Below are 60,948 nucleotides of genomic sequence, written 5' to 3' on the forward strand. Positions count from 1 at the left end.
ACTACATTACAGTGTATTTATTTGAAGTTTTTTTTTTTTTTTTAACAATATGCAAAAGCTTGGGGTCAGAGTGCAGAGTCAGACTCAGACAGCATCCAGTGCCGAGGGTCTTACTCAGCGGCCCAGTGGGGTTATAGCTGGTTATAGCTAAAATGGCTATTAAATACCTTTTAAACTGCTTTTTACAGCTTTATTGCTTTTTTATCAATATAAACACAGTATCTGTTGATGACAAAAATGCAGGTCTGAGATTATAAGTGCAGGAACACTAATGTTCTCCATCCATTCATCCACCTTCCAGCTGTTTATCGACTACAGGGCCATGGGGGGTCTCACATCTATCCCAGGTTTCACATAGTACACATATACAGAAGTGCACTGCAGTAGAAAACCCACATTACATAAGGAGAACATCGAATGTCCACACACACACACAGGTTTCTAATTATATATTTGTGGGGACTCTCCATTCATTTCTATGGGGAAAACTCTGATCCCAACAAGACAACCTTAACCATAAGTAACCAAACTATATACGAGACTCATTTTTAGTTTTTTGATTGCATTCACAGATCTTTGGGGGAACCTGAAGAATGGTTCCCACAATGTCAACATAACAGGATTTTTATTAAATTTTGGGGAACATTTGGTCCCCACAATGTAATATTAACCTAATCCCCCCCCCCCCACACACACACACACACAGATGCATAAAAGTGACAAAATTATACATCACATGATTAAATGCAATTAGTTAAAAATGATACTGTTGTAATCTATGCCTAATTATTGACAAAGCTGCTTGTGGCGTCACAGTAGTGCATCTGCCAGTGTGAATGAAAGAATACCACCTTTGCAGCGTGAAAAGGAACAGTATTCAAATATACAAAATCTTTTTATGGTAGCATTTGAGTGAAAATGCAGCAACCAGAGTCAAAGAATGTACAAGAATCAATAAATTACATGTATAGTTTGAAACTGAGCATATACTTTTATATTGGTCCAATGGCCCATTAAAATGATTAAGGGGGGGGGGGGTGGCTATTGGAATCTGGATGATTAATGTTGGAACAGAACTGACCCAGAACTTCTTGTTTTCTCTAATAATTTTCTGTTTTCTAATTGCTTGGGTAGCAATTATACTGTTTAAATATATTTATATTTAAATATGTTTGTGTATCTTCTACTTAGTAAAAGAAAGTGCCATATTATGTATAAATATATTTATGCCTAACTGCCCTTAGCTTATCAGTTTATCGCTGTGGAAAAAAAAGAAATATTTTTCTGTGGTTTTCTCTGTGGAAGAACTGTGCCAGTTAAATGTACCTGGGATCCCCTTGAACAGCTCACTTAACTGTCGGAGATGCTGGACGGCAGAAAAAACTGAACAGCTCCATCGCAGGACTGACCCTGGGGCCGCTCCCAGGAAGCAGCTGCAGAAAAGAGGATGGTGGCAAAAGAGTGGAGGACCTTGCGGAAAAAAATCCCTCCATCCCCTTCCCCCCTCCATGGGGCGTTCTGTTGGAGCACATGTTCATCCCCAACTGGCCATTCTATCTATCTATCTATCTATCTATCTATCTATCTATCTATCTATCTATCTATCTATCTATCTATCTCTCTGCTTGATATCATAAAAAATAATTATTTAGAGTGTTGTTTTCCTTGACTTAGTGTAATGCATGTTTTTTCTTCAAAATGTAAAAGAATCTTAGATGAGAAAATACTTTGTAACAGAAAACACAGACACACACATGCACACATATATACATACTGCATATTTATACAATTTGAGAATTTATCAAAATGGACAACTTTTTTTTTTTAAACAGGCTAAAACCAGGATCAGGGACAACAATTCCATAAAAACCAAACACCGGAATATATAAACGTTTAAAAGAGAATGCCTGAATTAGAATGAGATTACAACTCAGCTGATCATTGGCAAGTGAACGAAATTGTCACCATGCCAATAGTATAGACCAACAGTAGGTATTGTCCACAATCCTACTGAGGAGACTCCGATGCTGGCTGCAATCAAGTGCCATGCTGGGCAACTGTCTACACATCACCCCCCTGAGGAGCTGCATCAGAGTCTGTTCCTGCTGATTCATCCTCTCCTGTTGGGCCAGACTGTTTCTTGTTTCGACCCAGAAGCATACGGCTGGGCAGCAGTGTGGCCAGACAGGCAGTGAGGTGCATTCGGCACTAAACCTGAGCAGGTTTTCCGCCTGGATTCTGAATAGGCTTGTAAAAAACGGCCACCATCTGGTGTCCCAATTCCTTGCTGGCATATAGCTCAATGGCTCAATATGGTATGCATTATACTCACTGCTTATTTGAAGACAGGCTTACAATACAAATATGCTGTTCTCGCTAATGTTTCACAGAAATTTGTTACCTGTGATTCAGAGAATTTTATAGAAGAGTAAAGCAACATATTTTAAGTGCTAATGATTCTATATAAACCATCTAGGCCCCCTCTCAATAATAACAAGCATTGGCATTGGCAGGTCGAAATTGTAACAGGCGTAATATCCAACTGCTGCTACTTTTACAATTATAAAGTAATGTTGTGGTAATCTTCTTTCTTTAGCTTTTAAAAGATAAATGATCCTGTAAAGCAAAACATTATCTAAAAGTATATTGTACATGGCAGTGAATTGTACATTAGGGATATATACCGGACACATCTTCTAGCATGCATAATATATAAACATGTTTTGTTTTTTCCCCCAACTTAGTCAGAGCTCTCTGGAGGACTTGTGTTTGAAGCTGCACAGTACTTTTATAATCTCTGTATTTCACACCACATCCTGCTGTGAAGAGCAGACTGCCTGCGTTGTGGCCTGTACAGTATGAATCAGTTATCACTGCATCCCCAAAGGTATTGACATTTCACCTGTTTGTAATGTAACAAAAATTTTTAAATTTTTTGTTCCCCCATCTGAACTGTATGTCACTTAAGCTGTCATTGAATATAAAAAAAACGGAATGTCAGTTTACAGATGGATGCATTTTATATGACATGATGATGTGACATTGTTACATTTATATCGACAATTTATGAACACCCATTCATCCATCCTGCCATCCACCCATCTTCTGTACTGTTTGCCCAATACAGGGTCAGAGGAGCCCGGCGCCAAGCCCAGAAACAATGACAGCACAGCAGGGAATATCCCGGGATGGGGTGCCAACACATCGCAGGGCACACACACCATTCACACCTGCAGGCATTTTGGTGACTCCAATTCACCTTGGCATGTTTTTGGACAGTAGGAGGAAACCCCACGATACAAAGATAACATGCAAGCTCCACATACATCGAGCTGAGGCAGGGAATCGAACCTTGTGAGTAGCCATTTTTTTCAGCAAATTGTAATTGGAAAGAAAAAAAACAAAATAAAATACTAACATTTTTTTTTTCAAGACACAGGTGAACACTGTAGTGCAACATAAGAATAATTGTCACTTGCATTAAGTAAGCATTATAGTTTGTCAAGATATAAAGGAAGACACTAATTTGGTGGCTCGTATTAACGAAATCTTGCTGTATTGTGCTTAAAGTATAATTTGTTGTGTGAGAGACCGTATACCTCCAGAATCCAAACAATGTATGATCGCCACTATATATTATGTAACTATAAGTATGGAGTAATTGAGTGAGGCGAAGAAATCTACAAGAAGAAATAGAAAATGTTGCCTTTGTACAAAGAGGGCCCATTCCTCTTGATTGCCCTGACTGCCACATGGTCAGCACTTCTGCCATTAAAATCAAATATTGGAATCAGGATTAGTGACAGATGATGTCAAGGAAGGGGGGCTGGTACCATAGAGCGAGCCTTAGTTGGCTTTAGTAGGACTGAAAATGAACTGCCATTATGAAGCAGAACCATTAGCTGTCAGCAGCTGTCAGCACGACCAACCCTTCATCCGGTACAGCGTCACGGATTAAAAATTCTGAATAATAACAACAATTGATTGCATTATTATTAGGGGACATTAAGTCAGATGGACTTTACAAGTCATGAAGAGTTTCATTTTTTCAGTATTGAAGAAAGTGATGTAATGTCGAGTCCGTGCTTTTATACTGTAATTTTTTTTTGGCGCCTTTGAAATTTGTTTACCTATTTCTTTGATTATTAAATGTTGTGTCGCCCTTAATTAAACTCATAATCACATGATTAATAGACAAAATACAATCTGTTATAGTCCATAAATTGTATGTTCTTAGAAGCTCACAAAAGTCTATAATACAGAATTGCTAAATATATTTATTCTTCTAAGATTCTTTTAGGGTAATGTTTGGTTGAGGGTTTCCATCCATTTTCTGGTATTTTATTATAGAAATAAATAAAACACATATCTTCCACTATTATACCAGAGGAGCCTTACAATTAGCTTAAAGTCTTACAATTAGCTTACCAATGGAGGCTTACGGTTAGCTAAAAGCCATCACAGGGCACATACACGCACATACACAACCACAAATTACGGCTAATTTAAAGACATCATATTTTGAAAAGGCACCAGTTCAAGTAATGAGTGAAGAACAAGGTCTATTTAAGTTAGAGTTCTCTAGTTTAAGAAAGTACAGGCTGAGGCATAAAATATAAATAAGACAGAATTAAATGTGATGGTGTTAAGGTAGAGAATGGTGTAACGAGAGGTTTTTCATTCATACCAAGCAATAACACAAATGTCTTCTTTTATTTCGAGTGCAAGGGAACCCAGAATTCTCATGGAAACCTGCACAACCAGCCGTTTGCTTCAAAACAGCAACTGATCACCAACCCTTAAAGCAGGGGTGTAAAGCAGGTGATGTTGGGGTATCGAGTGGTCCCTGAAAGATGTCTCTGAATAATATCCTTTTTAGGATTTAAATTAAATCAGATGGATCCATTTGAGAGTCATATTAGTTGTATAGGTGTTTTGATGGATTGTGCTTTCAGGAACAGATTTTTCAGAATTTTTTAACACAGACAAAGCAAAATATTAGTATAGCGCCATCTGCTGTTCAACTTCGTAAGCAGTTCTTCAAGCAGTTCTGGCGGCAAAAGTCGGTCCTACCAGGTGCTAGCTAGTTGTACCTCATGTATGAAATGTAACTCATTTCATTGCCTGCATCTCCTACTACTTTATGCTGCACCCTTATTCGATAAATAAACTTTGATTTGATTTGTACCTAATGCATTACCGACCAAGAGTATTGCACAATGGCTGAGGTTTGACTTTTTGATGTCCTGTCCCCCTAGAAAAATTTTGTATTAGCTAGATTGGAAATTATTGAGGTCATTAGTCAGTAATTTATATAATCCCCCTCAGTGTATTATTATTATGTAATATTTGCTCATTAGTGAGACCATGTGGAAATATACTGGTTCTGAGGTAATTCATATAATTTTTTTTGCAGGTTTGTAAAGTAAGAGACATTGAAAAGTGACATTAATTAATTAAAAGTGTTACGACCCTGTCTAGGGGTTAGGGTGTAACAGAGGAAGGGAATGGGGAAAGGGGAACACAGGGTGTGGTGTACAAGGGAACACACGTGGACAAAGGGGATATTTTTATAGTTTTTTTTTATATTTTATTCACGCAAGACAGACACAGAACAGCAAACCTGGTGCAAGAGCTTCAGGAGTGATAAAGGCCAAAACAATAAACAAAACCCCAACTACCGAACGAAACCCAAGTCTAACTGAACTACCAAAGAACACAGAAACAACAAAACCTATACCTAACTCCCTATCCAAATCAGTGGACACAAAGTATAACAAAACAAAAACGGCAACCACTCCCTACGCACCAGATACATACACAAACACACATACAAGCCAAAGCGTAAAGTCCGAGGGGCGCGCGAAGTCGTAAACCAAAAACCGGGCGAAAGATCGAAAACCAGAAATCAAACAAAACCAGGGCAGAAGTACAGAGAAGGGCAAAGCGAGAAATCGTAATCCGAGAAACCAAAACCGTCATACACAATAATCATTCAAATAAGCAAACCAAAACACAATCCAAAAATATGAGCAGAGCTCTCGAGGGTTCTTTCTGTCCGGCTTTTCACTTCCGCCGGACGGAAGTGACGGCCGACTTGCGGGGAAAGGTGGGCGGGGTCCAAACGGGGAGGCGGAGCAAGGGCCGAGCCAAGTGGTCCTGGTGGAGGGGCGGAGCGAACAACAGCGGGGCGTAACAAAAGTGCATCAATATCCATTGATCAATCAATCTATTTTTGATATTCACTTGTCCTATCTGGGCTGCGGGGGGCCTGGTACCTATGAGCACATCACAGGGAACAATGTAGGATGGGTTGGTAGCCCATTACAGGGCACACTCACACCTATGGGCAACACAGCAGGGAACAACCCACGATGGGAGCCCATTACACACTCACACACCATTCACACCTATGGGCAACATGGTAGGGAACAATCCAGGATGGGATGGCAGCCCATTACAGGGTACACTCATACACCATTCACACCTATGGGCAATGCCAATCAGCCTCAGCATGTTTTTGAATGATGGGGGGGAAGCCAGAGCACCTAGGGGAAACCCCATAATGACACAGGGAGAGCATGCAAACTCCACAAACGGCCATGGGAGAGACTTGAACCCTGGTCTCAGAGATGTGAGGCAATAGTGCAAACCACCATGCCACCCCTGTGTATTAATACTAACAGTCATATTGCCCATAGTTTTTTGTTCCCAGTTCTTCTGTGATGAAAATATGATTTTAATAATATATAATGACTCGGACAGTGATTTGGTCCACATGCACCCTGAGGCTGGCCACCTGGGACATCAACACAATGGCCACTTCCATTAGCTAGACCAGAGGGCCACATTATGGAATTATAGATAGTAGTGCTCGACTTGCCAACAGACCACAACTGACACGCCCCACCCCTCTGAAATGCCTTCTCCATAACTAAGGTCCCCTTCAAATGGGTAGGACTCAACCAGGCAGGGCTCCAATGCTGTGCAGTGGGGGCCCACACATGCATACTGGTAAGGGTGCGTTACATCAATGGCTACCCCAGAGCTGCACTATTCCAAAAGGTCACATCGAAGGCCATTACCTGCGAGTGTCTGTTTACCTGGGCTGGCCTCCCAAAGGAAATCCTACCGTAGCGGAAGTGCTGTTTATGTCCTCCTCCCCCAGGTCTGGCTCTGCAGCCTCCTCCAGGTTCACCACAACCGCTGTTTATATGCCACCCCCATAGGGGCGTCGGAAATAGGGGGAAGGGGGGTCACACCCCCCCAGTATTGACAGATCCTCCCCCGATAGATAGATAGATAGATAGATAGATAGATAGATAGATAGATAGATAGATAGATAGATAGATAGATAGATAGGGGTGACCTGGTGGTTCTCGTTCCTGAAAAACAACACTTTTAACATCCCACTTGGATGTGGGGCTGCTCATGGCAACACAGGTAGCCTGTCTCACTTTAGAGAATGGAGATTGGGCAATGGAAGCTTTAGGGAATGGAGATTGGGCAATGGAAGCTTTAGGAAATGGAGATTGGGCAATGGAAGCTTTAGGAAATGGAGATTGGGCAATGGAAGCTTTAGGGCAGGGGTCACCAAACTTTTTGAAACTGAGAGATACATCATGGGTACTGAGCCATACGAAGGGCTACCAGTTTGAAACGCCCTCCTAAACTTATCTAAACTTCATGTATAATAAACATTTTTTCATTTTTTTTAATATATTGTCATTTTCAAATCTATATAAATACAAATGTGATTAAAGAAGAATAATAAAAGGATAAAATAAAATTTTAGACGCTGCTCACTGGTGAATTGTGCTATTTTTAGAACAGGTCTGGGGGCGACTCATGTGGTCCTTGGGGGCATCCTGATGCCTGCTGGCACCATGTTAGTGACCCCTGGTTTAGGGCAATGGAAGCTTTAGGGAATGGAGATTATATTTTGCATTGTATATATCTGCAGTAATCATTGTTAAATCCAGAGAATCCTTGAGTCAGTCTCACTGCTATATATGAAAGGATTCAGCCTTTTAAGCACTCGATGAATTTTTACTCGATCTTGTCGTGATTCAAAAAAAGTCCACCAAGTCCAAAAGGTACAGTATATGAACAAACTCGGGTTCGCCGAGTGCTGAGGCACATAGAGCATAAGGAAGTCACCAACACTCTGTTGACTCAATAACTGTAGAGTTCCAAACGTCCTCTGGCATTGACACCAGCACAACAACTGCCCAAGGAGCTTCATGGAATGGGCTTCCATGGCCGAGCAGCTGCATGCAGGATTCACCCCAACAAGTGCGATATTAATGCCAGGTGTTGGATGGAGTGGCGTAAAGCATGCTGCCACTGTACTCTGGAGCAGTAGAAACATGTTCTGTGGAGTGATGAATCACGCTTCTCTGTCTGGCAGTCTGATGGATGAGTCTGGGTTTGGTGGATGCCAGGAGAACGTTACCTGACTGCATTGTGCCAACTGTGAAGCTTGATGGTGGAGGGATAATGGTATGTGGTTGTTTTTCAGGGCTACTGCTAGTTCTTAATGCTTCAACATACCAAGAGATTTTTGACAATAATATGCTTCCAACTTTGTGGGAACAGTTTGGGAAGGACCTTTTCTTTTCCAGAATGACTGTGCCCCAGTGCACAAAGCAAGGTCCAAAAAGACATGGTAGGGTGAGTTTGGTGTGGAAAAACTTGACTGGCCAGAACAGAGCCCTGACCTCAACCCCCCTGACCACCTTTGGGATGAACTAGAACAGAGATTGTGAGCCAGACCTTCATGTCCAACATCAGAACAACATAAATGTCCATGAACACAAATGTTCTGCTGGATGAATGGGCAAAACTTTCCACAGACATAGTCCAAAATCCTGTGGAAAGCCTTCCCAGAAGAGTGGCAGCTGTTATAACTGCAAAATGGGGACCAGCTCCATATTGATGCCTATGGATTTAGAATGGGATGCCATACAAATTCTTATTGGTGTAATGGCCAGGCGTCCCAATAGTTTTGTTCATATAGTGCATGTTTTCAGCCTGTATATGGCTTTACATCTGCAACCTTTATTCAGCTCATATTAGCGTCCAGGTTTTTCGGACAGCTCATTCGCTCAGTATGTCTGCCAAGTCAGGAATTATCTGGTTTGCGTACATAAGTCATAAGGTCTTTTTTTGTAAGTCATCGGGTAAAAAGAAGCTAACTGCGGAATGCAAATATTGCAAATCATCGATAACTGAAGGCACTGGTAGAACTTCCAAATCTAATTGCCAATCGGAACATTAAGACATGTACCTAAGATAATGCTAGCGAACTCAGCTTGTTGTGAGGCTGTGAGTGGTCAAGTGTCCAGCATGTTCTTTCTAATGTAGATGGTCATATGCAATTGATTGATGAATGTACGTTTTTTTTTTTTTTTTTGTTAATTTAAGCTACCAGATAGTGACAGCAAAATTCCACTAGGACAATACAGTCTGTCTTAATCTTTATATCTTAATCGTATAAATTCTGATAATTTCATAAATTCACAGCACCTTTTGTTTGAGTACTTTTTTATGATATTATAGCTAAGATATACAGGATATACACATTTGTATAATAGGAAGCACATATAATGAGAATGTGCACTTCTCGAGGAAATTTAACTGCAAGAACATGCAGCCATATTGTTACCTTTATATACTTAACTTCACTAACTATTTAGCCGGAATTGTCGTGCATATCCTGGAACACACCTACCAAACTACCATACCAACATTCATAAAAAGAATTTAGTGACATTAGCATATTGACAGAACCAATTAACCAGATGCAGAATTTTGATTAAATCGAGAGAACTACAATGGCAGTGATATTTCTTAATGGACCCTCTACAACACTTGAGAGTTGACCATAAATAGCAACACAGAGAAAATTGCATGCTGAGTTGCCAAATGTTGGTACATTCGCATTGGTGGTTGAGGCTGCCATTTTCTTTCCTGTTTGCTAAGCTAAATACAAAGAACAAATTTGAGAAAACAGACTTAAGAGACTAAACATTTATATTTAATTGATATACATTTGAAAATGTTCACCACAGAGACAGTATTATTTAAGAAATCAACTGCTGTTTTTGCCATTTTACACACAAACCTGTATACTGTTGTGCCTGTATCATTACTTGCAATACGTATTAAAATGTGTAGCTAACACCTGAGTCCTCCTATACAACACCTGCATGCATACTGACTAAATTTAGAAGTTGTACTACTGCAGTTATGGATCAAGTCTAATTTGAGAACTGAAGCACCTTCCAGATCAACATAATTTATAATTATTGTCTAATTATTCACTATATGTGCTTTTTCTATCTCGATGTAGACTGGCCAGTTTCAAACATTTCTAAGTATTGCATCACGTTTAGATAATGACTTGTTATTTATAAACGCCCAGAAAGATTCCAATAAAGCAAGAACACTGGATAATTCGGGATTATTGGCTGGATTCAGGCTTCTAGAGAGTAGATGGCCAGGCGGTGAATGGAGCTCGGAGGCACCGTGCATGAGTCAGACTGACGCAGGCTCAGAGGAGAGACGCAGCACGAGCATCCATTCAGTCCACCATCATCTCCGAGCGGTCAGCAGTCACCTAGCACGGCAGACACAAACAAAGGCGCCTTGTGAGGTGAGTGGCCACCAGCGATTCATTTCTCTGATGTCCTTCTTGAGGGTCCTACAATATTTTCATGTTAGAATCCGATACGGTTCGACGAAAATCAATTTCCCCCCGACGCCCGTGTCTGTTTTTCTCACGGCTTGTTGATGCGGAGCAGAATGAGATGGCGATGCACGACGGCCATGGTAACCGCTAGGCAAGCCGTTGGAATTTCATTTTAAGTTGATAATGTAACACGTATAAATTGATAATAACATAATCGAATTAATGCATATAAAATTGAGGGGAAAAACGCCATCCCCCGCCCCGCTCCCCTACCCTGATCTTTCCTTCGTTCTCTGTGGGGCGTGTTTCTCCCCCATGTTGTGTCGTCCTACCTGCTTTTTACGTTTATGGTTTTGCACGCGTATATATCTGTAAAATTAAGAAAAAAAATGCAAAATTACTACGATGGCAATTTGTATTTAAAATACGTTTTTAATATTTTCGTTGTGTGGATATTTTATCATTTAGGATGATCGACTCTACAAATATAGCTGTCATATATTATATTATATTATATTATATTATATAATATATGCCTTATTTTATCGAAGACGTGTTCTGAATACTGGTGGAGAGGTCTGGCTTTGATTTCGTAGATCCGGTTGACAACGGATAGATGGCGTGAAAGTGAATATTTTGCTTTTATACGGCTGAAATCAGGGAGAACGTATATTTAAATACACAATATAAATGTCACACATTTAAATTCTGAATATAAAACGTTAAAGTGTAAGAATGTGGAACTGTTAACATTCAACCCGTACCATAAAATAAAATTACGCAGATTGTCGATACTGCTGTGGCGTAAATAAACGGGAATGAAAACAAAAATTGTTCGTTTCTCAACAAGCAGTAAATATTTCATATATATGTTCCTAATATTTTACAGTCATTCAGTTTCATTACTATTCACATTTTTAACTCAAAATTAACCTATGGAGCAGAAACGGAATGAATTCTTTGTCCTTTATGGCGATATGAAATAGTACTATAGGCACATGAAATAAAAATAATTTTGGTGCAGGTTTTACTTTATTTCGTAGAACAAATACTGTGAAGACTACAGAAACTAGCCATACATAAGCTCATATTGTATTACACAACACCATTGGTGCATTTGGTTTATTTTTATAGAGATACTTTGCCAGTATAGATGCATCAAAATGTACTCTGCTGTTAAAATTTATTGTGCCCTCGTCACATTGAGTAACCGTGCTGCAGAGGGATTCTTGCAGTTTATGCTTATACCCATGAGAAATCCAAAACCATGTATTGCTCAGAAGTACAAAAGTAATAAAAAAAACTGGATGTTTCCTCATTCGAGTAAGTCAGTGGCCTTAATACACTGGATGCATCTGAACCATACTTACAGCATAAGGTCAGGGGTAAATAGTGGCTGTCATGTCTCCTCTTCAGGTACATTGATTTGTATGTAATTTTTTTTCTAAGAGTAAATGGTGTGATGCATGTTTGTAATATCAGAATCAAATACTAAGCATAGGATGATTGCTAGGGTGATTGGTGAAAAGCCAGAGTCACACAACGAGAAAACCAGGAAACAAGCAAACGGTTATACACAAAAGAATTCAAAAGATAAACTGAGTCCTAGACTGTAACTCAAGTGTGGGAGACAAGGTTTTGCCGAAAGGTCAGAATCCTAACTGGCACAGGTGCACACAATCAGTAGCTGTTTAGTATTGACGTGAGGGGAACCTTTGGCAATTTCACATGGATGAAATTGAGCTTGATTTTGCGGAGGGTTTGAGAGAACCCCCCCCCCTCCACAGAGGGCTCCAGACACCAGAAAATGCTGCTGTTGTCTGGGCTTCCCTTGGGATAGGGGTGCTTGAAATTCTGTGTGGGACCAATGAAACTCCATAGCGAGGTAGGCCAGTCCATAACCCTCCCAGTCAACCAGGTACTGCAGCGAGCTTTGTTTCTGTCAAGAGTCCAATAAAGCACAGTGCTTAATGATTGGGAAAAGGCCAGATAAATCATGGGCTTAGTTTTGTAGAAGGAAGTTGGAGATAACATGTCATGAATGGAGAGCCGGACCTTTTAAAATCAGAATTTAGTGATCATTGTTGACACACAACAACAAAATGTGTCTTCTGCATTTAACCCATATGTGACATGACATAGCAGGGTGCAGCAGTGCTTGGGGGCAGTACCTTGCTCAGTGAACCTCAGTGGTGCCTTGCTGGTCAGGGATTCGAACCTGCACTCTTTCAATTACAATTGCGCTTCCCTAACCATTAAGCCACCACTTAACCCAGAAAGTACTGTGGAGCAGGTCATCAGAGTTGATCCACATGATGCTTCTGGTGACGTATGGCATGTTATAACCACACACGTGTCACCTTGTCAACCCTTCTTCACCACAGCCACTTGTCTGTTGTTAGGATGATTGATCATTCATTAGACTAAGGGGACAGAAGTGGTTGATGACCTAAAATGCACTGGAATGGAATGAGGTTTTGTACATACTCAGCCTATGGAAGAAACCAGCACCAATCATGTTGGGGTGGTATGACAATACGTTTGAAAAAATTAGATCGTGTCTCGGTTGAGATGATCTTCTTGGCCTTTGGATTTCCTCTGGTAGACCATAATTACAAAAGAAAAACACAGTGGAAAAAAATCTCTCCGTTTCCAGTGCAAAAGCCAGATCCTTCAGTAGAAGCAGTTGCCATCCTTTAGAAAATCTATCCATAGCCACCAAGTTGGTGGTTGAGCTTTGCGAGTTCAAGAGATCTGTGACAGAATCAATAGTGATATGTGACCAAGGTCAGTTAGGTATCAGCAAGGGTTCCAAGAGACCCCAAGGGCAGCTAGCAGCTCACCTTTCCATCGGGAAAAGACTGCTCCCCACCCTGGCTTCTGTAGCATCTACTTCTACTGCAGACAGGACTGTGGGATCTGGATGCTTCAGTATTGGGGTATTTGTGAATCTGGTCTTCAGTTCTTTGAAGGCATGGTCAGCCGTGTTATTACAGAGTACTCTAGGAGATACATCCTTTAGGAGTGCTACAAGTGACGTTGCTTGAGAACTGAAATTTCGTATAAATCTACAATAGGAGTTAGTATATCCCAGGAATCTTCCTACTTTCTTCATGTTTGTGCATTCAGGCCACCCCACCACAGAATTTACCTTAGATTGATCCATCTGTAGTCCCGGAGCACTAACTAAGAAACCATTGTTTGAAACTGACATTTGTCTATATTAACAATAAACGTGTTGGCCAGGAGATTCTGGAATAAAAGCTGAATGTATTTATGTGTCTTCGATATGTGCCTTGATGAGGAGCAGACAAGAATATTGCCCACATAAGTAACATCACATTTTATCACTCATGTAATGTCTCATTAATGAAGACCTGAAACAGGCATAGCACATTAACCAAACTATAGGGCATTGTGAAATATTCAGAATATCGATTGCTATCCTTTATTTATCTCCTTCATATATCCCGATGAGATTATATGCACTCCACAGATCCAACTTGGTAATGGTTTGCTTCAGTTAAGTGTGGGATTGTGTTAAGTGCTAAGCAAGGCCTAATATGATCTCAAAACTAGAAGCCATTATGACTATAAACAAAATGGGTTCTGTATCTAGTAAACCCTCCTGTCGGGTGATGGGACCGGTGATCTGAGTTATCTAATCTGTTCCTAATTGTTTACCATTCATGGCTTTCTCAGTCACGAGTGATGGAAAAGTTCAGATTGGAGGGTGTGATTAATTCCCTGGTGAAACACCATGATCAGGGCATCATTGCTTCAACCACAGGCAGCAGCTGAGGTTCCGAACTCCAAGATATATTTTGCAGGAGATCTTTTGCCCAACACAGAGCTGCCCTGCCCTCCTGCCTACAGCCAGATGGTGAAACATCTCTGAAAAATGCTTAATGGATGCTGACAGGTACCTTGTTATTGGACTTTGTTGAGATCAAATTGCCATTGCCTATTGTAAAACTTTACCCATGAGATGAGAAATAAATGCTACCCTAGCTGAATCTAGAAAAGCTGCAGATCGATTGGTATAATATAACAAGCACTGTAGTTGAAAACCCTTGCACACATTTGAGATTCTGTCATTTTTATTTGGTTAGGCTGACCTCACTCTTTGCTTACTACTCCGATTGGTGAAACTCCCAGGGCTGCTGGTGCAGATGGTGATCGGATATTAGAAGAGAGGTTGCATTTGGCATTTTTAATAGGCTACTTTCTTTAAGGATTGCAGAATGTTCCAGAGCTGGGTTTTATATCCAAACAATGTACCTTGTGCAGAGATCTGCTTGTCAAGAAGTCAGCTCTGCTGGGTCTTTCACTAAGGTCTATAGTCTTTGGCTATGGAGATGAACTTATAGACGAAGATCCAGATCCAGTTTCAGAGCGTAGTTCCAAAAGCTAAATCGCTAATCCAGTATCAGAGTGGAAAGTCAAACATAGGAAGATCAGGTGGTAATGGCATTTTTGGGAACATCCAGAGTCATAGAACAATGAAATAAGCAATGGGTCATACCCTACAGAATCCAAACTGAGAACTAATGCTAAGACCATAAATTAATGGCGAGACACAAGGATTTAAGTATCTTAACTGGCACAGATGCAATCAATCAGAAAACAGCAGAGTGGCCTCAGGGAAACCTGTCTGCCATGATATGAAACTTTTGTACATTAACAAAAGCAGCCCAATGCACTTGATTTTACACTATGGGCAATTTAGAGTTATCATTTCACCTAAATACTTGTTTTTGGACTGTGAGAAGAACGTACACATTCTCAGAAAGTACTTTTCAAAATAAACATAATGAGGCAATCTCAGTATCATCAAATGGAGACCTGTTTTTACACAGCTGTCAGTGAACAGTTTCATGTTTTAAATGGACTTTCATGGATTGTTGTCAGCTAGGCAGATATGTCAGCGTCGACAAAATACAAGCTAATCTTGCTTTATATTTATAGTCAATGATGATGTTAGTTAGCTATTTAGCTTCCACTGTTAAGATGTTAAAATTAGCAATGCAAAGTAATCCATACGAACAACCATCATAAATACAAATGTTAGGTAGTATTAACATAAATACTAGCTAAATCGGTGTCTTCATAAAACATCTTTTCATTGGTCACTTAGATGTCAAACGTTATCAGTAGATAGAGGAGCCAATGCTCTGATGCTGATGAGACAATATGATCTTCATTACTGCTCCAGTAGTCAGACCCTGCATTGGAAGTTGAAGCTCCAATGCAGTAATGTTAGCATCTATTCATTTTTATAGAAAAAGTCACATATTTAAATATAAGGAAACTCAACATTTTATTAATATTCTAAACGATAAAATGGCTTACATTGAATGCAGGATACATTTACTAACATCTCACAGTGAAATGGGTTGCCATATTTTTAGACGCCTCAGCTGTACCAAGGAATTTGTTGTTGAGGCAGATTAAAGCATCTTTTCAGCAAAACAATGTTTGAACTTTTGTCATTCTCACAAGGCAGTTATCTCATGATTACATTTTCTGAACTTCTTTATGAAATTCATATTATGCGTACTCTGAATAGGTAAAATAACTGAAGAAAGGAATAGAAATGCATTGTCTGACTCAAAAATATTCATTTTTTATAATTCACTAGTTTGCATTTCATACAAGTGGGACCAATTTCAGTTTGTGAAATTGCATATATTTAATGTAAATTTATATGTTTATAACTTTAGGACAGTGTTACCCCACCCAGTCCTTGGGGACCCTCAGATTGCCCACATTTTATTCCCTCCCAGCTCCTGGGGGCACAAAGTGGACTGGATTAGGAAACAGTGCTTTAGGAACTTGAATTCAAGATTATTCAGCTCACAAAAAGGACGACTTGTTTACTTCTGAAGAGAACACTGCATAAATCAATGATTAAATCACAGGGTCAATCTCAAGCTTCAAATTTTTCTGAAGGTGGTGATGGTGATGACAAATCCTACAGGATTCCAGATACGTGGGCTATCAGAAAAGCCATGAAGCATATACAAGTATAATCACATGGGATTTTCTAAAGAATTTTAACATGAATCCTTTTGCCAGAATATCCCCAGAAAACATTATACTTTGATTTTTATTCAAGGTTAAATCGGATACATTATTTAAAAAAATATTTAATTTAACATATATTTTTATAAAGAGCAAAAAGTAAAAGCATACCACTTACTGTATGTAGAATGACTTATAAATATATATATTTCCTTAGGGGTTTGTCATATAATTCAGCTGACATAACTATAAATGGCCTGTTTTAAAAAGACGAATGTACTACCATTAACTACATTTAATTTTGGGTTAATTCATTAAATCCTACATTTAAAGTGGAATCTGTTTAATATGTAAGTTGTAACTTTCATTGTATTTGGATTAACCTACTGTTTACTTTATGAAAGTTACTAAACAACCCTCTGCATTTATCATGTCATGTCTAACATTACTTTCTTTAGAAAATAATGTTTTTTTCTGATTGTTGCACAGAGATAAACATTGGGGATGGTAGAATTGATCTAGCATGTTAGATATATTTGGATAAATAAGTCACGTGCACTGCATCCATTTATGCCTGTTCTTGACCATAAAAAATAGCACATTTTGGTTCCACTGTCCGTGGAACTGAATATTCATATGCAGTCCTGTGGCTCTTTCAAAAGCCACCACTGGCCAACAAACAGTGTGATCAGGATTTCCACCCAGGGTAGAAGAAATGAAGGCAGAGTGAGAGCTGTTAAGGGACTGTCCTACTTGTTAGTACTACTAAGAGAAAGAAAAACTGTGTCAGTGAGCTGGACCAGTGTTATGACCCGCTCTGGGGTTAGGCTGTAACATGAAGGAAAGTGTCAAGGTATGATGTTACAATACAAACATTTATTGATACATTAATAGATTGTAGAGATATTTGGTACACGGGTGGCAAAAAGACGCTAAAAAATACAAAATACCAGAGTCGGGTAATTCAGGTCCAGAGAGTAAAAGCCGGGATCTTGTTTCAACCAACCAGTTGAGTACTCTGTGACTGTGACTCTTTATGCTCAACTGGTTGGTTGAAACAAAATCTTGGTCTGGACTTTTACTCTCTGGACCTGAATTGTCCAACTCTGCAAAATACTAAAAAGACAGTACTAATGGTTGAACATGGGGCAGAACAAGGCTTTCCATTTGATATTAGAGTATTTGGTTTCTTATATTGTTCAGGTACAAAATAGGATGCTGTTCCTTGTCTAGGAGTTGTCACAAGTGGAGTGTATGTAAGTGGCCTCATTATAAATGATTTGACATTTTTATTGTTTACTCTCAGTGAAATAACTGCAGAATCTAGATAAGGTGAAGCACTGAGTCCACACTGTGGATTATACTATCATGCACGGAAATATAATATGGCGTGTGACTCATGAAGTCCAAATTGTAATATAGTGGTACAAGATGCTGAGCATGCAAAACAGAACCACGCTTAGATTTTAACAAGTATATTCTTTTAGTATTGTTTGTATATAAGTCCTGTGTTGTATGTGAATGCATTAAATTTTTTTAATATATATGTGTGTGTGTGTGTGTATATATATATATATATATATATATATATACACACACACACACATACATATATATACAGTAAAACCTCGGATTGCGAACATAATTCGTTCCGGAGACGTGCTTGTAATCCAAAGCACTCGTATATCAAAACAAATGTTCCCATTTAGAAATAATGGAAACACAGATGATTCGTTCCACTACCCAGAAATATTCATATAAAAATTATTAATACAAAATATAAAGTAAAAATGCATAAAACAAATTAATCTGCACTTTACCTTTGAAAAGAATCGCGGATGGTGTGAGGGAGACGAGAGAGAGGAGAAGAGGAGGTTTATTTTGTAGGACGACTTTCACTATAACTAATGGAATCACTGCTATCTGTTGGCTCACTGGAATCTTTTTCTTTTTGCGTGACTTTAACAAGGAACCTATCCAATGACAGCTGCTTTTGACTCCTTTTTGATTTTGTGGAAATGTGGACATTGCATTGTCATTAAACAGATTCATCGCTCGCACTGCTACGCCCTTATTTAGGTGGTGCTTTTCTACAAAATTTTGACTATATGAGTGAGGCACGCCAACTGAGACTGAGCATGGGAGACGATTACCCACAATCTCACAACGAGAGAGAGAAGAACTATCGGCTCAGTTGTGATTACGTGACGCTCGGCAGACAAAGCGTATACTCGTATTGCAAGATCTCTCGTTTATCAAGTTAAAGTTTATTTTAAATTTTTGCTCGGCCTTCTAAACACTCGCAAACCAAGTTACTCGCAATCCGAGGTTTTACTGTGTGTGTGTGTGTGTGTATATATATATATATAATTTCAGTTATATTTAACTGCTCTGAATTTGAGTTGACTCCTTTTAAGAAATTTTGGTGACACTGTACATTAACTGCACCTTCATAATGCATTCATAGAACATTCATAAGCAGCATGTAAGTATACCTTAACATCCTAACATCCTCTATAATTGTATAATGTTTGTTATAATTCATAATTAAAGCTGTTAAGTTATATAAGAATGTTATTGTATACTTACATGCTGCTAATGAATGTTCTACGAATGCATTATGAAGGAGAAGTTAAGTGTTTCCGAAATTTCTTTATATTACATTGCAGTCTCTGGAAATTTTTAGCATTTGGGTCTTTTCGTCTTAGGTATTCTAGCACAATGACAAAGGAGGAGACAGCTGAGGCGGAGGAAGCACAGACAGGCCTTGAGTATCAGAGCCTGGGCCTGGAGGCACGGAAGCGGCCTATGGTTCACCCATCTGCCCCTGCACCACTTCCAAAAGACTACGGTAAGTCATTCTAGCAAACCCCCTTTCATTGGATGGCTGTGGAAGAATACCTTCCTACATTAGCTACCTACCACTTCCTACAGTACATTCTGCAACTACACAGAGATTAGAGTATTTGTGGTAAAACAAGTGTTGTATTTATATCTACAGGTATGAAATGGTTCACTAAAGCATTTTCATTACTGTGTCTATGGCCCCTTTCACCTAACAAGTACAGTTTCCAATGATGTAGCCTTCTCATGGCCTAACGTCAAATTACAGTTTTCCATTTTCATAACCAGCTGATTTCCAACTGGAAATCTTTATTTATGTTGTTAGTTATATGGGTCTAACTATTACTTTTGATCAGAAGTTCTGCACCAGTATCACCTTATTGTAAGTATAATTTGGACAGTCCCTCGGTTAAGAACATCCGACATACAGACAACTCATACTTATAGACAAACTGCCATAAAGCCTACTAAATGAAAAATTTGAGTTAATTACAATGGTCTGTAATAGTGAACGCACATGCTACTTTGTGACACTCATGAAAACATTGCTGGCTCAAGGTACAGTACAGCACCGTATGTAGGTATTTTTATTATTACTGTATTATTATTATTACTACTATTATCCATCCATCCATCCATCCAACCATCCATCCATTTTCTGTAGCTGCTTAACCTATTCAGGGCCGTGGGTATTATTATTGTACCTACAAATTCGACTTAAAGACAGACTTGGGGATTAGATCTCGTTCGTAACCTGGGCACTGCCTGTATTTTATTTGTCTCGCTCCACTGCACTGTACATTTGGTGGAACTGTTTAAGTTTAGTTTAGTGTTAAGGGCCATGCACAATTATGAATTCAAATATAAAATATATATCATATAACAATAAGTCATTTTGTGTGACTTCTGCATCACAAAATCTTGTATTGTTTTGTGGGTACTGGGCACTCTGGATGGGAGGACATTGAATTTGAATTTGTCGTAAAGGATAGTACTTCAGACTGGTAGTAAGCTTGTTGTCAATGGGGGTTAGCCGGAAGGATATCAGTGTATGGCAACAGGATGGATGATATGCTTGACTGGACAGGTTTCCAAATTACATTACATTAATGATGTTTCCATAAATATTTACTTATTTCCACTTTATTCTGCTTCCATCTGCAAAAACTAATGATAAATTTAAATGCAGTTCCCTGTATTATAGCTGTATTTGTGTGATATGCTGTTTAATTAGTCGTAGGTTTTTTTATTAAAAGGACACATTTATAACCTTTGAAGTGAGTTTTTAGGAATAGTAGGCCTAAATGATGTTTTTGCTTTTATAATTATCATTTTAGTATGGATTTTAAATTTCAAAGGACTTTTAGAGCTGGTTTTCAGAAATGAAAATAGTATATGGGAGTTAATTTGCATATCTGATGAGCCATTTTCATGTGTTCCTATTCTGACTGTCACGATTTAATGGAACCCGAGGCAGAAACAGAAATTATGAAAGACAGGAATAGAATATGTGTGTGATGTAAAATTTAGGTAAAAAATGCATTATTGTGTAGTTTTTTGGAAACATTCTTATAAAAGCAAATATGGAAGTTCTAAATGTAATGACCATCCACCTTCTAATCACTTATGTTGGTAAGGGACAGGATATAAGGGTTAGGGTTACAAAATAAAAACCCAAAAACAATCCCATACATATCCAGAAAGAATGAGACCTAGAAGCCGAGACAGCCCCAGTACATGCTTTACTTACATTATTCTGTTTTTATTTTTATTTATATGCCTGATTTATTGTATTGATTGTCTTGATTTTCCTTGATTATTTTGTGCAACACCCCGAAGTAAATTTGTTCTATGTAAAAGACAAATAATTCTGATTCTAATTCTGATTTTCATGCTAATCAGACCCTTTCCTGCAGGGGCCAGTATTGTCATTCAGGAACACTGCACTCCCAGCAGGATAGATATCTTTCAAAGAAAGGTTATTTATTGACGTTTACATTTATCCTGAAAGAGCACTAGAACATAGCAGCTTGGACCATTCTCACTGGGGAATCTATACTCAGCTACTACAGTATATATTACTCATGGTTGTGAGAATAGGGTGATGGGTAACTCATGTAACCTGTTTGTTTCCACTGTTCAATAGACCTTTCTATTTGTGCTTTACATTGCTGTAGTCACTGAATTACTTTTTAAATTATAATAAAGGGTTCTACTACAGTATCAGAATCAGAATTTTTATTGTTCACCAAGTGCACAAGGAATTGCCTTGTATCTTGAACCAACGTACAGACATCACTGTTGAGGGGTAAGCACTGCTGTCTGTGGCCGGTGGTGTTTTTTCTTCAGGCATCCATGCCACCCTTCCTGAAGAAGCTGAACGGTCTTCATCGCTAAAGTTCCCTCCCTCCTCAACCATCGTGTCTGTCTCTGCTTCCCATCCAGCTTTCACGTTTTTCGATCCAAATGATCCAGCCTGTCAGGAAATCCTCTTTGATCCGCACACCACAATTCCAGAACTGTTCGCCATCATACGACAGTGGGTGCCCCAGGTCCAGCATAAGATTGACACCATTGGCAGTGAGGTGAGTGGTGGCAAGTATGAAAATCAAAAGCCTGATCTAGCTTGCGAGACGCCCTGTTGACACAGGGCATGGTAGTTATGTGACGACCCATAAATGCTGAACACTATCAAAATGGGGTACATGTAAAGTAAGTCAGCTAGCCGTGCAAATGAATTGTATCGATTTTGGAATTTCCAATCATATTGTGGTAACGATACTGCAGCCAAGATTAAAATCAGCAAGTATTTACTTCTTGTTCTGAAAGATAATATAAATGCTTATTCTGTATTCATGAAGTCGGTCTATTTAGCCCTTCCACAGTCCCCCCCCCCCCCCCCCACCCCCCGCAGTTGGGTAAAAACAGCATAACATTTGTGGATCCCCTTGGCGAGTGGCACCAAAATATACCAAAAACACACGATGCAAAGATCACTGAGAGCTATCATGCGAGGGACTGCGGTAAACACGCTTGGTGCCCTCCAAAGCAGCACTCGACCTATGTGTTACGCATTTCTGAATCGATAAAGTTTTCGTGTCGCCCGTCGGCCTTTGCGTGCTCACGTTAATCTGCAAATGTGGAATGTTGCCATGCAGGAGGGTCGAGTGTATTAACTTGTCATTTCCATAGTAGTATTAAAATTAGACTTGCCCCATAGCATTTTTTTACCTATGCATCACATCAGTAAAAGAAACAGGTATTCTTGTAAAAGCAAAAACATTATATACCTGCTACATATGCTGCGTATTCCATTTTAATGTTACAACTCATAAGTCTCCCACATCTAGTTCTGACAGCTAAAGTTCTTTATTAAGATAATTAACAGATTTATTTGGGAATCTTTCACTGACTCATAACTGATCTTTTGATACTGTGCTACATTATTATCATAGGTGAAAGAATGTACTAGCGTTTCATTAGGAATGGCCAGATTCAAGAGCCATGTTACTCTTGTTCTTAGCCTCAATGTAAGATACAACTGCCAGGTATCCCCATTGGTACTTTTACTGACACAGGAATCCTCAATTCACACCAGCAGAAATATATTAGGACTTTACCGAAAATAGTTTGTAAATTACAAAAATAGTTTGCCTCAGAATGGAGCACAACAAAATGTGACAAAATAGGTCATCATCAACACTATTGCCCTTTAATAAAAAGCTTTTTTTTAAAAAAAATATATATATATATTGAATAAAACATTGCCGTGAACTGTAGGGGAAATTCTATGAACAGTGAGATTCTGATGATTTTTGCAATTAAATATTCTGTAGTGGAATGGAACACAAACTGTGCAACAGGGGACAGATTTTGTGGATGTCTGTGTTTCATGGAAACACTGAATACATCTGAAGTATGGACTGTAATGTACCAAATCTTTATTGCCATTAGTGATACTGCATCTTGGTTTAAATTAGGCTTGAACAGAAATTCTGGCTACTTATTTGCAAAGTTAATTTCTGTTGACTTTCTCGGTTGAATTTTGCACAGATCAAAACAGGAGCATTGCCGATAAGGAAGCAGTACGTTATTGTTGCTTTTCAATCCCTTTATGTTTATGGTTAATAACTAACGGAGTAACGTCTTTGCTCTCAGATCTTAAAGAGAGGCTGCCTTGTCAACGACCGCGATGGACTGACAGATATGACCCTGCTTCACTACAGCTGCAAGGCTGGGGCCCATGGAGTCGGTGAGCAATACCTCCTCACTTGGCTTTATACAAATAACTTCATAGTATTCCTTTCTCGTATTTCTTGTAAAGCAAACAAAACACCAGAAGTTGCATGCAGCCCGTCAAAACACGAAGCATGAAAATAAACTAACAATAAATTCAATCTGAAGTATTTCTACCATATATATGCCCACAATATTTTATTACCACAACAGCGCCTCCCTGTGCTGATTCCCTTCAGCATGCCTGAGATAAATCAGCAGCTATAAATCATCTGAACATTTTACGTACTTTCTTGTATTCTACAACTACAGCTCAGGGTCCTCTCTCCGTCCGAAGACGGTTGCCCACAGTGCGGCAATGTGCGTGTGCCCTGTGACGGACTGGCACGGCTAGCCATGTGCACTATGGTGCCTTGGATGAGGTGCCAGTCCCTTGCAGGGCACCCATTCACACACTATGAGTGATTTAGAGACATCAATTTACCTAGCAGCATGATTTTTGGACTGCAGCAGGAAATCCATGCAATCATGGGGAGTTTTGACTGAGGTATTGAGGTTTGTTTAGCGCCTTAAGCGTGCAAACGTTCCCGTCTGTGAAATCTAAGGATTTTTGGCACACTGTGGTCTTATTTATTTTTAGGGAGAGTTGTTCAGTCAAATATTAAACTGGTTAAGACTCCAAAATTTTCAGGGCAACAGTGTCCCAAGGAAGTAAATCAGGCGTTTGCTAATATTATTTGGGAGAATGTAACTTTTTGGTTCACATCACTTTGTAAAAGCAGGAAAAGGTACATAAGCCAATACTGGATAAGCGGTTTTACATATGATTTTCTGCAGGTGACCCTGCTGCGGCACTTCGACTGTGCAACCAGCTGATTAGCCTGGGTGCCGATGTAAGTCTGAGAAGCCGCTGGACCAACATGAACGCTCTGCACTACGCTGCCTACTTCGATGTGCCAGAACTGATTCGAGTGTTGCTCAAAGCTTCGAAGCACAGAGGTAACGAGATTTGCTTACCTCATGCACAATCTAACAGACCATCTGAATGTGCATCATTCGTACACCTTATACGGTGACATGATATCCATATTGTCTACTGATGAATGATGCACGTTTTAAGGTTAGTCTGCGCTCGATGCTCCGGTCCTGGCATAGAATACAGGTGGTCCCCAGGTTTCGAACGAGATCTGTTCCCTAAGGTTGACTTTAAGTCAAATTTGTAGATAAGTTGGAAAAATAATAATACAGTGCATATTAATAATTATCATAATCCAGTAATAAATAAAAGTAGCTAAGTATGGTACTGTACTGCACCACATACTGCTGAACTGCTGTAACTGCGCAATGTTTTCACAAACTAGTGAGGGCGTTTATTACAGACCATTGTATTGTGCACCATTCTGCACTTCTGGTTAGATGGGAAACTGCATTCCGTTGTACTTGAACTTGTGTCATGTGCAATAACAATAAAGTTGAATCTTAATCTTGAATTTTTAATATAATGGACTTTATGGTAGTCTGTTCATAAGTACAAGTTGACCCTAAGTCAGACGTTCTTAACCTGGGGACTGGTAGAATTAATTGCAGAAATAACTATACATTGCATTTAATCAATCAATCAGTCAATCAATCAATCAATCAGCCAATCAAATAGTTAATTAACTGGGCAGCAAAGTACCTATAGCATAGCATTTTGATTTATCCAGGGTTCCTATTCAGTAAATGAGGAAACATTATGGTAATGGAAGGCATATTTTTAGTATTTTATTAATCATTTATTTGTATCCACAGTACTGAACTCTACTTGTAGCGACTTCAGCCATGGGACGGCCCTGCATATTGCGGCCTCAAACCTTTGTTTGGGGGCTGTTAAGTGCCTCTTGGAGCACGGGGCAAATCCCACCGTCAGGGTACTGCTTTTTGTCTTCCCTTCTTCTGCTCCTGTTACATAGCTGTACCTCAGGTAGTTTAATGGCAGTGCTTGTTTAGATGGTATTTCATCTTTTTTTGCTGTTGTTGTCTAACTCTAAATGTACCCTAAACTAGTTCCCTAGTACTAGGTTTCAAGAACATTAAAAAAGTGAAAGGTACCACTTGTATGCATTGACTATTAAAGGCAAGAGAATGAAGTTTTGTTGTCATCTAATGACATGCAAATCAGTCAGAATGGCTGTAAAATTTATTGCAGTGGCTGAAGTTAGTGTATAACTGAATGTTTAGTAGGTGATGGAAAGTTTGGGTGAATTTCTTGCCAACATAAAGCTAAATTGTAAAAGATATACAGTATTTTGTAAATGTTGCATAGGTTGGGTACATTGCTTCTGCCAAATGGAAAATCGCATGAAATCTCTTGTTATTTCAGTGTCCGTTGTCTTTTTGTCGCCTTGGCAGAATGACCGTGGCCTGGGGCCGGCTGAGGTCGTCCCAGACCCTATGGATATGAGTCTGGACAAAGCGGAGGCAGCAATGGTGGCCAAGGAGTTGAAGCAGCTTCTGCTAGATGCCGTGCCACTCAGCTGCAACCTTCCACGCGCCACCCTGCCCAACTATGATAACATTCCTGGAAATCTCATGCTTTCTTCTCTGGGGCTAAAACTCGGTGACCGTGTTCTCCTGGATGACATGAAGGTGCATTGAAAAGCAGATCTAATTGTGTGTGTGTGTGTGTGTGTGTGTGTGTGTGTGGCGGGGGCGGGGGCGGGGGGGGAGGGTAATGCGACTTGCATCAAACCTTGAATTAAGAAACCCAGTGGAAATGAGGATTATTTGCATCTTATTGTGTCACAAACGCACTAATGTAGTTTGGGTAAAAGGAGCTTTTTTAAGCGAAAATTGCTAAAGGCTTTCCAACTGTAGGGTATTCAGGGAGGGGGCATGCATATTGAAAGCCCATATGGGCTGTAAGCATTGTGAGTGTTAATGTTTATAGTGCTGAATTGAACAACATGGGTAGAGGTTACTGGTATCGGGTAGCTGCCCTGTAATGCCGTATCTCATCTGCAGGCGGGGACACTGCGTTTCTGCGGGACAACTGAATTTGCCAGTGGCCAGTGGGTCGGTGTGGAGCTTGATGAAGCTGTGGGAAAAAACGATGGTAGTGTAGGAGGGGTACGCTACTTCATCTGCCCCCCCAAACAAGGTAAATGGATCTGAAAGTTCCAGGTCCCTTAATATGAATAAAAAGATTAATTTATTTTGGTTCTTTTACAATGACTTCAAAATCATTATATAATAATGTCCACTTATTACAATTATATCATGCAAACAAAATCCACCAATAACTGAAAACTGGAAAGCTATAGGCTAAAGCCTAAACGTATTATACATAAATTGTATTTTCAAGGCAAAATTATAATTTAATCCTTCTTTATAAACAGCAGCTAAAATAGAATAGTCAAAATGCAAAACAAGCACAAACCCAAAACAAAACGCAAAACAAAATACAAAAATAAAAGAAATACTCAACTCAAAATATGAAACAGAAAAATAGAAAATTTCCATATTCCAGTCACAATCATAACCCACATACATTACAGTCCATTTTTTCATATACTAACAATGAGAACAGTCCTTACCTCAACTTCAACCGAAAAATTTTAAAAATCTCATACAAAACTCATATATTTAGTACTCAAAAATATCTTAAAACCTTTCTTAAATAGTGCATATATTTTGCTCATTTTTAAACAGTTTTTCATGTTGTTCCAAAAAATAATTAACTGAAATAAATACCTCTTTGAACTGTTCTTATTGTTGGTTTAATAAAAAATATTCCCTTTAAGATTATACTGACTATAACTAAAAAAGGTTTGTATTTTAGATGTTACTGTAAGCTTTATACTTGATTAATCCAATATTGTGATCAACCATGTTGTGAAATTTTAATAACTGTAATACATATATGTATAACTATGAATTTAGTACAGGAAATAAGATAGAATTTATAAAGTTAATCTTAATAAGCTTTAAAACTCCAGGGTGTAGTTAAAACAAGTAAGTTTGTGGAGTTTCTTTTCTATGAAAATCACACTGACCTTTTCTTTCAGGAATTTTTGCCCCTGTGTCAAAAATTACTAAAGCCGCTGATCAGACCCCATCATCTGTCACCTCCACCCCCAAGACTCCTCGCATGGACTTCTCCCGCGTCACTGGCAAGAACAAAGCGGAGAAGAAGGAGAAAGAACGAGGAAAAAGTATGAGGAGCACTACAATGTCAAGAACATTACTTAAGCTAGTAACATCAGAAACATTAATGTGTAACCCATAAATAACCCCCCAGCGGGGAGCAGAAATATGGACTATGTGGCAGGGAGCTGGGAGGGAGCAAAAACATGGACTGTCTGTGGGTCACCAAGGACCTGGTTGGGAAACACTGCTGTAATAGAAACATTTTTTGGTGCATATTGGGTCACAGTCAGAGTCTTTATCAGGCATAGATTACGCTAGATGATTTTTGCAATATTTCCACAAAAATGAAGCCTCATTTATTATTTTATGTGTGCCGGAGATAAAATGAAACACATTAAATGCTTTTTAATGTTTCTATGAATGTGGCTCTTTATTGAGCACTTATGCTAGATAATACTTCCAATGATTCCCTGCAGCTCTTCGAAACAAGTCTTTGTCTGCTGGAAGCCTGAACCCCGATGGAGTGACGGTGGAGGTGGGGGACCTGGTGCTGGTGGCTGCACAGAAGCAGGGAATTGTCCGTTTCTATGGCAAGACAGATTTTGCTCCAGGTAGTCCCACATCCTGGTCATAACATCAACAGTTTAACGGCATTGCAGGAATTTTCTGTGCTAAAACGTATTAATCCTTATTATGTCACCCAGGAGATAGACCTAAAAAGTACTCAGAGGCCTTTGTTTGTGTGTTTCTTTATGTAAATGTATCTTAAATGTATCTTATTTAGCTTTAGCTTAAATTTTAATGCTACTACATCACATCCTACATTCACAATGCAGCTACCTTCACATCCCACATTCACAATGCAGCTACCTTCACATCCCACGTTCACAATGCAGCTACCTTCACATCCCACGTTCACATCCCAGCAGAGTGGTTTTGCTTTTGAACTCACCTAACTTGAATTACTTACATAGACTACCCATCTATGGATATATGTTTAAATGTAATAGGATCAAGGAAAATTAATGTGGGGGAAAAAAACTTAGAAGAAGTCATTTGTTTCACAGCTGTATTTCAATGTTCAGCTTCTATTCCAAATATATAATTACCTACCTGCATAATTCTATGAATGTATAGGATACTGGTTTGGGGTGGAGTTGGAGCAGCCAACAGGAAAGCATGATGGATCTGTGTTTGGCGTTCGCTACTTCACCTGCCTGCCCAAGCATGGAGTTTTTGCACCACCATCTCGTGTGCAGAGGTAAATATTTCTTGATTCAAACTTGCTGCAAATTACTATTTAATTTTATTATGAATTGCAGTCCTTGGAAATGCTATGGTGTGTTTCTCTGAGAGATGAATAATTACAGAACGCTTACTTTGGCAATGCAGTCTGCTTTGTGTTAGTTTGTAGGCTGAATTTCTAAAAGTGTGACGTCGAGTCTTTGATTCCTTGTTTAGGTTAGGAAATGGATGTTTCTTCTGCAGCAAATTTTTGTTCCCTGACACCTGGATTTGCTTCTTGTCCTTCCAGAATTGGTGGACCAAAAGAGTCTCAGACTGATGGCACTTTGGTGAAGAAAGTTCACCAGGTTACTAGTAAGTATGACATGAGAAATCTAGAAAAGGGGTAACTGCATGTTTTTAAATACACACAATGAGCAGAGGCAGGAGTTGACCATACAAACCTGGGAGTCTGAGGTGAGGAGACCCCCCCGCGAACAGGGCTGATTTTTATATAACATGCCCAGCTCATGACGGCTTGGTTTATTTTGAGAAAGTATATTTTCTTTTCTTAGTTTGAACCCAATAAGCTTAGTGAGTTTAAAATGGGAACTGTTTACAAATTGTTCACAATATTAGATCAGATTAGATTAGGTTCAGTTTTATTGTCATTGCACAAGAACTCAAAATACTCAAACTACAAAAATGCAATTTAGCATCTAATCTGGTAAGTGCAAAAAGGTGCAAAATTGCTAGAAACTGCTGTTCAATATATACATAATGTGATTAAAAAAAAGTGAATATACATCTATAGAGTAGTATACCTGGTTTGTATATGTAGACAATATATACACACACAAAAATAAATATAAAGTATGAGCCTGGAGTCAATGCTAAAACTAAAATCAGGCTAGTTTTGCATGACACGGATGCAACATGTTACATCGTTTTCTGTTTTAAGCTGTGTTGTATCTGATGTGCTTATTCCCATTTGTTTACTTCAGTGTCCCAACCCAAGCGTAACTTTACGTCAGTAAGAACACCCAAGGAAATTACATCAGAAAGCTCCATATCAAGGTACAGCTTAAGTGTCCTTCATTTCCTATTTCTTTTCATGAAATGAATGCTTTTTACCCAGCATTTCATTTTTAGATCATGGTATTACTTTTGAAGTGAGTAAACCTGTCTTTTGGTTTTAAAACTCAAAATACACTTTAAGGTGGCTAAAGTAACGCAACACTAATATTAGTATTTAAACAATTCGTTTGTCTTGTCTTGAGTGAGGCAATGGAGTTGTATCAGAATCAGAATCTTTATTCTTTGATCTTGGCTTGATTACCTTTTTCTACGTGTATAGGCTAGTATATTAACTGCTGATTTCTTTGTCTACCAGGTTGCTCTTCTGTTGTTGGTTTCCCTGGATGCTGCGTGCAGAGATGCAGTCGTAACCCCCGATTTCTTAATCCTTCTCTTCATTCTCTAGATCGAATGCTCTCTTTCCTCTTAGTGTCTGTGGCATTTCTGCTTTTCTCTGAAAACCAACCAGACTGTTGCCGTCAATATTGCCGTAGTAAACCAACACACCTCTGTCCCTGGTCGCAGTCCTATAGCAAAACCTAGTGCCTTGTATCGTAACTAACGTCCTGCATTCCGTTTGTTACACTAACATGTCTAAAAAACTGGGGGGTGGGGGCTTAAAGAAAGAAAGTAATATATTGACGTTAGTTTTATAAGTTACTTTTTTCGTTTTAGTGTTCGCTGCTAGCTAATCCCCATGTTAAATATGACCAAAATCATTTTGAAGTCATACCAGGTGCACAGCATTCTGATGTCAATAAACTAGCTTTATTTTCTACTAACACACAAAGCAGCTTTAACATAACTAGGCCATAAAGATTTTGCTTCTGAACATTTGTTTGCTACTGCTTGTACTGTCTTTTTCTTGGTTTATTACACCCATATGTGACACCATAAGATGGAATTTTGGATGTAATTTGTCAGTTTGAAAAGCCTGAGTGATTAATCAAATCTATAAATCTCCTATAATGCATGCATTCCTAAATTGTAGAAAAGGATTATTGCCAATTTCATTTGACAAATAATGGACGATAAGCCTTTGTTATCGTGATATTTTCAAATGAAAAATTTTGTTTTGGTTTTGACACATTTAAGAAAAAAATTGACTGAAATTATTGCAGAGCTTCTTTGATTACAGTATTATATAATATATAGGGCAAATGGCAGCAGCAAGAAGTGCTATTTGGAAATTTGCTAACCAAATTTCATAAACTGCCATGTACATAGCAGTTAAGCAGATTGTGTAGACTCACAAACTAGCTAAAAGCTGAAATAGTTTAAACCTTGAAAACATCTTAAATTGAGGGGGTGCTGACATCTATAGGAACATAAATCAAAATATTTGCTTACATGGTAAAGTCAGTTTTGACTTGCCTTCGCATGTTGAAGTGTCCGAATGATATTACAATCAAGTTTTCGATCTCAAAAATACCAGAAATTATGTTTACTCATCACACATGGCTTTGTGGCAGTTCATCTTTATAACTATCAGCATTTTGACTGTATAATTCAATTTTACCAATGAAAACTAGGGTGTTTCTGTCCTTGTGTACTGCACTTATAAAAAAAGCTAATTGTTCAGTCAATATCTAAGAACTGCCAGTTCATAAGTATATTGGGAACATTAGGCATCTATGTATTAAAAATGTTCATATAAAGTTGTATACATTTGTCCATAGCTTACTATAGACTGATGAATATTTTGCCATCGCTTGCTTTGTGTCCAACTGTGCTGGTTGAGGTGTTGTAAAATGGATGTCACTCTCAATTTTCAGATAATTGCTATAAAACATTAGGCAACATTCCCAAAATGGTTTGTGTGTTGTATATCATTAAGCTCATAAAAGAACTGAATTTTGCAGCTTAAATATCAATAGTGACTTTAATCATGTCAGGAAAGCAGGCTTTTCATGCACACACAAAACTCACTTTCACATAATTGCATAAAGATGAGCATTTCAAACAGAATCTGCCACAGATAATGTTCAAGGATGTGTTCAGTGGTCATTTTAGCTTTTTAGTCCTCTATATAACTTCACACTGCATTACCAGCAGACATATAATTACTTTGAAAATAAGATACCATTCAGGATATACTCAAGTAGGAAAGTATGAACAGTGTACCTTTCTGAGATGGATTTGATTGAGTGTTTTAATGAGACAGGAAGTCATTTGTAATATCATGTCTTGGACAGTATACAAAGTATCATTTTTTCCTTCATGCATAGATCCATCAATACTTTTGCAATCTTTGATAAAACTTTCAGTTTTGTTAATGAATGAAGGATTTGTGTGGCATACTTCTTGAATTGTTCACTAATCAACAAAATACATATTTTAAGGTTGGTGTTTCAGGGTCCTGTTCCCCTTTGTGATTTTACAGTAATAATGAGTAGTGTCTGTCAAAATGATGCAGCAAGTATGCAAGGAAACTCACTTTAAAATTGATATTTCAGAAAACCAGTTTTTAGCTTGCTGTAAAAATGTTAATAGATGACTGCGCTTCCATGGCTGATTTTTTTCTGCTGGATCGTAACTACGTTTGAATAAGTCATAGACCAAAGTGCTTGATAAATGCTGGGCCTTAGTAAACATTTGACCTTCATATAGGTGAATGTTTTACTGACTTAGATAGCCAGCCATGGAGCGTCTGTCATTGTTGTGGATATAACACTGGATATCAGATATCGGAAGGCTTCCTCCGATAGTAGCTGGTAGATTTATGAACTGTTACAAAGTGAGTTGATTCTTAACATGACAATTTATTTGCATATCGGATATCTGCTGTCAGCTTTGTGGTTGTTTCTTTTGCCATGTTCAGTGAAAGATCTCAGCTAGATTAACAAAAACATGTTTGTAATGTTGTGGGGTTAAAATAAAGTCCCAATAATAGTTAATAAAGTGTAGTTGTCTTTTTAAAAATTGATTCCTGTTTCTTGTAACCAAGACTTATCTGTCAGCGAAATTTACAAGTGTAATGTTCATTTACTTAATTCAGTCTTTGCTGCAATGCAGGTAGAAAATGTTCTGAAAGATTACAATTTCCATGCATTTTTTTTAAACAGAATGGTTATTCTTGGAAATTGTACTGTTATAAAAAATCATGTCAGTAGAAACACTAATCACCAAGTTGCATGCTTTTGCCATCTTTTGTTTTTTTTTCAAAGTGTATTTTAGCATGAACATGCTTAGACATATGACTACTATTATGAAAAATAAAATTACTTTGATGTGTTTTATAAATCAGTTGTTGTATTTATTATAATATAAACTTCCCACCAGAGTTTTTGTGTTATGTATGTATAAAATCACTGTAAAAAAAAGATACATTATTTTGCTAGTGATTTATCTAAAAATATTAAATTAAAAAAAAATTCTTTACATTATTTTACCTAGTAAACTAAAACTGAGAAGAGTATCTAATCCATTTTTTTATAACCACATAGTAAAGTTTAGTCTAGTACTGACATCCATGCCAGGAAGCACTCAAGGTACTCCGCATGGGACATGCTTGCTGGGATGTCTATCACAGTGCACACACTCACTTATACAATCACACACTAAAAGAGCAAGGTCAGAGACGACGCCAGTTCACGTTTATAGACTGTGGGGAACATTGGAGTACCCAGATGAAACCCACGGAGGCCCCCAGGCACACAAAGTCCTAGAAGGAATCAAACACATGTCTGTTCATCCATCCATTCATCCATCCATCCGTTTTCTGAAACCACGTGTCCTATCCAGGGTGGCAGGGGGTCCAGGGCCCCCGTTAGGAACAACTCAGTATGGGGCACGCACCCATCACAGGGCACACTCACACACCATTTACTCACACAAAGTTTGTGGACCACACGATGGTGGTGGATCCCATCTCTAGCAGCAATGAGATCATGCATAGAGAGGAGATCAAAGCGCTGACACACTGGTGCCAGGGGAACTGCCACGTCCTCAATGTCGCCAAGACCAAGGAGCTGGGAGGAGTACACACCCCCATCTCCAGCAATGGGAACACCATGGGGAGGGTCAGCAGCATTAAGTTCCTCGATGTGCACATCACAGAGGACCTCACATGGACAGTGCACACCACTGCGGCAGTGAAGAAGGCGCTACAGCACCTATACTACTGCAGGAGGTTTGGCCTGAGCCCCTGCATCCTCAGGACATTCTACAGATGCAGTATTGAGAGCCTTCTAACTGGATGCATCACTGCCTGGTACGGGAGCCGCACTGCCCTCAACTGCAAAGCACGGAGTGGAGCTACCAACTCTGTGGGCTGCCTACACCAAGCAGTGCCAGAGGAAAGCTACAAAAATCAATAATTACACAGTACATAATAATACAGTTATAATAAAGGTAACTACATACGGTACTGCACTGTACCTCGAGCCGATGAAGCACTGAATCCGCACAATGTTTCCATGTGCATCACAAAGTAGTGCATGGTTATTATGAACCATTGCATTTAACTAGAATTTTGAATATAATAGGCTTTATGGCAGTTGTGAGTACGAGTCGTCCATAGGTCAGATGTCCTTAACCTGGGGAATCTATCACCATTCTTGTGATGGACCGCCATCCAATCAAAGGTGTAAAACAAACAAAAAAAAAATACGAAACTCCTTGACAACAAAGATCATAATCATAATATATGGCTGCAATCAAGACGTCAGATGGCGATTGGAACAGACCTGTCAAACTAGTTTTTACGTCTGATGCAGGAGTGATTCTACTTAAATTAGTAAGCAGTACTCAGAGTTTAAACTGAGTTTATGGATAGCTTTGGTTTGAGTTTTATCCAGCATGGGAGTCAACAAATAAATGAAGTAAATGTTCCGCGCTCTTAAAGATATGAGGAACAGGCAGACCCTGTATGGAGGAAGATGTATCATCTGGGATTTTGGGAGGCAGATGCACCGAGTCTCAAATAAAGCAGCGAACATACCGGCTAGGTTCAGTTTGGCATTGGGTGACTTTCCCAGCTGCTCCCGTGATCTAATCCAATAGAGTCATGTCAGCTTTTGTTTCTATCTATGTGTCTATGTGTTTTGGAATCATTGCTTTTGCTGTGGTTCCCTCACATTGTATTTTATGGCGTTAAACTGTTGAAAACTATTTCAGATTCTTGAGCCATGTGTAAGAATTCACTGCAAAAGAATAGAGCAAATAAGTATAAAGAGCGCGATAATCCCACAGGTTGCACAGTGGGTCACACACTCCAGGTTCTGTGATTTAATCCTGTCTCTTATACGTGTGTGTAGAGTTTACATGCTTTCCCCAAGTTGCATTGATTTCTTGTGGGTTATTCTGTTTTACTTCTGCAGCCCAAAGATATTCTGCAAAAACTGACATCTCTAAAAATTTTTTAAAAATAGCCATTGTATGTGTATGCATCATGTGACGGACTAGCACCCTGTTCTGATTGTACCTTATTCTCTGACCTGTGCTACCTGGGATAGGTTCCAGGCGCCTAAAGACCCTATTCAGAAAGAGGAAACAATAATAATCCCATTGAGAGACTGAAGAGAGAATGAATGCAGCTTGGTATGACCCATTAATGAATCACACTTGGGTGTGTTTTTCTTTGGGTATGTAGTTTTGGCCGCCCCTGAAAACCTGTTTTCTTTAATTAAATAAAAACGCCTTTTATTATTTAAGATGGGACTTTGGGTACTTCGTCTTGTTCTACCAGCTTGGAAGTGAGAGGGAGGAAGACGTTGGGGCAACTTCATATGTTCCCTAGACAGGTTCTAACAAGCTTCTCCTTTAGAATCTATCTCTTTGGGCCAATTAATAACAAGTAAAACATATTTAAAGTGGCATTTCATTTTCTCTTAATAAGCTGTTAAGAAGATGGTCGAGTACTGCTTCCCTCAATAGCCAAAACTGCTTGACACTCACTTTCTTGACAAATCTGAAAGCAGGGCAAATCCTTTTGATATCCTGAAGATCGGGACAAATCATAATACGGACCAATGTTTTCCAACCCAGTCCTCGGGGGATCCCAGGCAGTCCATATTTTTGTTATCTCCCAGCACTCCCAATACACCCATGCCAGGTGTTTGGAGTTCTTGACTGGCTAGATGCTGGGAGGGAGCAAAATTGCGGACTGTCTGATTTTCCACTGACATTGTAATATATTATGCAAACCATTTACCAGAATCTGACAATTTGTCTTTATACAACACTTGTATGTATTAACCAGTGATTGTGTTATTGACAGATAAGTTCTTTCATCTCTGATCATGTGAAAAAGACACTTGTGAGATCACTGAACATTAATGGGTGTGATTCAAAAAAGCACCACTTACAGTAGGTGAAAAGATATACAGCGACTGTAGAGCTCAAGCAATATTAAATTATGTTGAGTATGTATGGCAAGACTATGAGAATATGAACCCTTTACTGCAGATGAAATGGCATTTGCTGATTCACTTATTCAGGTCTTTGGAAGATTAAATTCTAAGGCTCACTTTGCATAAGTCCTGCGGCTGTTGCTACTTTGGGTCCAGGATCCCAACATTCATGGGACACAGAGCCAAGTCTTGTTCTACTTTACATTGGTTTATTTATCAGATGCCTTTACCCAAAGCAACACACAAATGAAAGCACAAGGTCAGATAGTGACTGCAGAGAGATTTAGCAAGGGCTCAACGGTTACAATCTAACAGCCATGGGACTACCGTCTGATCACAAGCACAGCCCCAGATCCACCAAGCCACAAAATGCCCCGAAGCTTAGCAAGATGTTGAACTGACATTTTTACTTATTCAAGATTAAGATGCATTTTATAGATCCCAGGGAGAAATTCTAGCACAGAGCAGCGAGAACCTAGTGCACAGACAAACATACATGTAGTGCCAAACAGACAAGGCGCTAAAAAATAAAAACAAATTTAAATAGTACACAGTCACAAATGAAATGCCATCGAAAAAAATAAAATTGTGATACTATGTGAATGAATAAATATTTAAAAAGAGGAATAGTAAATTGCTGATGTTATATGTGCAGATAATGAAAAGATAGCATTGGACTTTCACTGTACAAGATGAGATGATTCCTGACATGTTAATGTTGGGGGGGGGGGGGGGGGGGGCACCACATCAGGATGAGGCATTGTGGTGTTTGATGGCAGCAGACGGAATCGGTCCCAAGTAGTGCCACGCTTCAGAAGGGAGCGACTCGGGGACAGGCGGACAGCTAACAAAAGGGGGCTTTATTGGGGTGCAAAACATGGCAGGAACAGAGAAGCTGAACGACACCACAAGGGGTTAAACCAGGAAGACTAGCAAACGGTATGGCGCAGACAACAGGAAGAATGACATCAATGACAAGACTGGGGAACGCAGGACTGGGAAGCACTTATATCCAAGACAGACGAGGGACCAAATGAGAGGCACCTGGACTGAGTAACAGGTGGGCAGGAACAAGAGGTAAGACAAAGGAAAAACAGGTGTGGCAGGCAGGGTGTGACAATTAGCATTTTTTAGCACACTATGGTTGAGCGAGCCTGTGGTTACATGCATATATGATCTATTTTACAGATAATAATAATAATACTAATAATAAAAATTATTTGACCAGCTGTTCATTGTATGGTGAAATCTTACATTAATACATAAAATAAACAAGAAGAGTTAAACATCGTAGCATCATAAAATGAAACTGTGGCTTCGTTACTATTTTTAAATTAATTACAACAAACTTAAAATCTATACTACCCACTTGATGGGTAGGTCCTAATGCCTTTATGAAGAAAGGCCCATACATAGAAGCATCACAGCACCTACAAATGCAAATCACTCAGGTTGTGCCTGTATTAACTTAAGTCGACAACACAGTTCTCATAAAATTCAGGGTTGCCAACTTTGGTCAGCTGGTTGGCATGACTTTTCAATTTGAGACAAGTCTGCACGCTCATTTACATATATGTAACAGTTCTATTATCTTGTATATAGTGTTTAGGGTTTGCAAACTACCCCAACGCTCTTGATGTATAGGTAATTTTAGGTTTATAATGGAATAATATAGATTTGCCATAAGGTTTCTTGTGTGAATGTGAGTCTGAAACTGTGTCATGCCAGATGTGTGAGAGCTGACAACCCTGCAAAATGTATTGCTGTCACAGCTAGACTTCCCAAATTAGATACAGAAGATCAGATTATCTCAGATAAACAAGAAACTGTTTGAGTTTTGTGAAATGAAAAAATGTATAACAATTAGAACCAGGTGCAGTTAACCAGGTTTCAGAAAGATACTAAACTTAAGTTAGTCCAAAGGTGACGGAATTACGCCTAACTGGGATGAAAAATATTTCAAAATGGATGTAGAATAGGTGACTGTGTGCCTATATATCTGTACAAGAGTGCAGGCCATAAATCATGAATTCAGAGAGTTTGAAATTCGAGAAGACAATTCGTATTATTCATGCTGGTTGTTTATAATTCTCACTTCAATAATCTTTAATAAACCTCTCAGTAGTCGCACAAGATCACATTTTCCTCTAGTTCGACATTACAGTTCATAAGTAGATAGGATGTCTATCGATACGTATTAGTTTTCGGTAGCAATCACCATGCCGTGGTGAACATCTCGAACTACCGAGAAGACGACAGTACACTCAGTGTAATAAATGTCTTTGGGTTTGTAACTTAGATTTTATAACATTTTAATGTAAAGGGGACGTTTTTTAAAATCTATTTTCATGATTTATATTTTCATTTTTTAATTTAGATTTCTTTTTATCGTAATGGATTTCAAGCTACTTCCATTTTATTGCCGCCGACACAAAACGTGATGATGATGACGATGATGCTGTTTCCATAGAAACAGGGGAACAGAGGGGACAGGAGGACCGGGAAGACAGAAACGGTAACCCGCAAACGAAGCAGCATACTTGTGCAAGGTTAATGTTAAGTACAATTTATTTTGGAGGGAAGCAGGGAAGGACCGAAAGAACGAGGACAGAAGGCATAAGAAATAAATAAATGAAAATGTCTGAAAGGATTGTCTCCTGCAGAAATGCTTATGACACCTCTTCTCTTCTTCTACAGTACTGCAATGGTAGGTATTTCCCGATACAATTTCAGTCCCTCGAGCAGTCAAATGAAACGCGATCATGTTTAGATTCTTCATGTAAATAGTGTAATGCATGTCCGTTAAGTATGTAGCGTCAGTGACTGAGGCAAATTTGGTTCATTTGCTAGGTAGTCGTACTACGGCATTTGCAATTATGAAAATATCTTTCTTAATTCCGTGATGGAAGTATATGAAGATGTTTTGAGATGTTAATAATATATTTGTAACCCTGCGTTATGAATATGCTTGTAGTCGTACAGTATTCAACAGAGCCATTTCACCTGTCTTGTATATGTTTAGTAAATGGCCATTTTCTGTTTGCCTGTTCTGGATGCCAAGGTTGAAGGAAATAAACATGAGTCTATGATTAAACTTTAAAATAATCGGTGGTAGTTAAGTACTGTAATTCTGTTATACTGAGTAATTGCTGTGTGCTCTGAAGTGAGAGTATAGGTGCCATTGGAAGGAGTGATGTCATTGGAATGGAAACAAACGGGCTCGGATTGCCCCTCAGTTATTTGTATTAATAACTTATTTACATGAAATTTCCCTTTGAATTAGTAAATTTATGGGAATTTGAAAGACCTTGTATTACAAAACATACATATATCATTAAGATAATAATGAAATTTCAGAAGTTGTAAAAAAATACTATTCTTAGATTTTTTACCGTATTCTATAATGAACATTTTAATTGGATTTTTAAATAATGTTTATGTGATAATGGTTTTAGAGGTTCTTTTTTATTAATAGAAAAGTAATTCTTCTCCAGCCAGCGTTTAATAGATGTCCTTTTGTAAGAAACTGCAGTCTTTATTGGTTCTGATGAAGAACAATTTTAACTTTTTCAGGCGGTGGATTTAGTTCTAGGCAAACGTTTTCTCCATAGATTCTGAACTCTTGCAGAGTACGGCAGGTTGTCCATGATGATTTCTTTGTGTGTCGCTGCTTTAATTTTGCCTTTTATGTTTACAAGTCACCCAATATTTTTTTTAGCGTGATGCTGCTCTGGGTAGGAATGGTGTTTCAAAGGATGGTGTTCAGTGGTATTCATGCTCAAAAAATGAAAAAGGTTAAAAAGGTAAATTGTGATTTTATAAAAACACATATACAGCTGTCGAAAACAACAAGAGACCACTACATATTTTGAACAAATCTGCCTTTTTAAATCCTGGTTTTATCGTGGTTCTGCTGGCAGAAGGCTAAGCTGAGCAACAGGATGCTTCCAGGTTCAACTTTTCTAAGACAGCAGAACACAAGAACAAGGTGAAGCAGGAGACACTGGGAAGGACCAGAAACCAGCCAGGTAGAGGGCGGAAGCAACTTTCTAATGCCAGAGATGACTGTTAACTTATCCGACAGTTTCTCATGAAGTGAAGGATGACACCTTCAAAGGGAATGGGAAACATTAAGTGCACTGCTAGGACAGTTTGTATCAGGTTCCTAGAAGCAGGACTGAAGTCCCATAAAGCAAGGAAGAAGCCCTTCATTAATGAGAAATGGAGAAGAACCAGGCTATATATTATTCACAGACGCACACTCATAAATTGAGTAATGAATGAAACAAAATATTGTGCTTCGGTCTCTTAATTTTTTCCAGCAAGGCTCATAACTCCTGTCACGCCTGGGATTAACTGATCCTGCGCTCTGATTTGTACATTGCCTTGGATACAAGTATCTGCAAGAAGAGCATAAAATCTTAGGCATGTTAGTTTACACCTTGTACAATTTCAATAGGTCTGATACTGAACTTCATAACTTATCTTTCTGGTCAGATTAATCAGTTTCTGAGAATACCTTTTTGTAGTTATATCTTAAGTGTGTCAAAACAAAGGGGGCATTTCTTCAATTAATTATTTTTTTTAATCTCATTTATAAATAAAATTGGTAGAACAGTGTTTCCCAATCCAATCCTCAGGGACCCCTGGGCAGCCCATGTGTTTACTTAAGGAGCAAAAATGTGGACTGTACTGCAGGGAACTCGGGGGGAGCAAAAACGTGGACCGGCTATGGGTCACTGAGGACCAGATTGGGAAACACTTCGGTAAAAGATGGATGGTACTTTTTTGTTTTGGCCAACAGTAAAACGCTCAGTTGCACACACCATTATGCCGTCATGTAGCAAAATGAAATGTGAAAAGGTCAAAGAGGAATAAATGCTTTGATACAACCAGCATAGCAACAATATAGAAATTACTCCGGACAATAGTTTAGAATCTACAGCTTTCTAAATAAAATTATGAACCCTGAACCTCAAGATCTTATTACCACTGCAGTTTAATTTCTAGTATTGGATATGAGACGGCAAGTTGCATAGAGCTTAAAAAATTGAAGGTCTCCGGAGGGCCTCTGCTGTAGTGTCATTGAACAAGGTAACATAATTCCTTTGGTGAAACATCCATCTGTTTACAATTCCGATTATAGCACCAGCTAACTCCACTGCAGTGTAGATATTTTTATCTTCATCGCAAGAATCGGTTAAAGATTCCAGACTTGAGACTACATGACTAGTTGGTATGTGTGGCTTCTTTATTATCAATGGGTTGTATTTTCCCACTCTTGCTGCATCCTGGGTCTGAGCCAGCAGGCAGCAGGATGCTGCATCATACGGCCAGCAGGGTGGGTGCTGGATTGCAGAGAGCCACACAGAGCATGTTACCGAGGAGGGAAAGCTGTTAGAAAAGAGTCGATGTGGCATCAGCGAGCATCCATGAAGCATATTGCGTGATGGTCGAGTGACAAGTGGAATGGCAGGTAGGGAAGGTAATAGATCAGAGTGCTAATGAAAAATTTATTAGCTTCTCTTAAGTTTCAAGGCTACCTGCTGCCTTCACCCTTTCGCGGCACAGAAAGAGGGCATGTGTGCATTTCAGTGTTTGCTACATTTGAATAATACCTACCTCTTAATGTATAGTGCTTGTTATCTCCAACATATTTTTGCTTCTTCCCTAATGCTGCTAGTTGTCTATTGTTAATGTAACTGCGTTTGAGCATATATATATATTCTGTTGTTTTTATAGTCAGGATTGCTTATATTTTGGTTACATGCAACAATTGTCCAGTCTTATGCAACCGTAATGTAAATCCAGCTGCAATTTGCAGAAGTGAGCAATTTGTGTTACTGTTAATGATAAAAATATGTTTATATTAATATTCTCTGAATGTCAGTTTGCTCATCTGCTTCAAGCCTCTTATATACAGTACTGTTCAGTTGAACACAAGGACCTACAAGATTTCTTAAGCATGTTAACGCCGTATCACTAGTACCTCAATATTATTTTATAGAAAGGGAAATTTGTACGGAGAAAGGGAAGGGAAAGTCTTGTACAGAGTTTTGCAAACATCCCTCACGTCACTTTGTGGCCTAGATGACAACCTGTCAGCGAGCAGCGTTGTAGACATGGAGGACCGCCTGTGCTACTTGGAGCAACGTGTCCAGTTGCAGGAAGATGAAATCCAACTGCTGAAGACAGCGCTGGCAGATGCGCTGCGTCGACTGTGCTGCTGCGAGGAGCAGGTTACCAAGAAGAAGGCAACATCCACCAAGGGTGAGCAACGGCTGTGGTGCCCAAGGGTGGCAGTGTTCATAAACAGGCAGTCCCCAGGTAACCAGCGAGATCCGCACCCTGAGCCTGTTATTAAGTCGGATTTGTAGGTAGGTCGGAAAAAAAAAACAACACATACATAATAATAATAATAATAATAATACAGGAGTAATACAAGTAAGTACATACAGTACTATACTGTACCTCCAACCGACGAACCACTGAAGCCATGTAATGTTTTTATGAGCGTCACAATGTAGCAATTATGTTTGTTATTACGAGCCATTTTATTTAACCAGAATTTTTAATATAATAGTCTTTATGGCAGTCTGTTCCTAAGTACGAGTTGTCTGGATGTCGGACGTTCTTTATCCGGGGACTGCCTGTAATCTCAGGCCATTGAGATTTTTTAAATCATGCTTTGCGTGTTTGTGTACAGTAATTGTATAATTTTTCTGGAAATGTTATTGCTAATTTGGAAGACAAATATTGGCAGAGCAGTTTACATAAGTTTAAATGCTGGTCGATGTATCTCCTCTTGACTAATACTTGCCAGCCAGACCCTACTATGTGGTCTTATATGACCTCTAAATGGCCTCTTTCTGGAGGATTAGAGCCATTTGTTGATTAAAGCTGGTACTTTAGGTAATAATTTATGTCTAGTGGTTACAGAATATGTCTGGTTGATTCCTGTCTCAGGACCTGATTTATCAGCGATCTTCTTAATTCTTGAAAATCCACAGTTGGTTTAAATTGTTGGCCTTTTTTGTAGGCTGGATAGATTGACACTGATGCCTTCCTCTAGGAGGGCGATTCAAAGAGTAATTTGAGATGATGGGCATTTAGTGAGTAGCCAGTAGCTCCACCAAGAAGGCTTTACGTAGAACTTGAAAGGCTGACAATGCTGCTGACATTAACATTTACACAGCCGTCACCTAAATTCTGGACTGATGTGTACCCTCTGTTATGTCAGTCCGTCAACTTTTACAAGCCTTACCTCCCAAGCCATTCAGCAATGGATATGTACAGCAGAAAAGGTTGGGGGGCTACCCTTCCTCACCATCATCACCAAAAAAGGAGGTTTCCCTGTCTATCAAAAGGTAAGTTTAGCTTATGTACAGTCTCCATTTACAGAAATGAGTGTACCAAACCTTGCCTGAAGGTGGCACTGTTGTATCATATAATGCATTCTGATGCTACTCTAAAGCTAAGTCTAGGACAGTGTTCCTCAACTTGTTCCTCACAGACCCACATTTTTTGCTCCCTCCAAGCTCCCTGCCAGGCAGTCCATGTTTTTGCTCCCTCCAAGCTCCCTGCCAGACAGTCCATGTTTTTGTTCCCTCCCAGCTCATGTTAGTGAGTACAAAAAAACTTAGACTGTCAGGACCGGGTTGAGAAACACTAGTCTAGGACATATCCACCCATCTTCCATTGCCTTTTATTCAGTACAGAGTGATAGTGGCCCTTACATACCTAAGTCTGTTAAGGTACCTTAAGGAGTACAGTGCACAAGGTACTGGGCACGTTCTTTCAGCCGGGAGGGACCCACGCAGACACAAGCGGAACATGCAAATTTCACACACACAGTTTCAGGAGCTGGAACCAAATTTTTAGCCTTGGGGGTGTAATCCTTCAGAAATACCCCCTGTGCCCCCAAGCCGGCCTTATCTGGGAAATATGCTGGGCTCTGGAAACAAACATATTACTTTTGTTCATATATATATTCTTTTTAAGGACAATTAATAAAAAAAAACCTTAGGAGCCAAGATTGAACAATAGGATTCCTCCCCGACATTACTGGGGTATGTATCAGTTTAGTCTTAAGACTTTTGACATACGAGCAATTAGCATCAAGCAACTACAGTAGCTAAATTTTCCAGATGTCTACAATATATGCATTTCTGCTTGGGGTAAAATCTTGTTAAAATGCATTTTATTTGGATTTCATTATAATGGCTTCCAGATAATTTAAGTGTTTGGTTAAATAATTAACATTAAAAACAAAAGGATATAAAAAGATAAGGACGTATCGATTATAGTGATCCGTCAGAGTTGAGAACAGAATTGATAATGAGGAAAATGACCCTGGTGTTTCTCTCAGCTCAGTGCCACAGAACAAGCAGCTCATTGTAACTACCTCTTATTTACAGACCACAGAGTGCAGCTGTCTGACTGATGAGTCAGTAATTGAAAAGTCCATCTGAACTCTGTAACCTTATGCCATAACAGAAAAAAGCCTTTGTGTGTGTGTGTGTGTGTGTGTGTGTGTGTGTGCGCGTGCATGCGTGTTTGGGGGGGGGGGGGGGGTTGCATACAGTAGATCACATTTAGGGACCAAAATGTAAATGTAAATGTAAATGGTAAAACCTGAAAGACATTTTTCAGGTCCCCATTTGGAAAACCTCAGTTTTAAAATAATCTGTGAATGCAAAGTAAAAATACCAGAAGTCTGGCATTTTGTTTGATTGCTTTTGGTTAAGGTTAGCGCTGGGTAGGGGTTAGGGGTGTCCCCAGCTATGCCAGTGCAATGTGTGTGTGTGCGTGTGTATGTTTGTGTGTGTGGATTAGGTTTATATTACATTTTGGGGACCAAATGGCCCCCACAATGTAATAAAACCTGTTATTTTTTACGTTGTGGGGACCATTTTTCAGGTCCCGACAAAGATTTGTAGATGCAATCAAAAACGTAAAAATGCCAAAAGTCTCGTGTTTTGTTTGGTTACTTATGGTTAAGGTCGCCATGTTGGGATTAGAGTTTTCCCCATGGAAATGAATGGAGAGTCCACACAAAGATATAATGACAAACCTATGTGTGTGTGTGTGTGTGTGTGTACCCATTTCCACAGTAGAGGGTGGAAAAGTCAACATATTTTTAAGTATGTCCTACCTTTCATTACTTTCTTGGGGAACAATGAGCTAACAAAGGCATTATTGATTTTGATGTTGGCTACCAGTTTGTTAACTGTCTTCCTCTTTATTCAAAGCAGATAATACTGCTTCTGTAGTATGAATGTAATCTTTTATCTTTATTCCTGTCGTCCTACTTGCTTTAATCTCTCTTTAATGATTTCTTACTTCCATATAGAAAAAGTATTTCCACGGAACGACTTTCCAGCAGTAGAAGAGATTTATCCTCTGACTCCCGGAGCAGGACAACTTCCTCCAGCAGTTCTTTCGGTAAAAGAGAGAGGTAACTGCACTAACCACGCATGGCAGTCCTCCTCAATATCTGGCCAATGATTTTCACTGAAGTTCGCACTGATAAATGGACTAGATACGACGGTCAGACAGACGGTAGCTTGTTCCCTTCCTCCATCTTTCCGGAGAAATGGATTTAATAGGGAAAACAGTGTGGGTTTAGTCATGTCAGTCCAGCATTAGACTGGCAAATTAATGTAAGAGCATGGAGTGTATTGTTTAGTTTAAAATAGACCGATTCTACAGTTGAAATAAAAGTCCACCAGATCTGTTTTAGTGATATTTTAGAATTTGCTATACTGTTAATTGACATCCCAAATCCTGTAAGTAGTAAGGTACAGTATCGAACACACCAAAACAGTAGTGTAAGTATTATTTAATAAACCTAAGTAGACCTTTACTCTTTTTTTTGCTGTTTTTTGCTGTTCATGAGCTTTATGTGTTGGCAGCACACCAATGAGAGTAACATGCAGGATATTGATTTAACTGCGTTGTATAGATTTTCTGACAGCTGTAGGCTAGAGGCTTTAGAGCAGAGCCTTTTATAACAGCTGCATTACTGTGCTCAATTACCTCCAGGCCCCACATGTGTAAAACATGCATTACTACTACTTCCCGTGCTGCGTATGTTAGTTTCACAAAGTAATTTCCTTATATTTGCATTTTGTATTTAATTTAAGTGATGGCGCATAAAAAGTATCAAAACCTGGTTCTTATAATGTAATTAAGTTCTTCATAGGAAGTAAAGGCGCTGTGCAGCCACCACCTCTTCCTGTATAGCTGCAAATTAAATATTTGGACTGTTAGGCATTGGGGTGTGGTCAGAGTTAAGTAGGGCTGTGTTGCAGAATCAGGAAGTGCTTTGCCATTGGCTGAAATGTCCATGTAACTAGCAGAGCTGAGGCACTAGCATTAGCTCTACAGGGAAGTTCTCTGCATGCGTCGTTTTCAGCTCTGTTTTGTTACATTGTGGTACTCACTATGAAGAGGTCATCCAGGTAAACTTCTAATTACTGCTTTGTGTTGTTTTTTTCAATTAAGGAGCTATTTTTGTTACTCAAACTTGAGTACTTTCTAATTCTAGTTTCAAATGAGCAGCTGGGGGGAAAGAAGTTTTGCATTTGCAGGCGTCTTTTTAAATCAGTTGTGAAGTAGCTGAAAAAGGAGAACTCCTTTTTAATTTTGGTAACATAATACATGTCTCTTAGGGGGGGACAATTTGTATAACTTCTTTGGTTTTTAGCCAGGAATTCATTAAGGTTTTTCCACCGAGAGCAGAATTTGTTGTGTTGCTGGCTGTTTGGTGATTCAGTCCATTTCTTGTTTTCAGACTTGATTTATGATTAAAAACAGATGCATGCTGTTTAACACCAATAGGGCTTTTTATTGGTCCAGTGCAAGTTCCTTTGGGACCATGTCTGTTGCTTTATGGAATATCTTTTTATTTTATTATATTTTTGAAGGCAATAAAATAAATTGAGGAATGTTTGATGCTTTTGTATTGAAATGCAACTTATCTAACATTGCAAAAGGGATAAAGAAACATTAAAATTTACATCAGTTCCGTTATCCCATGAAATTTGTCCAGCACCATTGGATGCATGCAAATATATGAGGAAATAATCAGCCCATCTCAGTGCTGACTCCTTTCTCTGAATGTTCCTGCAATGATAAAACTGTTTGATTTGTTTCCTTAATCATTTGACTTTAAAATCACATTTTATATGATATCCCCTTCAATTACACTTATTTTTGTTCATTGTGATACTGGGTGTAGGTTCAATATGTAAAGTTACATTAACTCTGGCTTCTGTAATCTCTGAGTGCATTTATAGATTAAATTACCATCCATTGTGCATTGTATTTTATTAGTTAGTATTATTTTCACCCTCAGTCTTCAATGTACGCCTCTTAAAATTGCATGGTGAGACAACAGGAATGATAATTATTATATTTTTTTATGATTTTGCTTCGAGGGCTGGGTTGGGTGTTTTATTGTCAGGAGCATGACTCGGACACAAAATGACTATCAGCAGATGAGATGCACATTCAGTGTGTGTGTGAATGGCCATTGTTTTTGTTTACATTTGAAGACTTAAAGCTATTTTCAATGAGCAATTTTATTTTCCCTTCCTTTTCCTTTCCTCCTCCTCCCAGTTTCACTTTTCACCACGGCAATCTTTAATTAATGGCCCCGCAATACTGTGAGTTCCAACTCCATCCTTACCAGATGTTTGTTGGCCCTTCCCTAAAACAAGCCAACAGTTAGCTGTGTTTCTGTGTCAGAAATATCTGTGTCCATTACATACTTACCATAAGTGAAGAAGACAGAAACACAGCTAGCGTTAAGTCATATTTTTTTATAAATCTTATCTACATGTGATTGTGCAGTCATGGTGGTGCTGATATGAATGATAGCTCTCTTATGGGAGCAAATACTGTAGCATCCTGGTACCAGGAAGTGGGAATAGTTTGTCATTAGCGCGGGGTGGCTATTTGAGGGATGGTTTAGTGGGCTTCCTGTCTCTCGGCTGCCATTTTGGGTGGAGTTAGACGCACTACAGGTTTGTAAGGCGTGGCTGTAGCTGACAACAGCCGTTATGGGCGTTAAAGAAACGCTCCAGCCTGTTTAGCAGTGAAACCATACAATACTGTTTTTCCTGTTGAATAGAAATATGGCAGAATATTTACAAATTCTTTCTCATCCAATTATGTATATGCTAGTAAATAAATTATTACTGCTTTACATGTGTAAATAGGTGAGATTCTTAGGACAGTTAAGTAATTATATTTTTGTAAGTTCCTCTTTATCTGAACTGTGAAAATGGCTAAACAACTTAATATTGAAAGTCAGATTCTATTATTTATCTCTCTCTTTCTCTGTAACTCACTCTCTCCCTCTCTCTCACACTCTATAATAGATATATAATAATATAAAAACATAATTAGTGTTACTAATGAGAGATAAATGATGAATGGTGCCATAGCTAGACATTGCATTGATCATGCTAGAGAAAGCTAAAAGAAGAGATGGTACAAGATGTAATAACAGGGAAATTATTTATTTTTCCTCCTGATAATTTGTTAATGGATTCACACTGACTCCATTGGGTCTCACCACTGGCCTTATTGATTTTTAGTGCTAAGCCCAGAAATGTTTGAAGCCGTGCATGTCTGTTAATGTCTCTTACTTCCACTTGGTTAAAAAATAACTGTATGCTAACTTACTGCATTTAGCAGATATTGCATTTCAGTTGTATATAATTAATTTACCTTGTACTGTTTTTCAGCAAATCCAAAGAATGCACCCTCAATGCCGGTGAGTGTCTCTGTTTCATGCTTTTCAGTTTTGTTAAGCTGTTCTCACTTTTCTATAAGCATCACTGCAAATGCTACAAAACAGATAATGGATCATGTGTGTAGTAGATAAGAGTTTACATGGGAAACGTGTCGTAAGGTCCTTTATCTCTTCTCGTCTTTCAGAGGATGGCTATGTGAAGATGTTCCTCCGTGGGAGGCCCATCACCATGCATATACCCAGTGGGCTGAGGGAGAACTACACTCTGGACATGAAGCAGGAGCTGCCGGAGCAGAAGCTCAGGCTGGGCTGGGTGTATCCTCATCTTGCTCAATTTACTTTGCGGAGCAGAGCACTTTGACAAATGCTGTTATGATGGTTTATAAGACTGAGTTCAGTTTTAAAACATTGCATCTGCGTAGGACAAGTGGGCATAGAAGATGGATAGATGGATGGACTTGTATTATACGCGCCACAATTCCATCCATTTCCATTCTCAATTAATCACTCAAAACTCAAACTCATTAATTATCCCAGGTTAAGAGAGAGAAGTTATAATGTAGAAAGCAAAGCATTACTGGTCCTTCATGAACACATTTTCTCCTACTGCAGATGAATTTGAGGAACCTTAATATCAGTTGTATTGATTGTATTGGCCACTGAATAGTAGAAACTGGTTGAACCATTAAATTTGATAACTATTGACGCAGGGATTTACGAAGAATAGAATATGAAAGTGATACTTTTTTCATTCCCCTGGGGAACCTGCTTTCACCTGTCCCATCTTGCTCCATGAGACACAAGGGGTGCCAAGAAAATGTCCAATTTACTGTAACGCAGCTTTCTGCCAGCCTTTTGCTTATGGTTAATTGCGCTCCTTAACCTTCAGTAACCTAGGTTGGGGTACAGGGGCAGAGACTGCCGCAGCAATCTGTATCTGCTTCCCACGGGCGAGATCGTGTACTTCACTGCCTCCGTGGTGGTGCTCTACAATGTGGAAGAGCAGCAGCAGCGACATTATCTGGGTCACAATGATGACGTCAAGTGGTAAACAAAACCTTCTTACACTTTATCTTACTGTTTAATGAGCTGGAAATAATTTCCCCTGTTTCCCTGAATTCGAGATTGTTTTTTCTTTTCCAAAACTTCCTGCTTTTACAGGAGGTAAATAAAGGTGTGGGCTAGGACTGCACGATATTTGAAAAATTTCAAATATCTCAATGTGATTTATTTTTTATTTTTTTTGTGATAGATGTGCAATATTGATAAAGCAATAAATAAAATTTATTGCTCTCCCAATTGTCCCAACTTGTGCCAACAAAGCCGTGCTGACAGATCATTGCTTTCACTCAGTATCACCGTTATGGAATCCAAAATATTTCCATACTAGGGAAGGTGAATTGTTTTGTTTACCAGTCCTTGTTCATTTTTCCTCTAACTTTTTCTAAAATTTCAAAAATTTCTCACAAAAGCCCCATGCTACCTATCAGTGAGTCCAACAGCAAGGACGAGTGATTATGATGCAGAGCTCATGCAACTTCAGGGGCAAACTGCACTGATTATTATTAATTATTTGTAGTTAATCAGATTATTATTATTATTATTATTATTATTAATCATAAACTGCAAGCAATTTTAATGCTGCTTCTCAAGGGATATTTGGGAAACCGTGTTGCTTTGTTGGTAGTGCAGCCACATTTTGACTGAAGTAACAATCTTCTGTAGTTTGGGAGTCCATCCAGACATGGTTACCCTGGCAACTGGACAAGTAGCTGGGACTTCCAGTGACGGCAAGGTAATTATTCTTTTCCTTAAAAAAGTACTTAGGAGGCTGAGAAGACTGCGTTCAAGAGACTCGAGCAATTCAAAAAATCTGGAAATTCAAAACTCGACAGTGATGTAATGTTAAGGTACAGAAAACAAGTTTTTATATATTAATGCACATTTGATGTCATGCATGAGTGTGGCCCTGTGGTTACAGCAAACATCAAGGATTTTCAGTTTGATTCTGACCATGGGTCTGTGTCTGAGTAGCTTATATTCTGTGTGGTGCAATTAGTACCCAGTATTTCCAATTTTAGTTGACACAAGTTTTCAGCAGAGTGTTTAATACACAGCGCCGCTGTTATATGTCGGACATTAAATTGCCAAAGTACTTCCACGCCATCATAGTCTTTTTACCTTGTTTATCTACAATATCTCCTTTTTAAGAACATGTTGTAGCTACTGAGCTGTCACTTTCGCCTACACCCGAAGTTTCCTCTGAGTGAGTGCTAATCTCACCCATGACTCGTGTAAATTAGCAACACAGCATATGGAATGCTCCACTAACATCAACCTCGCTGTGTGCTTGTTGGACATTGGTTGTCCGTTCAAAGACTCCCATGCGATTGGTTAGAATTGCGCTCATTTCTGTGACCTGATTGGCTGATGCGTGCTATCAAGCAACATTATTTATCGGAAGTTTGTCATTTTCTTATTTATATTTTATATAACTTCAGTCGGTATATCGTTTATATTGCCCAGCCCTATTATTTTTGCAACAAAAGCTCGTATTTTATAAGAATGAAATTCGCAAGTTATGACGTTTATGTTTAGCAGTTGCATTTATCCAAAGTAACATACAACTGAGAAAACAGGGTCGGCCAGTCTCTGTAGCAATTAGGGTTAAGACTTACAATGATGACATCACTCTGCCAGCCCTTGTATTTGAACTTGGTACTGTCTGTTTTTGCCTAGCAACTGCATCCACATATCAGGGTGTGGGACTCGGTCAGCCTGAATACCTTGCATATCATTGGTGCTGGAGTGTTTGATCGAGCCGTCACTTGTGTGGCCTTCTGCAAGTCGGTAAGCCCAGAATTTTAAGACGAATGAAATCATGAGAGATAAATCACACATTTCATAATGTATCGGGTTTCTGACAGCAGTAAATTCCATTGCTGGTTGCATACTCTTCCTCCTGTAACTTAGAATGGTGGAGCCCATCTGTGTGCGGTGGACGATGCCAACGACCACATCCTGTCTGTGTGGGACTGGCAGAAAGAGAAGCAACTTGCAGATGTGAAGGTGCTTAAATCAGATCTTTCTTCTAACAGTGTGTTTAATGCACGAAAAATAAGGTGCATAGAACCAGTAAACTAGTTTACACAGTTTTTCTCACAGTGCATTTACGTGTGAACGGTAAATATAGATCTGCACATTCCTTTGCTATTTTTGGTATCTGAGCACCTTTTAATTTAACAGTGTTCCAATGACTCCGTCCTGGCTGCTGCCTTCCACCCAACTGAGGCAAACATGATTGTCACTTGTGGAAAATCCCACCTCAATTTTTGGACCATGGAAGGGAAGACACTTACAAAACGACAGGGCCTATTTGAGGTAAACCTATATGCACTGAACAGGGGCGATATCATTAGACAGCTACTTATAGTCATGTCTATTCAGTTCATCATTCTTCAAATGAAAAAGTTCATGATTGGGTACTGTGAAAATTTTAATTTTGTTTTCTCTGTACAGAAAAATGAGAAGCCAAAGTATGTTCTGTGCCTAACCTTTGCGGAGAACGGCGATGTCATCACTGGGGACTCCAGCGGGAATATCTACATCTGGGGAAAAGGTTGGGGGGAAAAAGCTAATACTTGTTTTGGTGATACAGGATTTGCTCAGTCTAAACTACTGGAACAGTGTGCCAATTGGTCCAAGCCCCTTGCAGTAAAAAAAAAAATTAATATTCAGTTATTTTCTAAGCAGCAGAGTATTACCTCTGGATCTATCCAAGCTGCGTCCATAAAACCAAGCAAGACCCTGATGAAGATTAGTTGATCCTGGGTTTACTATTATACAGGGTGGTGCTAGGCAAGAATTAAGTCAGCCTAGACTATATTTTTGTTTTTTCCTTATAATCAGGAAAACACTGTAGCCTTACACCAGTTTCCCTCTCAAGGCACAAAAACATGTATTTAAACGAATTGGTGTTTCTAAATTCCCCTAAGTGTGGGGGTGTCTTGTGATGTCCTGGCATTTCCTGCCTTGTGTCCTATGCTTTCTACTATAGAGTCCGGGCTCCCAGCTGTCCTGTACTATGTCAGCAGCCGTGCAGGATGGATGGATGAAAGTAAAAGTGCAGCATTTACAGGGCTTGCATAATTTAAATGTTTATTTTCTCTCTGGCAGAGAATCAAAATACTGCCAGCAATAATGAATCATAAATGCAAAAACATACTGAACAAATGCAACTCTTAAATAGACACAGTAAAATTGGCCAAACTGGGCTGTTTTCGGCTTGCCGTAATTGATTATTTTAAACACAAAAATGATGCACAGACCAGACCCTGAATATTAATGCTCTGAATAATAAACATGTTTGCAAGTTCTATTGTACAAATCACTCTCAGTAATGATTGGAACAGATAAATGATTGCACTCGCATAAAATAGAATTTTTTATTTAAATTACTGTTGCTGTCATCCATAGTGTAGTCTCAGTTTTTAATCAGTTCTGCGCCAAACAGCCCAGTAGATGGTGCACGGTGCTCTGTTCCTGTTCATTCCTGGCATGTTGTTTATTAGTCTTGTATGCTGACTGGGGATTATTCATGAAATCTGACCTGTCTGCCTTCCAAACATGTATCCTGTATAGGGTCTCCGGGAGTTAATCTTGGGCAACACAGAACAGATGGACACACTGATTATACACATTTATATGCGTGTAATCATATAATGTTTGTTATTAATGTATATTAAAGCTGTTAAGGGATGTTAGGATGTTAAGGTACACTTATATGCTGCTTATGAATGTTCTATGAATGCATTATGCAGGTGCAGTTAACGTAAAGCGTTACCTTAAATTCTATGTATCAATGTTTCCCAATCCAGTCCTTGAGGACACGCAGACAGTCCACATTTTTGTGCTGTCTTCGCTCCCAGTAGGGAGCTGTGAGGGTGCACAACTGTGCACTGTCTGGCAGGGAGCTGGGAGGGAGCAAAAACATGGACCGGCTGTGGGTCCCCGGGGACCGGATTGGGAAACACTGACATATATTTATTTGTTATGGCATTTTGAGGATATTTAATTTTTTTTTTGTGTGCATTTGATTGGCAGGTGGTTATCGGATTACTCAGGTGGTGTCAGGAGCCCACGAGGGAGGTATTTTCGCCCTGTGCTTGTTGAAAGATGGGACTCTGGTGTCTGGCGGTGGGAAGGACCGAAGAGTGGTACAGTGGAATCATGACTATCGCAAGCAGAATGAAGTAGAGGTAGGCAGCTATTAAATAGTTAACTTTTGAACAATTAAACAACACTGTCCTTTTATTGAAGGGGTTGTGCAGCATGACGCTCATGGTCGATGGGCAGTATTGGGCAGCGCTCTTTGTTAATCTTTAAGGAAACCTAAACATTTAAGGAACTAAAATGTTGTATGAACATCTGTTTCTGTAGCATCGCTAAATTATTCATTGCGCTATATTTCAAACTTCTGGTGTTATCTCCCCTGAAGTGTAATTTTTACCAAATACTATTATTCTCAGTTTATGAAAGGGTGCTTAATATTTTGGAACCATGTGATTGAGGTTACGTAACACAAACTTTATTTTGCCTTACGTTGGGTTGTGGGAGAGCTTTCATTTTTAAGGGAGTTTCATTTTGGTCTCATTAATTACAGGTACCCGAGATGTTTGGCCCAGTTCGCTCCCTCGCGGAGGGGAAGCAAAACGGGCTGTTTGTGGGGACGACCCGCAATGCCATCCTTCAGGGCTCTTTCGCTGGAGATCTCAGTCCCATTGTCCAGGTACACGAGCAGCATTTTATACCAATGTTAAATATTACATGATTATCAAATATAACCATAATGTTTTACATACACTGTCGCACAAAACTCGATTTTGACATCAAATTTGAATCTCTCCCTCTCTGGAAAGGGGCACACTGATGAACTCTGGGGTCTGGATGTTCATCCCACCAAGAACTGGTTTGTAACCTGTGGCCAGGACAAACTGGTGCATGTCTGGGATGCCACTACTCACCGGCCCCTGTGGAGCAAGTACATCGAGGTGCAAAGCTGTTTGATAGTGAACTTCAGATTCAGTTTCACTTCCTGATAACGCCGCATAATCAACTACTGTCTTGTCCCTCGTGTCTTTTCCAATTACCCTGTAGGATGCTGCCCGGTGTGCGGGTTTCCACCCCAGCGGTGAAGTTGTTGCAGTGGGCACCATGACCGCAAGGTAGACCGTGAATATAGAAGCTCAGTGCTGAATGATTTATAACATTTGGTAACACTTAAAGCAGTCATGATAATGCACTATAGACACCTTCATAATATAGCCATATTTATAATATTTCATGAATGCATTATAATGCATTATGAGGCTTTCTTTAGTGCATTATATGTGACTGCTTTAAGTAAAGCGTTACTGAAATTTTGTTGTAATTTTATGTAATGAAAAATGCTGTTCCTGAATTATAAAATTAATTATCACAATAAACCAAATAGATGGGGATGATGTAAGTATTAAATATTAAATGCAATACTTATGCCCATTTCATATCTTCTGATCAGTCGCCACTATCTCGCCGTATAGAATCACAATACATATCTGCTTATTATTCCTTTTATGTGACTGGTATAGGAACCATAAAATACAACCAGGCTGGGATATTTTTCAACATTTTCATGTCAATTTGCAGGTTGATATAGCAGGGCTGCCAACTCTCACACGTCTGACATGACACTCCCGCTTATGCAAGAAGCCTTACGGCAAATCTATATTATTCAATTGTAAAACTAAAATTAAGATTGCGAGCTTGACAGACTATTTGTCTCATGCCAACCAGTTGACTGAAGTTGGTGACACTGACATAGACTGGAATTCCTCCTGGTAATCCAAATGGCAGACCAAAGCCTAACAGAAAATTTAAAATAGGAAATGATAAAGAAATAAAGAAGAACATTCAGCTGGAAGCGTCAAAGGGGTTTTGTGCCTTGCACAAGTCATTATTAGGAAGTAACTACATTGCTGAGCTATTTTTTTTTACCATAGTGGAGATTACATTGAAAGCTGGTTTAATAACTCGTATAGTAACACTCTGCATAGCCTCTAATTCTGGGGCCCCCATGGGAATGTCGTAATGTGTTCTTAACAAAGCCTTAATAATGGTAACCAAGTAGCAGCATCTGCATTACAAGCATTACTTTGCTCATATGTACTGCTACTTAAATGCTGATGAGTAAGCTCGTTTGAGTCAGCGTGTGGTCAGGACCTCATAGAGTAATATACTGAAAATGCTAGTCTGCTGACACGCTTTGTGATGACTGCAGATGGTTAGATGTGTGGTTAAGATATATCTGGCTGCTTTGCATTGAACATGCGATGAGAGCGGCTGAAGAAATGTCTAAAGAATCTCGTTCATTTTACTGCTGTTCTGGTAATTAAGAAAATGTACATTCACTTAATGCTTCCTTGTGATGTCTGGTGCCTTTTTGGAATCAGAATGAGGTTTATCGGCCTTATAAAGTTCACGTTTAGGAATTTGGCTTTGCATGGTGGTTGCATTGACGTGCAACAAACGGCAAGTGGAGTACAGATAGGAATACAGAGATAGCATTACATCTTCTCGTAATCAGCAAGAGACACAGCATTAAAACTTAAATGTACAGCGCTGAATACAAGCAGTTGTGATAATATACTTTTGTCATAGTGGGTATGTACTATCAGTTCAGGAGAGCCACTATAGCAAGAAAAAGCTGGTTTTGTGTCGAAGTTCTTGGTGTTAGTAGCTGGGATCTAGACCCAATAATGACAGGCTGAAAATGCAGTTAGCAGAATGTGAGGAGTCGACAGTGATTCTGCAGCTATTAGATGTTACGGAAAGATTTCAACTTGTAAACAATGGGTATGAATGCCTAAAACACAGGTACTTTAGCATGGTAAGCCTTTACGTACGAGATCAATTCTGACTGCTGTAGATGTTGAATGTCCATTCTGACCCAATTGCTGTTTATTTTGACCCACTTAGGTGGCTGGTCCTCGACACTGAAACTAGTGACCTCGTTTCCATGCACACCGATGGCAATGAGATCATCTCCATTGTCAAGTATTCACCAGGTAGTGCACCATATTTTATTTATTTGTTTATTTATGTATTTATTTCAAACCTCTGAGGAATCATTGTATTATTTTCAGTATAAGGAAAATATATATTTCATTATTGTGATGTCCAAAGTGTGATGTCTTTAGTGCATGTTAGCATTGTTCTGACAGAAAAACGCATTGTTTAATTCAGCATGGTTTCCTGATGCTTGCATGCCTTACCGTTATAATTAAAAATACTAATAGAGATGTAATGTATTATTCCGTAAGGAGGCAGGAACAAGTATCAGCTTTTGCTGTATGTATCACACGCACAAGCGTGTGGTTTTCAAATTTCACAGATACTCATTCTCAGTCTCAACCATTGAGTTGCATTTTGTAGGTGAAACAAATTTGTTAGAGGTTACAATATTAATGTTACATGTTACTATAAATGCACTTGTGTAGAATTACTTTAAATTACTTCACTGGATGGATGGATGGATGGATGGATGGATGGATGTCATCTCAAGTGGGATGTGTATCCAGCAACATATCTAGTTCAATATAAGATAGCTGACAGACAATCTTGGTGCTGGTGTACTTTTATTGGGAAACGAAATGTTCCCAAACTGCCCATTATGACTGACCGTAACCAAAAGTTAGTCGTAACCAACTCAAAGCCACTATTAGCATAATCTCGGGGTATTTACGAATTTAGGTTCCCCCAGTGTCAATAAATGTATTTCATTCATTGTGTGTAACAAACCAAAAATGATGTACCAAATGGTACATGACACACACGTGTACCTTTACAGCCCTGTAACATTAACAATGTAGCTAGTGACCAACACAACTGCCATTTTTTGAATGTAGTCTACTTTTGTATTTTAGTTGCATGAAAATTTCTATTCATAATAAATGCAAAAATAAAACTGACTTTAACGTCTTTAGCACCACATCTGAAATGAACACCAAGTCTTTAGAGAGCGAATGTGACATTTTGTCACTGTATTTCAGTAAACATGACCGTAATTTGGGGTTACTTGGTGTGTGTCTCAAGTATGACATTTAAGTAAATTTCCACTAATTCAAAATGTTTATTTTTAAATAGATGGGAACTTCCTTGCAGTGGGATCTCACGACAACTTTATTTACATCTATGCGGTAACAGAAAATGGAAGAAAGTATAAACGATTGAAGAAATGTACGGTGAGTATATTTTGCCTACTTCCGGAAGCAAAAGCACGTCTCTCAACAAACTTCTAACGAGTCTCCCTGCTTAATAACAGGGTCATTCCAGCTTTGTGACCCACTTGGACTGGTCCAGTGACAGCCAGCACATTGTCACCAACTCTGGCGATTATGAAATCTTATTCTGTGAGTTTCTTCTTCAAAAATGTCTGCATAGAATTCACTTTTACTGAAGCATGAGTTGATGAAAGTTTTTTATTTTTTAAATGAATTTGTCAGGGGAATCTGCAAGTAGCAAACATGTGACGAGTGCAGACGCTTTCCGGAACCTGGACTGGGCCACCTCCACCTGTATTCTGGGCTTCACTGTCTTTGGTAAGGCAAAATCTGGTTCTTTTAGATCAAATCAATTCACATTCAGGTGCCAGGCATGTGTCCTTATTCTAATGGAGCTTTTGTCTTGATGCAGGCATCTGGCACGATGGTGAAGATGGCACTGACATTAATGCTGTGTGCAGGTCACCTGACAGCAAACTCCTGGCGACTGCCGATGACTTCGGCAAAGTCAACTTGTTCTCTTACCCTTGTTCACAACCACGTGTAAGCAAAGTTCTCTGTGTATTACCTGTTCTTTAGGAAAACATTCTGTGTTTAACTGAAACTTTAAGAGTAATTCCAGCGTAACACAGCATAATTCTATACTTTAGAAAGTACCCATGGTGTTATACAGTAGTTATTATGTAGGATGTATTTTTATGTCAACTTATGCTAATTACTTTAAAAATACTGTTTATATAATAATGTGTTTATTCACTATATATTGTGTTTATATATGTATGTATGTATGTATGTATGTATATCTTTATATCCTTGTATACAAATTCTAGATATATTATGGTGAATGTTTTTAAGTTTTCAGCCAAAGAATTGTACTGATTTTAAAAGCCCATCTCTTGCAGCACGACTGTAAACGAACCAAAAATCAGGTAAATTGGTTCAATATGTAACACATTTCCCATTGATATCAATTTAGGCACCTGCCCATTCTTATGGTGGACACAGCAGCCATGTGACCAACGTTGCCTTTCTACTTGACAACAGTCAGCTGATCTCTACTGGCGGAAAAGACACAAGCATCCTGCAGTGGGCGATCAGCTAAAGAGAACTTGGTGCATTTCACTGAAGCCTTCTTTCCTCTAGCTGGCAGTACTGCTGTGCCTAAACCTGTTTCTTAACCTCATTCTGCTGTCTGAGTGTACTGTACTGTACTATGCTGAGTAGCCACTAGATGGGGCTGTGGCAAAAAAGGAAAAGCATGCGTAGAAGAATAGTTAATGCTGTTGGGAAAGATAAAGAAGCTTCTGCTGTCATTTCAAAAGTGTGTGATTCTATATCTACATATATACATATATCTATATATACAGTGCTGGTCAAAGGACTGGACACACCTACCCATAGAGAGGTTTATTTGTACTATTCTCTACATTTTAGAATAATTATGAAGACATCAAAATTATAAAATAACATGTGGAATTATGCACTGACCAAAAAAGCATTTAAAAAATTATTTGGTGGGTGGATCGGGCCGGTATGTGGGTTGGAATGTCGGCGGTTCAAAGCCCTGGGTTGATCCCATCATGGGGCCCTTGAACAAGGACCCTAACCTCAATTGCTCCAGGGACTGGCTGACGCTACTGTCTCCTCTACACCAGATCCATGAGGTGGCCTCCTGGGATGCATTTCCAGCTATCCTGAAGGAGATCCCACATATATGTTGAGCTCTCATTGGCCGCTTCTATGGTCAAATGCCTCCAAAACCATCTCTACCGTGTTTAGGTCAGGTGGCCTGGTCATGTGGTGTGACAGTATCACTTTTCCTTGTAGGTGGCTTGGCGTGTCCAAACTTTTGCCTGGTACGGTGTGTGTATATATAAAATCAGTATAAGTAGACCTGAAATTTAAATATCTAAACTTGATGTGATGCACAGAACTGTAATCCTTGATCTTTTAACATAAGTATAGGATTTGGTCCTTTTTTCTTAGATTTTCTACCTGAATAAACATATATAAACTGTTTAATTTCAATGTTCATGCATTAAAAATGCAATAAAATAAAAAGAACCATGTATATTCATTGTCATACCAGGTTATCAACAAATATATAAATTTGTACATGAAGTCCTAAATCAGTCTCTTTAGGGAAAAAAACACAATGCTGTTCAACCACACTTAGTGAATATTGGTTTTAATATGACTTTCTGTACCATATCAAATTTCGGTAACACTTAAGGCCATGTTCTTAGTAACTTATAAACACATAATGCATTATAAAGCATTCGTAAA

At 38.9% G+C, this 60,948-nt stretch overlaps 2 protein-coding genes across 4 annotated transcripts; both read left to right on the top strand.

The window, feature by feature from the left end:
• Positions 1-10,485: 10,485 nt before the first annotated feature.
• clip3 (CAP-GLY domain containing linker protein 3) lies at positions 10,486-33,469 on the top strand. The gene is made up of 14 exons (XM_023812079.2): positions 10,486-10,657; positions 19,426-19,568; positions 22,007-22,146; positions 23,720-23,813; positions 24,635-24,796; positions 25,589-25,707; positions 26,189-26,425; positions 26,801-26,936; positions 27,844-27,990; positions 28,402-28,536; positions 29,063-29,186; positions 29,460-29,524; positions 30,154-30,226; positions 30,543-33,469. The coding sequence occupies exons 2-14, from the start codon at positions 19,439-19,441 to the stop codon at positions 30,595-30,597; spliced, it is 1,617 nt and encodes a 538-aa protein (XP_023667847.2). The 5' UTR covers positions 10,486-10,657; positions 19,426-19,438; the 3' UTR covers positions 30,598-33,469.
• Positions 33,470-37,456: 3,987 nt separating this feature from the next.
• On the top strand, positions 37,457-60,733 carry eml2 (EMAP like 2). 3 transcript variants are annotated; one of them, XM_072701198.1, is made up of 23 exons: positions 37,457-37,656; positions 39,050-39,286; positions 42,670-42,849; positions 43,820-43,946; positions 45,932-46,036; positions 49,335-49,363; positions 49,528-49,657; positions 50,240-50,389; positions 51,068-51,137; positions 52,082-52,192; positions 52,316-52,411; positions 52,589-52,723; positions 52,862-52,961; positions 54,446-54,600; positions 55,005-55,130; positions 55,261-55,392; positions 55,499-55,566; positions 57,359-57,447; positions 58,526-58,623; positions 58,704-58,791; positions 58,885-58,980; positions 59,075-59,205; positions 59,639-60,733. In XM_072701198.1, exons 2-23 carry the CDS (start codon positions 39,211-39,213, stop codon positions 59,762-59,764), a joined length of 2,418 nt encoding a protein of 805 aa, XP_072557299.1. In that variant the 5' UTR covers positions 37,457-37,656; positions 39,050-39,210; the 3' UTR covers positions 59,765-60,733. The 3 variants fall into 3 exon arrangements, with proteins under 3 accessions (XP_072557299.1, XP_072557300.1, XP_072557301.1); XM_072701199.1 differs by lacking the exons at positions 37,457-37,656; positions 39,050-39,286 and adding an exon at positions 40,021-42,055; XM_072701200.1 differs by lacking the exons at positions 37,457-37,656; positions 39,050-39,286; positions 42,670-42,849; positions 43,820-43,946; positions 45,932-46,036 and adding an exon at positions 46,896-47,042.
• The last annotated feature ends 215 nt before the right edge of the window (positions 60,734-60,948 follow it).

This window comes from Paramormyrops kingsleyae, chromosome 17, assembly GCF_048594095.1.
Source record: "Paramormyrops kingsleyae isolate MSU_618 chromosome 17, PKINGS_0.4, whole genome shotgun sequence".
In the NCBI taxonomy this organism is placed as follows: domain Eukaryota; kingdom Metazoa; phylum Chordata; class Actinopteri; order Osteoglossiformes; family Mormyridae; genus Paramormyrops; species Paramormyrops kingsleyae.

Excerpts from the sequence above, each read along its gene's own strand:
- clip3 (XM_023812079.2), top strand. The coding sequence starts at position 19,439 with ATGACAAAGGAGGAGACAGCTGAGGCGGAGGAAGCACAGACAGGCCTT. Across the intron at positions 27,991-28,401 it reads GGAGAAAGAACGAGGAAAAA|CTCTTCGAAACAAGTCTTTG; the intron begins GTATGAGGAGCA and ends GATTCCCTGCAG. Across the intron at positions 30,227-30,542 it reads TCAGAAAGCTCCATATCAAG|GTTGCTCTTCTGTTGTTGGT; the intron begins GTACAGCTTAAG and ends TTTGTCTACCAG.
- eml2 (XM_072701198.1), top strand. The coding sequence starts at position 39,211 with ATGAAAATGTCTGAAAGGATTGTCTCCTGCAGAAATGCTTATGACACC. Across the intron at positions 49,364-49,527 it reads AGAATGCACCCTCAATGCCG|AGGATGGCTATGTGAAGATG; the intron begins GTGAGTGTCTCT and ends CTCGTCTTTCAG. Across the intron at positions 49,658-50,239 it reads AAGCTCAGGCTGGGCTGGGT|GTTGGGGTACAGGGGCAGAG; the intron begins GTATCCTCATCT and ends TCAGTAACCTAG.